The sequence below is a fragment of the Leptosomus discolor genome, chromosome 5 (assembly GCF_034619465.1).
Source record: "Leptosomus discolor isolate bLepDis1 chromosome 5, bLepDis1.hap2, whole genome shotgun sequence".
Taxonomy (NCBI): Eukaryota; Metazoa; Chordata; class Aves; order Leptosomiformes; family Leptosomidae; genus Leptosomus; species Leptosomus discolor.
Window position 1 is genome coordinate 13195758 of NC_141395.1, and position 72089 is coordinate 13267846.

Consider the following 72089-nt stretch of genomic DNA (forward strand, 5'->3'; position numbering starts at 1 on the left):
TCCCTCTTCCCCAGGAAAAGGTGGGACAAACTTCCAGCACTTCTGAAACATGGTGCAGTCAGATACATCCTTGGATCCAACCCACAGTCTTTCCTTTTATTTTCCTATTTATCTGGTCCTCTCAAAATCTGCTCAGGAGCAATTAGAGCCTGTCAGCTAGAAGCTGATGCAACTTCTATTTAATTAGCCCAGCAGCCAATAAAGATCTCATTCATCAATATCTCATGGAAGGTGTAGTTGGTGGGGTGGAGATTTGTCATTTCTTCCCTACATCCAGATGGCTGCGGAGCATCTATCAGTGATCCAATCACACGCATGGACTCATGTGCACATCTGAGGAGACCGACCAGCTGGGAGACATCTGCCTGGGAAGCAGTTATGGAAGAAAATCATGTAAGACCATCCCAGATGCTCTGGTAACAAGTCCCATTGGTAACTCAATCTCCAGATCATGGCCAACCTGGGCAGCAAGTGACCCTGGCGAGATGAACAACTTTGGAGGTCTTTTCATCTTCTGATCCATTTTGCTGCCCTTCCCAGCAACAGGAAAGGGCAGAGATGTGTAAGGGGGGCCAAATGCCAGCAGGATGAATTGGGGGGTGCCTGAAGAAGTGTGGCGTTTGCCCCATGCCTGATGCCTTTGCCCTGGGAGGGGAATAAGAGCCCCTCTGACTGCGCTGCCACACACATTAGAGATGGTAAACCAGGAGAGGGGAAATTAGTACCCGAACAGGTGGATCCCAGCAAAGTTTTGGGGTGTTCAACATGCCAGAGAAAGTCTTTGCGGTGACACTCTTTTGGCCTGAAAGCTCCTCCTTAAACTGGCTGCCAGGGTATCAAATACTTGCCTGACCTTCTCCTGCCAGACCATCTAAGCAGGACACACTGGGTTAGGCTTTTCCCAGAGATTGGGCAGGGTGGCCAGGAGGATGGGGGGAATGTAAATCTGTACCCGCAAGGTCACTGTGCTGGCTTTGTGTCATGAAAAGGGGGTTTCACCAGCTCAGACCTGTAGGAGCGGGTCCCTGCAGGAATGACATGCCAACACTGTTTGCAGCCTCACCATCACAATCCATTGAACCAAAAAAAATAAATCAGTTGTCACAAGACAGTTCATAGATTACAAACATGAGTGATGGTATCTTCATAATTAATGATTATGAGAAAGCAGCTTAATAGGTCGGTTCCTTGTGGCTGGTTTGATTTGTAATACATGGCAGTTGGTGTAAGCAAAGCAGGTAATTGGAGCCAGTTTACCCTTGGTGTGTCCAGCTGGTAGCTGCACTTCACAAACTTGCACATAAGGATGTTTTTTTCTCAAAGCCTTAACCCCCAACAGCAGAAGAGAGCTGCAAATGTAACCTCGATAGCCATATTCCCAAGGTAGGAGATGCTTGAGGACTGAATGACGGGCAGTTTCTTGCTGCTGCACCACACATCTGCAAGTTGCTCTGGTCAGCACATCCCCGCCGACATTCACATAGAAAATGCCCATGGCTCAGCTCAGGGCCCTGAGCCTCCAGGCTCCTTGGTGGTTATTAACAGAAACATCATAGCTGGCATATTACAGTGATTGATGCTGCATCAATCAACTGAAAAAGTGCTAAGCAAGCCTTAAAAAGAAGTGAGATGAAGGCTCAAATACCAGGCTTAAGAAGTCCATATAATAGGGATTATTCCAGGATTGAAAACACACGTGCAGACATGCTGAAATACACAGCTGTGCCCCTCTCCCTCCTGCTTCATGCTGGCCACTGCTAGTTCCAAGGGAAGCGAGTAACGAGTGCTTACACTGCAAACGGGGATGGGCAATTAGCAGAGGGCACCTGCAAACTGTATTCAGCGTGAGCCTGTGGTTTTACTGCTTATCAAATAAAAAGTAATGAAGGAACACTCTCTATTAACACATTATTTCAAGCCAAGCTGTGGTGCGTGTCCGCTTTTATTCTGTTCCATCAAGTCTTGTTTGATTTGGCTTATTTTTGCTTAAGACCAATGTGATACACTACCCTGGGAGCTGCCAATTTCAATCTTTTTTGCTGGTGTGATGTTTGGTATTTCAGAACTCCTGGGGGCTCCTCTTTTTAAGGATAGCCTCACATTTTCTCACATTAAACGAAAAAATCTGTGGCCAGGTCAGTTGTGGAGAAACTTATGTGCGCCATCCAGCTTCCCAAACCCAAAAGGCAAACAAACAAACAAAAAACTCCACAAAAAAACCCCAAACAACAGCAACAACAACAAACCCCTCAAATGTTTTCTCTTTTAGTAATCTGTGATTTGCAAACACTGTTCCCTTGGGGAACCCAACTCACAGATTTTCTGCTAACAAAAGGTGATTTTACTTGAGAACAAATTCACTTCCCATCTCCAAAGCCTGACTCACACACTAGTGAATTCCTGTATTGTGTATGCAAAGCCCACGGTCAGAAACCGCAGGGCAGAAATGGCCCAGTGCCCAGCACGTGCTCTGAAGGGGGTGCTTCATGCTTTCTTTGAGTCTCTATTAGGGTGCTGTGCTTTCCCCCAGAAGATGCCCCTGAACTCCTTGGGGGATGCATCAGGCTTTTCCACAGGGTGTAGCACCCTCCTTGCTTCACCTGCAGCCGTCTACACCAGAAACAACCTTCCCAGGCAGAAGTTGGTGCTTCAGCCCTTTCCGTACCTTTTAACCCTGTGCTCAGACCTGGAGCAGACAGGGAGGAAGCTGCTGCAGAGCATGGATGTGTTTTACTAGTCCCAGGACCAGGACTGAATGTTTCCCAGTGCCGCCTCCAGTACTTTACTGAGGACCAAATCTAGCATGTCCTTCCTGATCTCTCTTTTCTACGGAGGCTCAAGGTGGTCTCCTTGCCCCCAGGCTTGTGGTCAGACGGACCTGTCTCTTAAAGCACCTATGATCTGAACAGACGAAACAAGCTCAGAGTTGGGAGAGAAAAACATCTCCTTTTGCCAGCCCTTCATGTTAAGCTTCTATATTTAAAATGACTACATAAATAAGAAATTAATAACAGGTCTAAGCACTTTACCAGGCAAATCCGATTTCTACTTAGGAGAATTGGAAGGAATAAAGCTAAAAAATTCGCTTAAAGGATGAGATTTAACTCGCAGTGCCAGTGCTACTTCTCCTACTGCACTTGTAGGTTTAGCGAATAAACCTGCTAGCAAACAATTGTCTTAAATAAGATCATCATTAATCCTGAATTCAGCTGTCAAAAAGACTAAGATTGTAAACTAAGAGGGGACAGGGAAAACCTGGTAATTTTTTTGTTAAATATTTGCAAACTGTCATATCAATAACAGATAATAAGAAAATTTTGGCCCTCCAGAGCTGATGCATAACACAAAGCTTTGCTGTACTGCACCTAAACTATTATCAATAGCACATTTATTACTATAATAGATGAAAAACAAGCTTCCTGGCTGAAAAACAAGATCAATTTGAGCTCAAGCTATGCTAAATGTTGTAATTAAAATGCAGCACGAACATTCTATTAAAAAAAAAAAAAAAAAAAAAAAGAAGAATAGCCCTACTACAATTACATATGCCATCCAGCTCTCACTCAATAACCTGAGAGCAAAAACCAGGCAAAATTGTATTTGTGTCCAGCCAGACATTTCTCATCTTCAGGGCTTGATGCAGAGCCTAAGCTAACAGAGCTTTCCCTAGTGGGCCAGGATCCAGCCCCAGGCTTGAGGATTTGATGCAGGGAGTCAGCCCAGATTGCACTGAGCTCCCTGTGCAGGTCAGGATTTGACTAGAGTCCAGCAAAGAAACCCAGCTGAGGTCTCTCTCTCTGCAAAGACCACCGTAGTTTATGGGGGGAAAAACCCCAGGCAACTGTAGAAAGAGATAAAGAAGCCACCTGTGTGAATGGTTTCACTCCTGGAACAAGTGCCTTGGGGACAGAAATTGTCAGAGTGGCTTCCTGCCCCCGCAGTGTTATCAGAGACATCAAAACCTGCAGGAGGCAAACATGACTCTGACCTCCCCCAGCAATTAGAGGCTCAAAGCCACTTCCAAGGAGCTGTCTGCCACCCTGGAGAATTGGGCTCTTCTTTTGTTCTGATAAAGTGACTAGTGAGTTACAGCAATCTCCCGGTAGCTCTCTAAATAATTGCATTCTCTTGTGTCTTTTAATCATAAGGCCCATGAGGCTCATAATATCACATGTGCAATCCAAATTGGCCCATCAGCTCAGTTTATCAAAGGGACCTAATTTAATCCCAGTCTTTGATGGAGACAGGAGCGGTCAAAGTTTGCCCTAATGATTTGCTAAGTTTACTTAGCTTGCAGATCTGTGGCGTGAAGGGCACTTGGACTTCAAGCACAGCATTGATAATGGGAAGCCATGACGAGGAAGACAAAATTGGCAAGGGCTTGACAGTCTGAATGAAGAGAAACCACAGCAGAAACCTGGAACAGTGGAGATTGAAAAGGCAAAATAAACCCTGCGATGGATGTCACCACAAGTAACATCATGACACTGCAATGGCTCCCTCGGAGTGAATATCACTACTGCAGAAACCCACCAAGGAGAGGACCAGAGCAGATGAATCCAAGCCAGGAAATGCAGAGCTAGAGGAAAGCAGGAGAAAAGTGCCGGGGCTGGCAGAGCTGCTCTGATATGGTAGAACTTCCTTCCAGCCAGAGCAGGATGCAGTAGGCATGAGAGCACACCTTCATGTAGAGAAGTGCCTGCTCTTCCTCTAGCAAGCTGAAAAAGGTCTCAAAACTTTCAGAGTTGAGCAGGTCCCGCCTAGATGCATTTTTTAAGACCACTGGGATGACTTCTCTGCTCCTTTTCAGCCCAGTAGGTCAGTGGGCCCCAGGAGGTATAATACAATGACACCAACTAAGAAATGCTGAGCAGATGGAAGTGAAAACCCAAAGGAAGGAGCCCAAATCCCTGGCTTCAAGGGATGCTGGACAATGAATAGCATTAGGTCTAAAGCACCAAAGATAAGGTTTTTATGGAAAAGCTAAAAGCCCAACCTTCTCCGGAAAAGTGAGGGTGGACAGGGAAGACTGGACCAGTGTTTCACTCCATAGCTGTAAGCAATGGATGAGAACACAGCAAAAGAAATGCAAAAAAAAGGAACTTGACTAGACAAAAACCAGCCGGTTCTGAAGCATTCAGTGGGTTTTAATATTTTTCAGCTCAAACAGAAGAGGGAACTCGGAGCCCGCACTACAGAAACTTGAGGAGTGCTGCAGGCTGCAGGAAATGAAGCACAAGCCCAAACCTAAAGGTTTTTAACCAGCGTGTACAAAAGAATGATGCAAAGAAGTGCCAAAGAAGTCCTCCAGTAGCGATGTAAAGGACTATACTGGCACAGTGCAGAGGGATTCTTCATGGCACCGTCAAAGTTTTGGTAGAAGATGGAAGGACTACCTGCCTGCAAACAGGCAAGGCCATTTACTTGTTTTATACAGATAGTGTAGGAGCTCAGGGCAACCTTTAGGGGGAAAAAGGAAAGAAAAACAGGGACATTAGCTCCAAAAGTAAAGCCACAGCCAACAGCAGCAAAGGGTGAAAACGCAAACATTACCCAGGCTGGCTAATCCCACAAAGGGACTGGCTGGTCAAAACCATGTCAAATCCTTGTTCTCATGAGGGATGTGCTCTTTGGAGGAGTGGGGGACCTGAATTTGAGGAGAGCTTCCAGGAAGGTGTTCATGGGTGGGCAGAGCGGGAGAGCACCGAACTCCCCTTACTCCGAGGCAGTGATGAGATGGGGGGAACTGCGCAGCTCCCTTGGCCAGCCCTGAAATAACGGGGCAGCTAATGACACTGGCTGTGAATGTGAAAGGAACAGAAAAAAGCAAATTAAATACACTCTGTGGAAAGAGGGAACTTTTTTCTCTTTGCTCTGCATATTTTGGCCTGTACGAAGTGTCAGGAAGCAAAGCCGCTGCTGACAGACCGTGAATGGCACACAGGTGGGCTGGCCAGTGCTGGGACCTGGGAGCTGCAGCCCCTAGAGAAGCATCCGCCAGCTTCTGCTGAGCTCAGGGCACAGCAGGAGCTGGACTGCATGGCCTTGCATGTGGGGAGCCACCGTGACTGACAGTGGCTTGTGTTTTTGAAAGGCAGCAGCTCCTGGCACCTGCTGAATTCCTGCTGGCCCCTTTCACCTCTGACTTGGGCAGGAAAATCCATATTGGCACAGTGCCTTTGAGAGGTTTATGTCTTTGGTGAGGACAGCATGAAGGCTTACTTGAAGAGTGTTTTGATGCACAGATTGGACAAAGAGCCTGAACAAAGGCTCTTTGGGGTAGAGTCAGAGCTCAAAGCAACCAAATTCACTTCTACTCGAATAAACTTCCCTCATGGGTGGGCTCATTAACACAGTGAGGGTCTGGGAGATGCCAGTTACCTGAGATGTGGTCACTGGGGCTGAGTAAGTAGATGAAGAAGGACCAGAAAGTGCCCCACCGTGGGCAAGCAGCACCGGCACAGCTCCCTGCGTTGGAAGGAGCAGCTCTGCCCAGGCACGCAGCCTGCTGCTCCTCACTTGGCAGATTCAGAAGCTGAAGCCTGGCAGCACCACAGTCATAACACAGGTCTCCCAGCAAAACACTGACAATGGCTTTTAAAAGATCCCGGTCAAGCCTGGGAAATCCACAGAGCCAGCCCTACTGCCACCAACAGTCCCTGTGCTGGCACTGTGGGCAGAGGAGACAGCCCCATTTCACTGGTTGCCACGTCCACACTGATGGGAGATCTGTGGTTGCAGATGCAGCCTGCTGACCACACACTAGTGCTGCGATGAACACAACCTGAGTGACTTTCTCCTACTTCTCTACAAGAAAAAGACTCGCAAACTGGCTGGCAGAGGAGGGCTCCAGAGCCTCCATCACAAGTGGGAGGCTGGAAGGAGCAGCCTGACCACAAATACAAACAAAGGCCAACTAAAGCAGGCTGGGGCCGTAGGCAGCACAAACGCCCCCCCCATGGCTGGTAACTAGCTTCAGTCCAGAAGTCTCTGCAGCTTGACAGGGCACAACACAACGGCCGACTGCAGCCAGCTAACTGGGCACAGGACAGATCGGAGGGACACACAGAGATGCTGGATTAGCCCAGTGCTTCTGAACTGGTTTGCCTATGTAAGATGTATTGAGCCATATGAGGCTGTGACAAGAAGCCAGAGCCAAAGCAAGCCAGGGCAGATGCCCTGTAACCACCCAGATATTTGGCTCTGCATGATTTCTGCCCAGACACAGTAGTCCTGTGGGTGAGAAGCTTTTCTGGCTGTAGGAAAGTGGGTGGCATTACCCAGGATAACACCCAAGAAGACACACTGTTTCTGGCAGTAGAGAGCTTGTATGAGAGGAGGAATAAGCAAGGTGCTGAGGGCTGGCAAAGTCTTCAGGGAGAAGACTGAGTGACTTTTGGGGAGGGCAAATCAGCCTGTTGGACTGAGGGGGCTGACTGCTAGCGGAGGGAGTCGTTTGGAGCTAACCTGGGTGTCTGCAACAAGAAAACCAAGCTGCAGCTTGGGAAGGGTATGTGTCTTCCATGAGTCAGTTCAGCTTCTTTTCCTTACACACATGGTAGATTGAACAGGACAGGCCAAGCAGACTGAACAACATATGCAATGACAAAAAATAATCTAAAAAGTTATGTTTGCTTGATTTTTGTGTCTTCAGCTTGGCTGCCAGTTGCCACGCTGCTGGATTCCAACTGCAGCTTCCCATTGCTCTCACTGAATTGCTACATTCTGGTTTAGGTTTTTACTTTCTGTAAGCATATTAAAATTTTAATTAAGCACTAAGACAGTGTTTTAGCAGGGTTTTTTGAGAGTTTTGCTATTTATCTTGTTGATTACTGTTCTCTTGGGTCCTTAGTTTTGGCCTAAATTTAGACCAATTCTGACTTAGCCCTGCAGGATAGCTGCTAAAACTATTCATTAAAAATGAAGTGATCAAAGTTGATCAGCTCACAGTGGGAGCCTGCAGCGTGGCTGCTCTGCATCCTGGCAGTCTTCTGATCTGCAGGTACTAGAGGCAGGTTAACGCTGATCTGCTGGTAAATCACAGCATGGAAAGACCTTGAGAAGATGCAGCAGCTCCTTGACTCAAAGCTCACTAAGAAACAACTTGTTTCATTCCTTGTTGACCACCTGAGATGGCAAGGAAGGAAGCATTTTAAGCAAAGCAATTATTTTCCTTCATGCAATTTCTGTAACATAGCATGAGCCCTTCTCAAGGCAAAATGTTTAATAGTGTCCCCCATTTTTCTCTTTCTGGGAAGCACTTTGCAGAAGATAAATGAGGGTCCCTGTTTTACAAAGCACGTGGGCAGCTCCAACAAGGAAGCAATGCCACAGTTCACACTTAGCCATCATCACTGGGGATTTTGTTTTTTCTAAATTGCTGGGGAAATCCAAAGGCTTCGCAACATCTACTTGTACATGACAGGTTTATCGCACATGTTGACATGAAAAGACTAGTATAAATCCAGCTATCAACATGCAAAACCCTGGCCAGATCTGCCAACATCTGGGACCAGAAACATCTCTTAAATGCTGTTTTAAAATGATATCACAATAACAAATGTAGTGATAATGAAATGCAAAGTCTGGTATCATCCAAAATTCAGCAGCTGTTGTATTTGCCATGGAGCTGAACTCTCAGGTTTAAGCTGCTGGTGCTAGAAAGTGTTTCTTATAGGCAAAGAAATTCAACACACAGAGGAGATTATTCCTCTATGTATGACCCTGGCTAAAATGACCCATTAACCACCCCTAAATTTAGCTCTCCCTCCTGTGCTACTCCCATCTGTAATACACCTTCAGCTATTTTTTCTGTCCCAAGGAGAAGCCAAGTTGGTGGCTGCCATGGACAGTGAGGGCATGGACAGGAGCGCAGCCACCTCCTCTTCCAGTTGCTGCAGACACACCGATGAAGGTCTGTATGCTGGTTTTTGCAATACTCTGGAACGACAAACCAGTTTTCAAGCCATAGGTGACTAACTTCCCTGATGGCCCTGCACCACCAGTTAGGAGAGAGCGTTTCTGAAAAGTCTGAAGTCATCTGCTATTAAATCACCTGAGCCTTCCACTTCTCCTGTCTCATTTTCTCTCCAAATAATTCGATGTGAGGAATTTCAGCTGCTCATTGAGGAGTCGGGAAGACCTCGACCAACTAGCCCTTTCTTTCTCCCTGCCCATCAGTCTCCAGCCTCCTTGCACAGCACCTCAGGCCAAGGCCAGTAAAAACTTTTCCTCCACTCGCTCACATTTCACTTTCACAATAAAACTCACATCTAGATCACTGCTCAGGAAATCTTCCACCAGGGCAAGCCCTGCCCCAGGCTACCTTGCCCAGCCTCATTTGGGTCTCCAGAGAGAAACCAGCTCCTGTGCCTGGCTGGGCTCCTGCCTCCCAGCCAGTGCTGACAGCACATACCAGCTGCATCTGAGCAAGTGCCATGCAGGCCTCCCAGGGCTCAGCTTCTGGAATCCTCCAAAACGCATCTTCTGAAATTGTAGGGCTGTGAGGAAAGGGAGAGGGAGGAAAAGAGAGAAGCTAGGCCCTTGAGCTTCACGGAGCAGCTTGCTACCTGAAGGTGTCTGACTGCTTCAGAAAGAAGAGATAAATTTAAGGAACCTGCAGTCAAGAAGTTGTTTTGCTGAGTTTGAAAACTCATTTTTATGCTTATTTCATGCAAAGCTGGAAATAACACTGGCCACACTTACAACCTGCTAAGGGAAAAAATATGTTGATTAACAGCCAGTGCAACCGAATGGAAATGTGCTGCACAAAAAAGTCTATCAGAAAGCATCCTTCAGAAAAACAGATAAATACATATACTTCTACAGTGAAGCCAAACCCCTGCAACCTCCATGAAGGCTTGTGCAGCAACATACCTACAGATCCCCGACCAGATCATTACTGTCCCTTAGCTGGAGATGATCTTTTCTGTAGGTCAGCCTCCCAAATAGCTGGTGTGAGCTTACCCTAATCTGCTCCAAGGCAAACTCCACCAACAGCTGAGACTCCCTCCAGTGACAGGCAAAGCTGGCTGCTATTTCTCCATAGAGATTCACATAGCTTTACATATACTATTGCTATTTTGGCTTCTCCCTCTGATCCTAAATCAAAGAATCGGGAAGAATAATATTGTTCTAAAATTGGGCCTTAAGAGCTGTGCATAGCCCCATCTCTGAGCTGACCATATAAAAAAAAACCCCAAAACCCAGAGACGTCAAAACTCCACAGAATCAGGTCGTAAATCTTTGATCCAGTCTTGAGTCCATTTGAAAGTGATAAAAAGGCTCCGAGGATGGAGCTCTGGCTCTAAAATTAGAGAAGTGCTATGCTGAATGTGCTGTTTTGCCACCTTCTCCAGCTACAGCAGGGGCAGCTCTTCATTACCGCCCCCAGCCTGCTGCTGGCTGTTTGTCCACACGCCCAGTGGAAATCCCTCCAAACTGCTGGTGCATTTCAAACAAATGGGTCCAATTAGCAAAGCTTCACAACTGCAGCTGAAACGGTGGGGAAGGATCATACCAGCAAACAAGCAGGCAGATTGGAGGAGGACAAAGCTTCCAATAGGTGATGATGAGCAGGTGGGGAGAAGTAACTGTGTCAGCTGCAAGAGAAATGTAGACAGAGCCTTGCAGTCCCTTAGGCAAGCAATTCCCCAGAGGGGCTGCAGAAGCAGCCCCCAGCCTCATGTTAGCACTTTATTTATAGTATTGCCTTCCTGTTCGTAACCTTCCCAACTGTGAATTGCAATTTTTCTCCTCCCAGCATTATGGTGATGGTTTGGAACATGGAGATGTTTGGAAAGGGGCAATTTGGCATCAGGAGTCTAAAAGGCAGATACAGATGACATCCTAAATGTATCTTTTATGAGCTTGGAATGATTCCTTTAAATTAAGCTCAGAGTGTGTGACAGCTTCTGGTAGTGCCGCCAGTAAGGAAATAAAACATAAAAATCAAGAGGTTCTTGAGCATACGTAGTCTTAAAGATCATGTCCTCTGGACATCTTGCTTTCCCTCATGCCACTTTGAGCTGCGACGTACCAAGTGCTTCCCAAGGAAAGTGCTCTAATAATTTTCAATTGTCTCTTCATCACGTATGCCCTCAAACTCCAACACGCCTCCAAATTCAAAGCTTATAAAAAATTAAATGCTCCAATAATTCTAAATTGTGTTTGTTCAGTGCTACTGGAGCCTGTCCATTCCTTCAGTTCGGGGATTTTTGTTTTGTTTGCGGGGGGGAGGCAGAAATGCTTTCTATTAGTGCTTCAAATTGGAAGCCGGACAAACAGCATCATAGCAGAATGATTCAGCAGCCTCTGAGCTGATTCACAGTGTATCATAAAACAGGATTAGGAAAACAACAATGCCTGGAGGAGAAAGAATACACACAAAGAATCACGGCAGGAGAACAATACCAGAAAGGAGCAGAGGGAATAATCCTCACTTGGCTTCTGAGGAGCAGGTCAGATGACCTAATAGATGGCTTTCAATGCCCTTCATTCCCTGCTGAGTCGCAGGGTTCAGCTGCCCGGATCCAGCCACCACAGCTTAATAAATGGCTCTGCATCAACAGAACCACATTAAGTGTTTCTGTGTGCACACCCGCAGCCTGTTGTCATTTATCTGAGACCACAGCCCCCCTCTGGCACAAGACCCAGATGCTATTTCACAGCAGGCAGGAGCTTATGCAGAACTAGCCATGGAAGTTCATGACCATTTACAACAGGGAGCAGAGAAAACAATCTGAGGCTGTGAGTCTTCCAGTTACAAACCAAGAAGTGGGGTTTTCTCAGTCTTAATCAAGGAGACATACACATAGACAAGGCAGCACATTAAAGTAGCAGAGGTGTCAAGCTAAGTGTATTCCCTAGCATTGTCCTGAACAGGAATGAAATTAAACATGCATTTCATGATCTCCTGAATCAAAGCATCAGCGGCCACCTATGGCCAATGGCAAGATGCAGGAGGAAAGCATCATTTAAAATCTATTCTCTGCGAACCTGAAGATCCTGTTGACAACCTTGTTGTGTACTAGGCCATACCTGTTACAACTGTGACCTTGGAGTGACAGAGGAAGGTAGGGACTCTATCAGGAGTTTTACTAGGTCAGCAATGGTTGAATTACTTCTATGCAGAACATGAAATCACAGCTTCACACAGACAAGGAAAATCAGGCAGTTATATCACAATTCTGATAAAATAGCTATAGATGAAGTTTGGTGTAGAGACAAAAACAGAGAGGAAAAAGGGAGGTCTCTTCTTGTAGGCTAAAAAAATGATAAAGTGCATCCCTGTTTAACTGGCTGCAGGATGCCTGGAATTTTATAGAAACTGCTGCAATGTGTCTCCCAGGGGAATAACTGAAGCATGAGATAAGAAATCAGCCATATCCTAACTTGCAGTGGCAGATTCTGTAAAAGAAAATACCCAATAAAGGCTTAATATATAGGAAGATGGCAAATAATTGCCTGGATTTCTGAAATAAGAAAGCATAAACCAATTCTCTAATCACGTCTAATCAAAGAACACCATCAGTTGCTAAAAACTTCTAGGAAAAAATGGGTATAAGAGAGAAGGTAGCATGCATATCTTCTTCAGTAGTGTTTTGGGAATATTTTAGCCTGCAGAATTTAATTCCCTGTTATTACTTCTGAGCCTGAAGGTGAGTCATATATCAGGACCATTCATAACAGGCAATAATGGGGTGAAATACTCATAAGGAGAGTTACATGATGAAATCCTTTGGGATTGTGCGTAACACTTCCAGTCCTTGATGACAGCATTAAAAATTCTTCTGTCAGTAACATCTATTCTTCCCTTATTCCCATACTGGATTTTCATTCTTTTCTCCCCACATCTTCAAATTTTGCTGTCATATGGCATTCCTTCCATCCTTCCTCCCTGCTGCCCTAAATATATGTTTAAAACAAAATCATAGGAAAGCATTCCATGCTTAAAAAGATGGGCAGGTTTTAAATTACACTGTATTTACTTATGAGGGCTCTTAATACCAGAGGAGCTTTCCCAGGGAGTTTTGCTCTGATTTCAGGACCCCCATTGCTTTTATAGAGGGCTATTTGGTCCTTATTTAGAAGGTGGCTACATTTTGAGTAATAAAGACTGCAATGCTATAAAATATAGTAACGTTGTCCCACCCTTCTTTTACCCTCTCACCTACTAAGTTAAAAAAAATAAACCCCAATCCATGTGTTAGAGCTTTGTTTTCTGAGTAACGAGACTAATCATGTTTCCTCTGCTTGAGGTCTCTGTCTTCTCTTCCTTTTCTTCTAGGTCCTCTGGATCCACACTGACATAGAAATATCCCATGACGGAGAAAATAATGCACACAGCAAAGAGGAGAACAGTGAACAAGACAAATTCAGCCCACTAGGAAAGAAAAAAGAACAGCAGGTCAGGGGACCCCAGACTCTCAGTCCAGAGGATTTCTCTGCACTTCCAAGCACTTTTTAAAGAGCTGGGTGAAAATTACTTTTTAGCTTCCAAGTTTGCTCACAAGATAGAAAGTTTCTCATCCTGTTTTCTGGTTAGTTATGTACACATAACATAATTATGAGTATGTGATATACCTTGAAACAAACCAGTTAGATTGAGCTAGTTTTCATTCAATCTTTTCTTACAAATCTGTCCTGACTGGAACATACCTGCCTGGGCTTTTTGCCCACAAGATGCCTTTGGGAGAGGCAGTTTCATGTTAGCCAGAAATAAGCCCCATTTCACACCTTCATGCCATCACCCCAGAAGTCCGATAACCTGAATTAAACAGGTTCTGCATCACAACCTCCCCAGGCAAGCTTGCCACAAGCAGGTGGCCCTGAAGGAGTCTCAAACTAGACACCTGAGGAGGCTGCCTGCCCACTGGGCTACCTGGATGAAGGCAAGCTGCTTCTGGTAAGCCACTGCAACGTTTGGCTGGCATTGCATCCAGGCTCCAGGCCCAAATACAACCCGCTTGCCTAGAGCTGAACTCCAGCAACACCATCACAGTGCACGTCTGGGAGGCTTAGGGAGAGCTATTGCTCCAGAGGGTAACGCTGCTGAGGGCAACGCAGAGCCCTGGCTGGGAGGCAGCTTGGTGCAGTCTGCCATCATTCTGTTCCAGGAGCTTGGGGCTGTGCACAGAAGTTGTGCCTCCAGGACACGGACACCCAGAAGCGCCATCCGGGCCTGTTTTAAAGCATTACCTCCGGTTTAAGAGCAAAACCGTACCTGTGCCATTGGTGCAGACTGTGCAACCACGAGCACAAGAGTATTCCCAACAGCCACTGTGAGCAGCCAGCCTGCCTGCAGCACCGACTTCATGCTGGCCGGAGACTGAAAAGAGGAGAAGGGATTGGTCAGTGGGTATCACGCTGTGCCCTTCTGCCCTGCTTCACCCTGTGATGCTCTGCCCAGTGGAGGTGGGTAGAGAGCAGATGGTGGAATTTCCTCTGTGCAGTCTCCTCTGTGGTTAATTTCAACAGCTGCATACAAGGAGCTTTCAAAACATGTCCTCCAGGAGGACACATGAAGAAAGAGGTGATGCTGTTGTTGCAGAGCTGGATCCTGACCATCCCCAACCTGCATCATCTGAAAGGAAGTTCAGGGAGCCACACAAGCCCTGCACCTTGGAGTATGGTGCCATGTGGCTGTATGCCTTTGGAAATCAGACTTTAAACTTCCTGCTGATGACAAATTGTCCCACTGTATTAATCACCCTCATTAATAAACAACTGCACTTCACTCCAAGGACAAATTTTAGCAGCTTCAGCTTTTTGATCCTGAAATGTCTCTGTCCTCTCTTCTCATAAACCTTCTTCCCTTGCACACTCGTTACACCTTGCTCCCTTGTTACACTCAGGTAGGCTTAGACTCCTTCCATCTTTCAGTTTAAAGGAGGCCCAAGCCCCCATGCCACCCAGTAGTCCTTGAGATACCCTTGCCTTTTTGTCACTGGAAAATACATATCACAAAATATTTCACTGGGAGAAAAACCTGATATTACAGTATTCAGAGCTTTCACATTAAAATATACTTCTATCCAGTTTTGTTCTATGTTCTCAGCTTTACCAGAAAAGGATTTTCCTGAGTATAACTGAGAACAGGTATCTTCACAGTATGAATTAATTCAGCTTGAAGGCACTTAGCAAGCTGTGTTATAATCCCACTTTTAGCCAAAGGATGTATTACAAGTCAATGGTGGATGCAGGAATAAACCCTGAAGTCTAATTGTAAGTTTAATCTAAAGTCTAATCTTTAAATGGAGTACCTGAGAATAGGAGAAGGCCAGACCTGTAATGGAGAACATCACCTCCCCAGCAGATATTAATAAGTACTGTGGTAACTGCCAAGCCATATGGACGTTGTTGGCTTTGATGTCTTCTGACTTCCATGTATTAACAGCACCTCCAGAAATCTAGCAAGAAAATAAAGGCATATTGATTAGCTGCTCAAAGACCAGATCCTTCTTGGCCCAGACTCCAACAGCAACTTTACCAAGTTGAAGTTCTAAGTAAAGGTGGAAGCAAAACTCTGGGTCTGACCCCTACCATTTCCAAGCGTGTTTGGAGCAGGCTGACTCCTACTGCACAGGGCAGAGGTGGCAGGATGAAAGCATCCCAACTCATTCATGTGCTGCAAGAGTTGCATGAGTTATTGCAAACCAACAAGCTGCCTTCCGTAGCAGGGTTGGGAAAAGCCTGTGTGGCACTTGTGCAGAGCCTGTGACCTGCTGCTGTCCTGAGGGCCAGGAGAGGACAAGAGGATAAATGCTTATTGCAGCCATGTGGCCTCTGTTCCTATTTCATTGTCACTGTACAACTCCCCTGCTATAACGGTGACACCCAAACAAATCCAGTTCAGGAACATCAAGAATAGCAGAGACTGCCCCTTATCAGATGTATTCAAATAGTTACAGCCGATTTATTCCTCATTCTTTTTGTTTGCTTTCCCAGGTGTAATGAATACCGTCTCTGATGCACAGAGGCTAAGAGGCAGAGAGAGATTTGACTAGTAGCCAGGAAAACACTAGACTGAAATGACTTCAGGCAGAAAATTCCATTTTTAAGGAGAGTACTTGGGAAAATACAAGGGATGTTTATGAGATGTACTTAATCACCATGCAGGGAGGCAAATCAAGAGACTGTATTTTAGCAGGCTAAAGGGGGTGAGAGGAGAGCTGTGCATTGCTATTTAGCCCATAAAGAACTGTCACAAGCACCATTCTATAACTGCACACTGAGGAAGACTGGGTAGAAGGCAGCATCCCCATGATTTAAGTATCACAGTTCAGCCACATTAGCAGACTAATATATTGCATTCTTGGTTCTTCTATATAGCACTTCTGTCAGAGGAGCAGGGCTCAGTACAAATCACTGCAATAATTAAGAATTATCTTGACCTAGAGCAAATTAACTCTCTAAAGAAGGAGGAAACCACAGGGAGAGAGATGGAAAAACAGAGGGTCAAAAAGACTAAAGGACTAGCACAGGGTCCAGAAGGGCTGAAAGGTTGAGGCATAGAACCACCTCCAAACAGCCATGGCTACAGCGGGGACTTTTGTAGATGGGACCACAAACTGGAATCCTTGCCCATGGTGACATGGGACACATCTACCTCAACTAGCCCTGACTCAGTTGCATTACCAGAGGCTCTGGGGCAATATTCTTAGTGTAATATTCCTCACACAACTTCTCTACTTGGTTTCTCATCTGGTGAAAGAGGCTTGCAGCCATGGAGGACAGGTCTGACCAACATCACTTCAAGTGTGTATGTGTTTTATGTACATAAATTTCTGCACTCACAGATGGCAGCATCTGCCTGTTCCCTCCAGGACTGTGCATCCCACTCCAGCTACTAGAGTTAAAAAAAAAAACGCCAGGTGCTTTGCAGCTATGATTTTTCCCCTATGTATTTGGACTCTGCAGACATGGACAGCTCCTATTAATTGCCCAACAGGGAAATGTTACTGCCAGGGAGTAGCTGACAGCACTTTGCTCTGCTCATCACGACACAGTAGCCAAAGTCTTGGAGGGCAGCTTAGTAGCGTGTCCTGTCAGACCTGGTTTGTCTGTGTGCCTGTGCAGTGGAAAGGTTAAAGTGGGAACTAAGCTGATCATGTTCATCTCCATGGCTCCTGCCAGCTGGACCAGGGTTGGAGCAGCATGCCTAAGAGGCTGGCAGGCAGGGAAAGGAATCCACCCTCTCAGCAGTGCTCACACCCCATCAGGGCCAGGTTCTTCAGAAAACCATGCCTTGACTTTACACTAGGCTCCAAATGAGCTGTACAGACAGTGAGAGGAGGAAAACCAGATGCACAATCTCACCAGCCTCCTCCCTCAACACTTTATCCCTCCTCCCTCCATGCATAATGCACAAGTCTTGGAAGATCAGCCTTTAGATCAGCAAGTTAACTGTGAAGATGCAGCAGACTGTTTCTGCAGAGTTTTTCAGGTGTGAGGTACCACCAGGCACAGTATTTTATAGACCACAAGCAGAGTCAGCTCTTGGCAGACTGTAATAGCTCTTTGAAGTGCGCTGGGTCAATGTTAACTGACCAAGGACGGCATGAGACCAGCACAAACCATGGATCACGTGATTTTCCATGGCGGATTTTCATCAAGGAAGAGATCTTACTTCTTGTTTAACCCACGAGATCTGACAAGATCACAGTGTAAGGTGGAATGAGTAGCCACCCACCTTGCTTCTGCAGGTGCCAAAACTTTTACTAGCCCTTGTATAATGGACTGCCTTCAGATGGCTACTGCCCAGATCTTGCAAGGTGGAGAAAGTGAGAGGCACAAATATAAGAACAGAAGCACTGCCAGAGACCAGAACAGAAGGAGCTTGTTACCATCACACAGACACTTACATTAGTTATCACAACGGTGTATGACGCGCCGAAATCGAGCAGCCCTAGTTCCAGGGTGAATTCTCCCATTTCAGTTATGCATTTTCCATTATTATACCTAGATACAATGGTGAAGTACGGTATTTCCCAGTTAGTCCCACAGATAAAGAGCAACAGAGTACAGCTATCAAACATGTCCCTACAATGGAGTAGGGAGGATGTATGGTGTAGAGCTGCAGTAATGTTTATATGTCAGAAGATCACTAGAGTTCTTGCCATCTTTTCCTTCCAGAAACACTTAGGCACTGACTGGAGTTCACCTAATGACCTCGGCTATTGCTAACATTTTCAAATGGTTTCTGTTTTCATCTAGAACTGATTTTCCCCCCGCCACCCTCAGGTTTATTTTCCCTCCAAAATTTTCTCCACTTCTTCAGGAACTGTGGGCCAGACAAGTTAGCCAGGCTCAAGCAGCCTTCAGGATATGCATCCACAAGCCTCTTTGTTTCCATTCAGTACAGCAAAGTAGCCTTCATATTTGTTCTTCTGATTTTGAATGTGTGAGATGGCACGGAGGCTCAGCAGCATTGCCACAATGGCTGCTGCATCCTACTAAATTACAGCAATAAATATTTTGGATGGAGCTGATGCAGAGAAAAGCCATGAAGCTTGTTTTGAAACATTGCAAACACCAGAAATACTCTACAAGAGCCAGCTCCAGTGCTGCCAAACCAAGGCCATATGGAGCCCCCGTCTAACAAGCCCAGCCTGCAGAGCCATGTAATGTTACCTGATGTTACCAGCCCACATACCAATGCTTTGTAGTGTGGAATATGAATTGGACCTGAGACCACCCTAACACTAAGAGCTTGGGCCTGAGAGAATGTCAAAATAGAGCAGGCATCAAATGGCAGAGGGGACTTCGCTATGTCCCACCTTACTCTGCTGACAGATGCATAGGAATGGCAAGTTTCTTCTCTCCAGGTCCCCATATAATGTGAATAAAAACTTAGAGAAAGTTAAATACTGTATCTGGACTTCAAAACAAATCCAAAAATGCCCCTGACCTGACTCTAAGAAAACTCAGATTATGGCCTAAATTAGGATGTCATTATACTCATGTCATGGGACTAAAGTTTCCAAGCTTTGTCCCTGCTGATTTTACCCTACCAAAGCAATAACAGCCATGGAAAGGGAGCCATCCCAGACATTGTTTGGAGGCTGAATCTATTCAACTGCATATTACACACAGAGGTACTGATTTGCTGTCCTTTGGCTTGGATACTTCACAGACTAAGTGTATGGTGCTTCTGCACACACACAAGTGGCCCCGAGCACCTGCTCTGCACAGAGCCAGTAATTCTGCTTTTTTGCAAACATCTGCTCCCCACAACCAAATGCCAAGACAATAGCAATGAAGGTTTTGCTATTCGCCTAAGAAAAGCCCAATTGTATCCAAGCAAAGGCCTCAGCAAGGACCTTCAGCACAGCAAGGGAAACTTACTTGTCCCTCTCTAGCAGCGAGTACTCAGAAGCGGTGTAGTTTTTCTGAACAGCAATGAACTGTTTGCTGTCAATGGTGAGGTTGACGTCTTGGCTCAAACCATTAATGAATCTGCAAAGAAAGCATATTTCGTTGGGTTGTCAGACAGGGCAGGAGAAGCATAAAATCAGACACTTTAGCAGAACTGTGCTCTCTCTCCCAAAGCATTCTGTAACTCCATAAGGTTATGACAGCCCCTCCTGCAAGCTACCAAAATATTTGCCTGATTCATTGCTCTGTTTTTCAATATACGATTCATTTTCCCTGATGCATAATTTTACCCTCTTACTTTGTCTCCTGTGAAGAGTGACCCTCACTTTTTGTGGGTTAGGACCTCCAGAAAATCTTTTCTCTGAGACCTTCAAAGATCGTTCTGTGTCTGTTTGAGGTGACAGAGCCCCAGCCCATCCCAGGAAACTATAAAGTTGGGTGCCCTGATGAGCGTGTGCACCATGCTGGCATACTTTCCAAGGAGTTTTTACCAGTAGGAAAGAGTTTTCTAGCATAATAAGATATTTTCAACAAAACCAACACTATTATGGGAATGTTCAGGTTTGGTTTGTTTGTTTGTTTTTCACCTAGCATTTATATGCTTTTTCATACACAAAAGACAGTTTCCTTTTGACAACTCAAAAACTGTTAGCAAAACCAAACGTTTCCCATTTGATCTGACTATGTTTTAAAATATTTTGGTTTTCAGTTCTTAAAATGGGGGTGAAACCCCTGATGATAGTCAAGTGCCTAACAAAATTAACTTTTTAGTGGAAAAATAGTTTCTTCCTAGTGAAACCTCTTCCCAAATTGTTGAAGGGAAAGCTTTGGGATTTTGTTGAAAACACTCAGAGGAAAATACAAAACATTCCTGACTGCAGGTATTAATCAAGTCTCCAAGGCAGTGTTTAGCCAGTAGAAGCTTTCATAAGCACAGGGCTATGAAGAGATATTGCTCTCCTGCTTGGTTACCACAGGCTTTCAGATAAGGGAGTTGGATATTGTTTTATTTTACTATATAAAGTTTTTGAGGTGGTTTTTTTTTGGTTTGGTTAGTTTTGATTGTTTGGGGGTTTTTTAACTTGCAGCTTGCCCTAATACTCCAGAAAGTCCATCTGGAATCCTCTATATTATTTTGCAAATCTGCTTCTTCTACATCTCAGCAGCCTCACACAGGTTTGCTGATGTGGTGCTGGAGGTGACTGAGACCTCAGTGAGTCGGCATCTCAGCACAGACCAGCACAGGACTGTTCATGGACTAGCTCAAATTAGGAAGGTAGACTAGCTGCTTAAGCAGAAATCAATGCCCAGCTGAACCATTCACAAGGATGTAAAATTTTTGCTGTATCAAATTTAGCAGGCATTTGTGTATGAGTTTGGGTGAGAGAAATGAACATCACGGCCTGGTCAGTTCACAGAGGACAAATGGCAACGGCTCCTTTCCAGAGTGCGTCTTCCTTTTCTTTCCCAAAGAGATGGAACACAGTGAGATGAATTTACCACTCTCCCAAGGGAAGAGATCTTTCATGTTGCCATCTCAGCCCAGACTACCCTAGGCAGTAAGCAGCAATAATGCTCAGCTCTGTATAGCAAGTGTGGGAGATGACACGCTGTCAAGCCTCCGCAGCTGACACCTGAGTCTTCCATGAGAAGCACAGACTAGATTCCAACTTGAGAACATCTGGGTTATAGTGTATACAGTTTGCATTAGGCAAAAGCAGTTTCCCTCACCCCACAACCTCCAAATCCTAAAAAAACCCAAACCCATTCCTACCTAACAGCTGCCAAACCGTTTTCTGGCTTTGCTTCCAAGTCTGTAATCTAAAGAGAGGAAGAAAAAAAAAAAAAATCATATTTATTAACGCTGCCTTATAACAATGTGTAGCAGAAACTACTAGTGACTGCGGAGTTACACCTGTGTTGCAAAGTCCATGGAAATCAGCTGGACTCTCACATAAGCTTTGCATCAGGCCACAGAAGTGAAGTCCTGGTACAATGAAGCCAGTGGCAAAAATTCAGCTCCAGCGCTGAAAGGGCTTGAGATGAGATCATACTTTTTTCCCCATCTTCTGTGTAACAAAAGCTACAGAGTTTGAACCAGCCACCCTTCTACTGAGGCATGTAACACCCTCCAAAAAAGTATTTGTCTTGATCTGAAGGTAGCAAGAGAGCATTATTCACATTAGCCTCTTTCAATGATTAGATACAATTAAACGTGAGTTTAATTAAACCCCTACAAAACCTGAAACTGCCTAACCCTCAGACTCTGATTCTTGGCATACTCACAGATTTCACAGAAGCCTAAAGCCAAGAGAAAATGCTAAATTACTATTCTGATCATCATGTATCACTCATATTTTCCCTGACTTTCAATACCCAAGAGATTAAACTGTTGTATGGTGCAGGCAGAGAGCAGGAGAGACCAAGATGCACTGAGCTTGTTTGCACTCACAGTCTCTGCAGACACATCCCTGAAATGGCCACTTGGTTGGGCACACTGGGGAGAGAGAGTGCCTCTCCTAGAGATCACAGCTAGAGCATCAGTTAACATGATCTACTTTCATTCCAGGAGAGCCTATTTGGTGTACAATGATGAGAAAAAAAAAAAAAAAAAAAAAAAAAAAGACAGTAAAGACATAGTCCTGCCCTGAAGATTGTGTGTCACATGAGAACAATACAGAACAAGGTTCTTGGCTGGTAGAAATCCACAGCTGCACGTCCACTTAAGCTGGCAGTGCAATTTCAATTTGTGCTGCCCACAGACAGAACCCAGGCAATCCAAAAGGGACTGAATCCACCTTCAGAAACTGGCTTTCTCTTAAAATTTTCTAGCCCTTTCTCCACACTTTCTTCCTGATGTGAAATCCTGAGCTTTTGAGACCAAGGATCCAGAATTTCATACCTATAAAAAGTCTATTGTACTCCAGTGTAATATGCTGACCCACAAATAACATATGCCCTAAATAATAAATAGCCACAGTGAATAATAAATGTCAGAGCAATAAATAATAAAAAAAAAATCATCATTTTTTCCATGGGAGACACATGGGGATTAACACTCTAGTTCACTGCAAACAGGCCAGCCAAATTATTACTTGCTTTCATCAATGATCCCCAGAGCTCTCAAATTCATTTCCTGCCTACTCAACAGCCCACAAAGGAGAAGAAACCAATTTCAGATTCGAGCCTTCCAGGAAAGCAGCCCCACCTGAGTGATGGGGCCAAACCTAGCAGTAAGTGAGGCAGGCGTGGGCCATGGCTACTCCAGGGCAAGCCTGGAGTCCCCACAGCAGGGACACTGGCTTTGCCTTCCTTGTGTTGCAATGCTGGAAAACTGTGTATCATTTGCCACACTGTCTTCCACACCTCCCTTATCTACAGCTGAGAATGACAGGTCAATGGCATGACCCAACAGCACAGCTGTTCCCCAGTGCATGGGAGCCTGCCTGTGCTGGGGGGGCATTAACTTAAGCACAGGCTAGACAGCTAGGGCAGCACAGAGATGTGTTGAAGCTCCGAGATTGCTTTGCTCCAGCCTGTAGCGGGCTTTCACTTCTTAAGGACTGTATGAAAATCACTGTACAAGTATCCATTTCTTAAGGTAACAGTACACAGTCATAAGGGTCACAGGGAAACTTAACAACATTGTGTGATAATGAGACACAGCCTAGAAACCATAAAGCAGCAAAAAACCCCACAATGTTAGGAAAAAATAAATTCTTAAAATGCCTCATTTTTCAAAATAGTTATGTGAGTTCTACTATACAATATTGAATGCTTGATGTGGCAAACCTGCAAGGTAGGAGGCTAAGGAACTGCAAAGAGAGTCGATCTTTTAGCATGAGGTTAGATTCTGATGGCATTTACACACCGGCCACGATGTACAATAACACCATTAATTCCAAGAAAGCTTCTTAGAATACACCTACATGTAAAGGACATCAGAATCTGGCCCTATATATCCCATATGCCTCTCTTTGATTGTTGCAGCAATACACAAAAGTCCAAAAGCAGTCGTCTCTGCTGCAGAGCCTGAAATGAGCTTAATCATTTATTCCGTTCAGGAAAACAAATGGGCCTTCTGTGCATTTTCAGTAAACACTTGCAATAACTAAAGCTGGAATCATTGCTCTGATGCTTTTATTCCATGCCCAGCCCTAGAGCCTCTTTAACATCTTTGCTTTATAGAACCATCTTTGGGGGAAAATCTCTGGCTCTCTCTTTCCTCCGCTTTCTCAAGCTCTGCTGCCTAGCAGGCATGATTCTGCTCTCCCACTGCAGCATTCACTGGATTAAAGTGTGCCCAGAAACTCTCAGATGCCATAACGCCTCTATTAATCAACCAGCAGAAATGCATACAGATCCAGTGCTGCTAGCTAAGAAGTCAGGTTTAGAGCATCCGAGAGCAATCAGACAGACATTGCAACTGAGCAAATGAATTAATGAACCTATTACCCCATTGTATCATCACAGCCATTGAATTAATACTGTATTTACACTTCACTCCCACACTCACTAAGCGGCTTGATAGGCTTCCTTCTGCCTCAAAAACAATTAAGCTGTATACTGATTTTTCCATCACAGTGTAGTTGAAAGCATGAGACAATCCTTGGTGTTGCAGGGTGAAGCGAAGGATCTGTTGTTCTCCGTTCAATATTAATTTTGAGTACTCAGCTGGGTTCTGTGGAAAAAAAAAACCCTTGGTTATACTTTCTTCAGATGAGAAAGGATCCAGCTCTTCCCACCAAGTGCAATCCTATCCTCTCTTCAAGAGAGCCTGCAAAGAGAGGTTAACAAGTCAGAGCTGTCTTCTACAGCAAAGGACCTATGGTGACCTATAGGCTTTGGGCTGGTCAAGCCAGAGCTTGGAGTACCTCCCCTTGTTGGATGCAACCCAAAGGACAGGGAACACCTTCTGCCCACACAGCTATCCTTTCTCCCAGCCCTGCTCTGCCCCAATGGGACCACATCTAAAACGTGGCAGACTCTGGTAGCCAATGGACTGCTGGGCTGAGTCCCAAACTAGCCTGACCTGTAATCTGGAAGCTGAAATAGGAAACAATCCAGTGCCTGTGCCCACTTAACTGCCTTCCCATTTCCTTCCTCCTTTGCAGGTATATACTTTCTAGATGCCATCCAGATCCCAGCAGCAATGCCTGGTCTGAGCACTGAGAGGTGCAAGTTGAATGTCTCTACAGGCTCGTCTCAGCACAATTATCCTTTATTCCTAATTACAGGTGAATGTAGTTAACCATTTCCTCCTTTGCCATGAAAATAAGTCTCCAAACTTTCCATTTCTGTCTCATCAACAGAGATAATATGCTCCATTTTTAAAGTTATTCCCATGCACTTCTAAGGTGGTAGAGGAGAGCAAGCTCTAGCATCTGTGGGCTTTATTGGAAAATACTTGAAAAAAAGCCCACCCTTTCTTCAATGGGATGCACATCAGGCCTTCCAGCCCCACATATATGCGTACCTGAAAAGCCTCCACGGGCTGCTGAAATAGGTCCCGGTCTTGGATTGTCACTTGAACAGGGTTCTTTGCCAAATTAAGGACCCGAATTAAACTTTCTTCTGGGACAAGTCGAGGCATATCGGTTTCCTAATTAAAGTAAAAGGCTTTAAGTGCCATCTGTATGCTTTATTAGCACTTTAATATCTCTTCATTTTTAGCCATAATAGTCTTCCTCTCTGTAATGACACTTTCCCATCCCTTCCTCATCAGAAGCTTCACTGAGAGAAAACTGAACATAAATCTTATTCAGGGAGATTTCCTCAAAGTAGCTCAACAGCCAACGTATCATTCCTCCCAAAAAATGCTCTTCACACCACTAAGTGTGCAGGCTATGCAACTGCTGGGTAGGTAGAACAATGTCACTGTGTTCATTACACAGCTCCCTAGTGCCTCGATTTAACCAACTGCCATATCAGAATGGAAAAAATTGTGCTTAGCTTTCAAAAGCAGTGACCAGAATAATTATTTCCCACTGCAGTCGGTGACTGGGAAATAGGAAAAGAATCAGGCCAGAAGCTAGGCAGTTTTGAAAATCTCAGTCCAGCTCCACGTCTGTAATCAGTGCTTTTGCATCACTTGACACCATGCTATCCAGACTGTATAGATCTTATTCCCTGTTTTCTAAGAAAGGGAAGACGATGCCTCCAGCACAGAGATACCTCTTTCTGTCAGGAATCATTTCCTAGAAAGGATACATCAGTGTCAGCCTTGTACTAACTGCAGATCTAAAATGATTTTTTTTTTCTTTAAACTTATCTTTTTTTTCTCACTTTATTTTCAGGTAGCTGCCAGCAATACTTCAGAGCCATTAATATTTTTCTATCTCATCCTATAATTTGGATATTACAGGCAGGGCAGTTTGAACTTAACTCGATGGTGAGACACACTGTCAGAGAAAACAGGACAATACTGATTTCCCTGTACCCAAGCGCTGCTCTGGACCAACAGGCCTGTTAATGTTAACCAGAAAATTCCACTACTGTGGCTCTTCACCTGCGCTACCCACAGCCAAGCCAAGGTGGGCCATCCTATCCTCCCCTTTGCTAGAGCTTTTAATGGCCTTCAGGGCAGAATTGCAGGCACAGGCAAGGAGGAGCCTCTAACTCACCTTGCCTCTGCCCCGAGGAGTCACCCACAGCCAGAGCAGGCTTTCAGTGCTTGGCCAGAGCTGCTGGTGGTGGCAATAAGAGTATTTCTTTGCTCACGTAAAGAGATCAGAAAGCAGACCTGAACCCACAAACTCTCATTTCAGCAGGAGACTTGTCAGTGGATTCACCTGAGGAACCAGCAGATGTTAATCCAGGGCTGCACGCCAGCCACTCTAACAGAACATTTTAAGTATACATGGAAGTTTTAAAAATTAATCCTATAGTAATTTTCATGAGGCAAATGTCAGCCTAAGCCCGCACAAGGCCGGTCATGGGCCAGAAACAAACGGTACAAATCTGCAGGGGCTAACATTGAATTTACAAGAGATTCGCTGCCATCCTGTCTGGGGATGCCTGGCAGTCCCTGATGCCTGTGACTACAGAAGTGACTGCATTCACCTGCCTCACTGGAAAAACAATTTGTCCTGTAAAAAAAACATATCCCCATCCTAAAGTAGGAAAATAATTAAATTTTAAGAACAAAACCACCACACACACAGGAAAAAAAAAAAAAAAAAACAAACCAAACAGTAAAATATAGGCAAGCTACAGCAAGAAATAGGAGTGAGAACAGACTACCTTTTGGGAATTAATCACTAGCATTAACTAGTTGTCTGTCAAGCACTTTCATGATGGAAATCTAGAATATAGACCAATACAGATGACCGGCACAGCAAAACTGCAAAGACTAGAAAGAGAGAAAGAGACAGAGACAGAGAGAAAGAGAGGGAAAAGTAGACAAAGTAAGAATTATCATTAGCAACTGGATCAGTATGCTTAATTATAAAGAACACATTGAAAATTGTGATCAAGGAACACAACGGTTAAAAGGATAATCTAACAGGCATAAATAAAAACACCCCGGGGAAAGAATTTCTGAGGAATTCCTTATGCTATACTTACATTTATTTTGACTTCTACAATAGCTGCAAGTCCAAACGCCAGCCCTGCAAGGATCATACCTGTTGCCATTTTCCTAATAGGTCTATGGAGCAAATGAAAGAGGTGTCATTAGGAAAAAAAAGTAATTTAAAGTATAGAATACCATTCCTCAGAGCCAAAGAAGTGCCAAAACCATGTAATAAACTGTCCAACAGGTGGCACTGGGAATGACGTGCTGTTTAAATTGCCAATCATTTAACTTAAAACTATTCTATTATTCTGTGTGAGGCCAGCACTGAGGCCAATTAAAACTGATATGCCATGAAAAAAAGCTCTTTGCTTGCAAGTTTCATATTATCTTGTTCCTAGCTATTCTAGTGGGAATAGCTCATGGCATTATGTTAACCTGTGATGTTGGAAGGAGCACTAGAAAAGATAGATTTTCAAGTCCCTTTTGGGAAAGGCAAAAGAAAAGTAGCATGCTATTTAGCAGCAGGAATGAGGAGCAGAAAAATGTGTAGTTTGTGTCATCAATGTTTCTGACCATCTGTGGCATCATTCTGGGTTATGTCTCATGCCAATACATTTACATTTCTAGAGAATAAAGAGCTTGCTTCTGAACTTGGAGCAAAACTGGTGCAACTCTACCAGAGTTACATGAGACAATCTGATATAAAGCAGAATAGGTCCAGAATGCCAAGTCCAAGATGAATATTGACTCGTTGAAATTTTAAACAAATCTGGTTCTAGATTCAGTGGTCTCCACTCTTTGTAATAGTCTTGATTCACGTTCCAGATTGACTGGGCTGGGGAAAATGCAGATTAGCAACCCAAATACTGTCTCTCAGCTACATGCCCTGGGATAAGAAAGTATTTACTGCTTGCACCTTGTAATAAAATAATGGTTTTGATGTTCAACATTGCATTGGGATTTTGTAGCACGAAGGTTTGCAGCCACAGAGGCTAACACCCTGCAGGCTACAGGGTTTCCGCAGCCACTTCTACAGCTAAACTTGATAGGAGCCTGTTAGTATCACACATCCAGGGGACAGAAACAGCATGGCATCCCGTCCTGTTCGGTGCATGAGTTTGTGCTGCTGGATGAACTAGTCTGTGAATCAGTCATCAGGCAGGAAGCTTTCTGTCGAGTCAGGGCTCAGTGCAGGGCACAGGCTCACACTGAGGTAGCACGGAGAATCACAGCTTCTCATGTGTGTCCTCCAAAGGGCACCACATAGGGCTGGACAACGTCTTTGGTAAGTCTTCAGGTACAAGTAATTCAGCATGATGGGAAAGGATCATCAGGGTGAACGGGTAGGCTTCCGAGGCTCCTTTCATCCCCATTTTATGTGGTTTTGTCTATCCAGCTTTTTAGTTTGGATTAGGAACATGTTTTTTAAGCCATCTCCCACTCATCACCCCTTCCCACACTGTGCTTCATGTTGAGAAGTGGTGCTGGAGTGTGGAAACCTGGTTCCTTTCAGCCGAAACTCCACTGGCAGAGGCACTTCATGAGTGCACACAACATGCTCCCACTGCTGAAGGGCATCAGTCCACAGAGGCAGACTACAGATCCTCTGAAGTAAAATCCCCCAAAATGCATAAAGGGAGTCTCAGAACAAACCCGGAGGTTTGCTCCTATTACACTGCGCTTCTTGCTTACACAGACTAGTGATAAAATGTTTGGGTCATAGGAAATTCCCTTATGTACTCACTGGTTCAGATCCTAGTGTGGTATCTGCTTTCACAACACCATATGTAGCCCACGTGGGACAGCAAATCTGGCACCACAAGGACTTCTCAAGGAGAGAATTATTTAGGGGTGATATGGGAGATAGGGTGAAGAACATGTTGATAAATTCGAAGAGGGACTGTTCATATTTGCTTTCAGGGAAAATCTGTACAGAGCAGAATCCAACATCACTGAATTTTCCCCTCTGGAATTTCCAAGGCCTATGGAAGAGGGTGATGCTGCCTCTTGGGGCCGAAGTAAAGGCAAGTACTGTGAAGGGTGAATAGAAATTGGTGTTTCTTCTCCTTAAAGCCATTCTGCACACTTGCTGCAAAAGAAAAAGCACTGAGGCATTTGCATTGTCACAAAGTACTTACGTGAAATTAAATTTGCACATGTTTATCAGGGGGTAGAGCCCAAGGTCAAAAATTGGGATGAAGACAAGAATAAGAAGTGGATTTAAGAACTGCAATACAAAAGAATGGGAGTTTGGTGACTAGAAAGCAACTTTCAGTAATTAAACTCATAAAGCACTGTCCTCCAGAAATAATTCCATTACAGAAAGGACATGAACAAACACTTAAAACCCTTGTTTTAAAATATCATCATAGTTTGCACTTCGACAGCTTCTTCTATTTAATTTTCACAGGCATGAATACATTTTGTTCATATCCTCCCCTCCAAGAGGTAAGCAAGCATCACTGGCCCAGTTTCCCTGAAGAGAGAATTGAAGCATTATGTTTTCAGAGAGTACAAAGCCCACTGACAATAGAGGTAGGTGACTTTTGGTGCTGTGGTGGGACCTTACAACAAATCAGCAATAACGGAAACATCTTGGGACTTCAGCAAACTCCCACAGGAGCAGGCACTATTCTGGGAGACTGGCAATTTCTCGCACTTCCACACAGCTTGGTAATCCCCCAGGAACTAATTTTCTCCTGGGAGAGGCAGAGCTTGTCTGCCAGCCAGCAGTGGCAGAGCAAGAAAATAGAGAGTGACGGGAAACAAGCAGAGAGAAACGCTGTTTCAATTTCAAAGGAAGATTTCAGGGAACAGAACAGCTTTGAATTTCTCCAGTGTAAGAATTCAGCATAAAAATTGTAATCAACTGTGACAACATGGCACCATCTTGGAGCCTTCATATTTTCATCTGCCCTGCAGAAAGGGAGGAAGAAAACGCATTTCAGGTACAACACTCATCTCAACGCAGGGCCATGTTAAAAGGAGACACAGCTTGTATCCTCCACATACCAGCACTAGTTCAAGAACAATTATGGTGGCATGTCTCCCCACACCTCTGCACTATTCCACCAGACTCAACCTCCATGTTAGGACAAACTTGGGGTCTTCTGAACGCCAAGACTAAGCTTGCAAAACAGATAGTGAGCAATAAGGCAGAGTCCACACCACAGCAGTCAGCAGGAGCACTGCTACTACCTCCAAAAGGGGCAGAGAAAGGCCACTGGTCCCATGAGAAAAATAAAAATGAGAGAAAAATAAAATACATTTCTAAGGGTTATTTCCCACCATTTCCAACCCTATAGTATCTTTTACCTGCATTTGGTCAGGCTGAAGCACATATATTCCCTGAAACAAAAAGATATTCCAAGTGATTCATAAACACCATAATATAACAGTGCATATGGCAAATAAGCAGCCGGTCCAGTAGAGGCCTTAGCAGCAAAGGTGATTTCCTCAAATGCTTTATGTTGGCTTTAGCAGCTGACATTGTGCGTTTGACACTTGTCATCTAAGGACACAGTGTTTGATGAGAATCGTTTTGCAGAAGGAAGCTACGCTCGGTCTTTTATATATGGCAGCTGGGACACAGCCTACGACAGGTACTGAGACCCATCCTTCAGAATGGCTGAGCCATGAACTAGGTGAGTGGGGAGGAATGAGCATGTTAGTGTCCAGGGTGGGATTTGGGCTTAGACCTTCCTCCCTCCCTGCTTCTGTAATGGAAAAAGCCCAAATCCTACTAGTGAGTGCTCTCAAGTTCAGGACCCTCTGAGCTCTCTTGGCATTTCTCCCAAGAACCCCAAAAGGGTAACAAAAGACCATCCCTGAGCCAGATGGCTGCATAAACACCTCTTTCTTCCCTCCATCTGCTGATGGCACCTAATGGGCTTTGGTCAACTGTGACTTCTTCGTTTGAGCCAAGAGACCTCAAGGCTGTAAGAGGTGTCTTGCCCTTGCATCACTGTACTCAGCCCCACAACTGGGCAAGGGCAACAGGGATGGATGGAGGGACCCCAGTCCCCAAAAGGGACCAACAAGCTGTCTCCAGGGAGGGGCTGTTTTTTGTCTGAACTCCACGCAATATTTTTCATTTGAGATAAAGATTAAGAGAATAAGAGGAAAAATTAAGATGGAAATAGTATCTTTCCAAGAAAGGGCTATGGGGGTTTGTCTCCTGTCTGCCAAGCTTGTCCTGAGCTGACTCTAGAACGGTTGCCTGTCTCTGCTGGCAGCTGCCTCCTGGAAGAGTGGAAACCACTGGGCACAGCAAAGGAGTCTTACAATTAAAAATGTCAGGCAAATATCTCCTCCTGCTACTTTCTGCACACTATACAAATGTGCTATTAGGAAATAAGCCTGTAAGTATTTCATCTCCCAATAAATCATTCCTTGTTTGACTCTGGACTTCGTAGCTCAGCCCTTTGTCTGCAGAAGGGAAAAGCTTACAAACATGAACTCCAACAAGCCTAATGGTGGGATCACTCCAATGTAGCAGTTAATTCTCACCTTCGTGAGTTAGGATAACTCACCAGTGGAGAGCAGATGAGGCAGAAACAGAAGCCGAAAATCTATCCAAGTTGGTGTGACAAAAAAGCCCTGAATATGTCTTTCTCCACCAGGGAGAGTTTAATAAGTGACAGCTGGAGATTCTTAGATCTTCTGCTAATGGATCACAAAGTGCATGTGAGCAAAACAGCCGAAACCAAAGTTTTTAGATACTCATTACAAAGACTGCATGAACTTTCACTGTTTTGTCTGAGGTGGATAAAAATTATCCAAGGTGTAGTCTTTATCACGCCTCAATTGAATTAATTAAGCCTAATGACTATCACATGCTGAGAGCCCAATTTTTAACAGGAGAGACATAGTAGGCTCAAATTTTGGGCTTTAAGTCAATTTTAAGCTGGAGAATGGGCATTTACAATCCTAAATTCTGACAAGTGCATCCACAGGTAAGATCTAGATGGCCTGTTAAAACATATATGTCTGGAAACCAGCACTGTATGGTGGCATCTTTAGGCTGATAGCTGATCCACATTTTTCTGCCACTGCACCCTGCACCATTTGCCATTCACATCTTTGAAGATCTTCATGGCTGCTAACTAATTAATCCTCATCACATCTCTACCCTATACACAAGATTCCTTCTGGTTTTGAGAGGCTTCATTAATGTGTCACCAAGTGAGCCAGAGCAGAAATACACAACTACAATAGCCCTAGTTACACCTTACAAGGGCTGTGTGAAATTTCCCTGATTTCTCTGTCTTCAGCGAGGGTAGCAGGCTGGAAACCCTACCTGCTCAAGGTCACAGAGTGACCAGTTGCCAGTAGGTCAGAACTCCTGACCTTGCAGGCTGCCGATGACTCCCCAGCCCTCGCTCCTTCCCGAGATGTGCTGTGATGAGTACAACATGGCTGCACAGAGCCTCTCACTTCTAATCATCAAAAGCACAACTCACCCAGACTCATCAAGTAGATGCTCTTAGTACTGTGAGACTCCGGTTAAAAAGCAAGAATAGTGATGTTACCACTAGCCTTACCAGCCCTGGTGATATTAAGTACTTACAAAATCAGCGTTCATTTTTGTGGCTTGCAAAGTCCACCTGGATCCCTAAGGAGAAAACAGACAGCTGTGAAGCCTTCAAGATGTCCTATGGGACTAGAAAACAGAGAAGGTGGCAGTTCTGGAGGCCTGATTTCCCATCTATTCCTTCCTTCCCTGCAACACCTGCCAGGAGGCAGGCACATTCTTCCTTCTCATCCTCCTGTGCCAGACAGCTGGCACGACTGCGAAGGGACGGCCAGCAGTGATGGTGGGTACTGCCTTAGCAAGCCCCTGGACACCTGGTAGGAACGTGGTGCTCCATGTCCCCAGGATGCTTTGGTGTTACTCTGGAAGGACAAGGGTGCAAACCGAGGCCAACAGGCAGACCTGCAACACACTGTACTGTACCTGCTGATCAAACAGGGCCCAGAACATTGGCAGCGGTATGAAGAGGAAGAGAACGCGTGTCACCATTTTAACCTCCCCAATCAGCTGTTTCTATAAAGGGAACAGGCAAAAAGGTAAGATGGGGCTGAAAAGCCAACAGGTGATTCAAGCCACAAAGCATGAGAGCCCCTATTTCTTTCCTCGTGGCAGTTATTCATTGTCTTGATTTGTGATATTGGACCTATTTGCATTTCTGCATTTCAGTGCAGCACCTAAACTGTCCATTAAGGGTCAGGAGAGTACAGATGTGGAAAGGGACAGGACAACTGAGAGCCCAGTGCGTGTGAGGAGTGATGTGGCCAGGCCAGTCCTACTGTCTCCCCTGTCTGTCTCCCCACTTCCCCCTCCAAACCTGCCAGGCAGAGCATCATTTACCGAGTATTTTTCTGACGCCCAGTCCAGCCAATGATCTCTCTTTGGAATCTGACGGGAGCGATTTTTCAGCCGGTTTTTAATAGCAAACTAGGGAGAAAAACATGTGAGTAACTCCCTTGTGGCATACCTGCCCTTGACATGTTCCCAACTCAAGGCCACTGTCCCCATCCCCAAATGCAAGCAGCACCAGAAAACTGTGGCAATTTCACTGGACACTTCCAAAATCTTGAATTAGATGCTTTATGACCAATTCTCTGTAGGGAAGTTTCTGTGACATTGGTTGACTAAAGGTATGTTGTGGGAATGAACTACCTCATGGGCTTGTCTTTCAGAGACAAATCTGACACTAGCCCCCAAAGACTGTTTCATGCTTGATTTAAAGCACACTACATGATAAAGCTTTTAACATCATTTCCTCAGTTCTCTTCCAAAAAGCACCTGTCGAACTGATCACTGTGCTGGGGAGGAATCCAAAGCAATGTTAAAACCAGAACTCTCACTCCCTTCTTGTTCTGTAGACCTTTCTTTCCATATTCCTGGTGCAGCCCATGCCTCATTCACTCCTAGACCAGCTATCAAGTTGGTTTCTCACTGGACGAGAAATCAGTGACACTGAATTTGTAACTTGTTTGTTTATGCTGTATGCTCCAGTCACTGAACACAGGCACTGGCAAAAAGAATGGCAGACCTCACTTAGAAATCCTGTCTTTAAGATCTGTCCTGTTTCCCCAAGGTAAATCTGTCACTAGGATTGACCTAGGTAAAACGAAAAAAATCTGCTGTTAATGACAGCTTCCTGAAAAAGAAACATTATTATCCACCTAATAATAAGAGAGTATTGTTTCACATACTATATCAAAAATTTATCATACTATATTTCATATCATACTATATGAAAAATATATACTATATCAGCTCACAGACTATGAAAAAAAATTGATAAGGCTATAATGCTTCAGCAGGTGACTCTTGCATTTACATGAACATGCTGAATGTCCATAAAATGAATGTATACTATTACTATCTGCTGAACTGATAAACTTCAGTAAAATTATTCAGCTCAAAAAAATTGAGTCATATATCTGATACTCTGTGAGTTTCTGAATTTTTCTTTCAGTTCAGTCTCCACCAGCATCTGCCACTAGTGGATCTACTGACATCAACTGAACAGTTCATGGACCTAAGGAAAAACAATTGAAATGTTGAAAGAATAAACTAGGACCTAAATGTGTTTCTTATTTCTTACAGCTCATCAGCAAGATATCCAGGAGCAGCGTACAGAAGAGCTCCAAATGCCACCTCCCCTTTCCCTTTGCACTTTTCTGACCTGCAACCTTAGAGTCGCACACGAAAAAGAACGGCTCACACTTACGCAGATGCATTTGCACACTTCCAGTAAGACATTTCCTTGTGGTGGTGTTTTTCTGTACAGTCCACTTCCAGCAATGAACACAACTGAAAAATATTATAATCCAAATGGGGATTCACATGACTGAGACTCAGTCCTACACTGGATCCCCCACCCCTGTATTCAACAGAAATCCTCTGCCCTTGGGGCTTACAGGATTGCACTTTTAACAAAATAAATATACAAGACTCAATGCCTTCAGATGGAAGAAAATGCAACATCCTGTAAGAGGCAGCATGATCCCTAGGAAGTCACCATCATCTTCTCATGACCTGCTCCAGTACAACAGACACCTCCACATATGATTCATGCTGCAAATCAAAATCTGCAAATCAAATTCCCTCCATCTATGCTTTTTGTAGGCTAAACTTAAAATACAATCCACATTGAATTGCTGCACCCAATGTTGGAAAGCCCTGACTCATTGCAACCGTGTGAGGATTAATCCAGATCCAGCGCAGGCTCTGTGTACTTGCATCTCACACACATTGCAATGGAAGCTGCCACGAAGGTCACTGCATCACACACCGGTGTTAAAAGAAATTACCTCCATTTATGGTTTCCAGGAAGGGATACGCAATTTAAGATACTGTTTTGTCTTTGTTTTCTCCCTCAAAGCACAAAGAATATCGGACCAAGGCTTCAAAATCCTGTCAGAGTTGGGGCTGTCCGATTACATACCATTTGTCCTGCTCTTTGAGAGCCTCTGAGCACATTGCAATTCCAAAGACGTTACCAGGGAGAAGCACAATAAAAGCAGAGCATGAAATCCATATAACAGACCAACTTCAACTTTTTAAACTAACCCAATTGTCTGGGTCAGTCCACAGCCAGTGCAGAAGAGCAGGCACCTCTGTCCTAACACAGGAGGCCTGGGACACTTCAAGGAACTCAACATTTCTCTTTTCTGACTACGAATACCTTTCACATCCAGTTTTGACTTGCAGAACTGCCAGAGAGACCTCCGAAGCCAGTTTAGGTGAGACACACTGAAAGACACTTGTGCAAAATCACCCAAAGTAGGTAGTTGTGCTACCTAATTTTTAGCATCTCCCTGTGGACCTACTGGTACCTATAAAAGGTGATTCACTAGGTTTGCTGAAATACTTTCTGGAGATGCCATTGACTCCTTTGGGAGCTGAGGTTCCTGCATTAGATTTGGCATTTGGAATTAAATAGTATCAATTTTCCTCCATCTTTCAAAAACTGAAGCAGCCCAGAAAAATCCTGCTCTGTAAGATTTCCATTCTGTCTCTAAACCTATCCTTGCTTTCCATCATCACAGGGAGAGTGCCAGTCAGAGCTGAAAGGGTGTTTTCTCCTGTTCTGCATGCTGCTCACATAGTCAAATATATCACTTCCAAGCCCATTTTAGCATGTTACAAAAGAACACAGAGCTGCTTTGCCGGGCAAGCCATGGAACCTGGCAGCAGGATACTAGCTAAAAACACATTTCGATTGATGCCCTCACCGAAACTGCAATATTTACACGTCCATTTTCCCCTGGGCAACTACTACTCTGCTAGAAACATTCATCACACAATGGTGCACAGAGGAGCCTGTGCTGCCTTAAACTGATAGGAACAGGCCACAGGGGAAAAGAGAAGCTTCTCAGGCCTGTGACCATGCACTTTTTTGAAAATAATTCCTGTAACGTTATCTGCAGCCTGATGACATTTCTCCAGTGTCCTGATTCTTCTCTCTGATGGAAGTTTTGAGAGGAGAGGAGAGGAGAGCGCAACATTCACATTCTCTGGGGGACGAACTTTTCAAATCACAGATGCTGTGGTGAAATCATATAATTGCTTGGTCTCTCAATTAATCTAACAAGCTGACACTTCATGCTGTGTCAAAACCTCTCAAATGCAGTGTAATAAGGGGACTGCTCCCCTCAGCAGCTTGCAACTGTGAAACTAAAGCTAACGGGGTGTCCTCTGTATTGGCTACCAAGGAGTAACAGTAAGAATGTGGAAATTGCCGAGTATTTTATAAGGGTTGAAGAAGTCGTCTTGACAAGTACATTAATGGGGCTAAGACGCAAGCTTTGGGAAGCAGGGTGATTGTGGCTGCCTCCTGACACTTGGACAATAAGGGCTTTTTATTGCAACATAATAATAAGTTGTCCACAGTAATTGTGGGAATTACTTCAGCCAAGCAAAGCGAGACAGCTCAGAATAAAGTAACATCTCTTTCAGCTCCTTCTGTGATTTCTGTGGTGTGTAGATTCTGAAGAAAAAGTCTGAGCTATTAAAGATGCCCTCGAGCTGCACAGAGCCTGTGGAAAGGTTAGAAGTGGCATGCTAAGCTTCTCTTCTGTAAGATGGGGAACTCTAAGGACTGCTCAGATTGCAGTTCAAAGGCCAAGCCTGCTCATAGGCAAAGCTGCAAACCATCAGAAGAATCATTTTGGTGCTTACCTTTGCTTTATAGAGCAAAGCCACTGTATTGTGAAACATTCACCAGATGACTCTCTCATCAGCATCATGATTAAGGATTGCAGTAAAACCATGGTCTGCCCACCACTAAGTGAATTAGTGATTTTTCTTGCTGTTCTGAACTATGGAACTGTTGGATGACCTTGAACCCTTGAGTTTCCCATCACAGTATCCAACCAGAGCTAGTGAATATGTGCATTCTCTCATCTATCCATGGACTGAAAAATGGTAACTCCTATTACAAGCATTATTGTTTCCACTTACCAAGTGCCAACACCATCAGTGCTGCTGGGACACCAAAAGCCAGTGCATAACAATCCTCTCCAAAACATTTCACATCCCCTGAAAAAGAAGTCAGAAATAAAAGCGCCTCATTACAGTCAGACTTATGTTGCCGGAGCCTTTGATTTCTTCCCCTAAATCAGTCACTTCTCCTGGCTTTAAATCTTCTTTGCTGGTGCTTGACACTGTGAATTGAATCTACTTGAAACAGTTGTCCTCCCTTGATGAAGACAATTTGGAAGCAGGGTTAGTGTCTGCCAGCAAAAGCAACTGATAATGGGATATTGATGAGAATGGTAGAAGGGAGGGGGCAGACAAACAGGCAGAAATAAGTAGTAGGAGCTGTAATCGGGAAAAAACCCACAACATTTAAAATAACCTGAAGCCATTCTGTATTTGCCTAGATCTAAATATCCAGTACTGTGTTTCCACACTATTTGCACCAGCTGCATGAGTTATTGAGCCAAAAACCGGAATCTGATTTCATAGCTACCTACAGTGGATGAAGTGGAAGCCAATACCCCTACTATATAAGTTGGAGCACAGAATTAATCTTAAAACTCCAGTTCCCGTTCTCACCACCTTCCCAATCTCACTAGAGGCATCCTGCTCCAAATGTGAGGCCTTGCAATAACCCATCAGGAAGCCAGGTTTGTTACAGGACAGTTTTGATCGATCTGAGATATGGTTCACTGAAACCCTGTGTGTCTTGGACCACGACAATTCTCGCACTAAGTGAATTTAGAGGTCCAGTTGCAAACAGCAAGCCAGCAGTGGGGTCTGTGTTTGTATGCCAGTGGCTACAAATTATTGCATTCTTACATGGCATAATAACAAAATGGCTAAAATAAGCCAACATAGTTAACAGGAAACCAACCCATGAAGCTTTCAGTTGTTCCTGTTTGTTGTCCCTGAGCAGTCACGGTCAAGCTGCATAGCTGTGTGTGTGCATAGCATTTATTTACTTATTTTCAGCAAATTAGCTGAAATCCAACAAAGCCGGCAGCAAGACATTATGGGCACACTGAACTTTTGACATGCAAAACAAGTAGGACTTCTCCATCTAAGAGTATATATTCCACATTTCTGCCAAATGTCTATGAAATGCATTTCTTGTTCTTCCAAGAAAAGCTTTCACACTTAGCAAAAATTTTAGATTTTCCCCATCCTCTCCACCTCATTTCCATGTTGCAACTACTTTATTGCTAGTCTACACTGGCACAGGTTTTGATGTTCAAAGGGGACGGGATTTTCAACTGCCCACTAACTACATTGAGCAAAAGCCCCTTCCCAACAGAATGCTGATCTGGGGCACCAGCGAGAGGAAGAGCAAAAGCATTTGTCTTTGCCTGTACACCTGGTGTAAATATGAGACAAGCACAATTGCCCACAGCCTTGTGAAATGAACGGCCTGTTAAAATAACCATTCTGAACGAAGAAAGCTTCCTAGAGGCCACAGGACAGAATGAATGAAATTGCTACTAAGCGTGAAGGCTACCTTGTCCCTGTCCCTGTCCCCATCGCCTATGGCCTGTCTCTGTGTCTGTATTTAGAGCGTGCCAATCCCCTTGGCTTCTAGGCGCTGCAGTACAATGCAGTAAGCGCAGCAAGACTCGGGGACTAAAAGGGGTTGTGCAAGCCGGCTAGAATGTAAAGTAGGTCTTAAGTGGGGCATAGGCCTGTGCTTTGTCTTCAAGGCTAGCTGCTCAGGGCTGCATTCTTGCAAGCAGACTCATGCAGACAGAGCCCTCCAGAAGTCAGCAGCACCCTGTGGGAGGGAGAAGGTCGGACTTCAAAACCAGCCCTGGTAAGTTTTTCGGCCCTGCCACCTGCACAGGACAGCAGAAATCAGTTCCCATCCACAGGCTACCTGCAGGCAAGACGGGAGAATAATCCTTCACTGGCAATGGGGAGGATTAGATGGCCATATAGGTCCTTCCACCTTTCATACTTTAATTCTACAGTTCAGGCTGGCTTTGAAATACAACCAGGAATATAGTTTCTGTGACTTGTCTGCTAGTACTATAAATCTGTTACGCTGCTACGGCAGGATTAACAAGGCATAAATGCAATACACTGGCCACTCCACAGATACCGTAATTTCTGCCATTCAGTTGTCATAAGAGCCTAACTATGCACAGCAAAGTAGTCAGAGGGCAGCTAATTTATTGTCTCATTCTAAATCAACACTGACCTCTTAATACAGGAGTTACAAATGTGGAGATCAAGCTTCCAGCATTAATGGATAAATAGAAGATGGAAAAAAACTTGCTTCTCTCCGAGGTCTAAAACAAGAGAAGACAATATCAATGTCACGGCTAACGCACAGCATTGGGCTTGCAAATTGAACACTATCAATTCTCTTGTTAGGAAGGCTGGGTAAATATTGACACACAGTACATAAAATGTTAAGCAAACAAGCTTGTATTCAGGTGATGGGAAATGCTCACACAAATCAGCTCACATTACTTGAGAAGCACTTTGGGACTTTTTGGCATTGCAGAGGAAAAGCCACTGCTTCAGGAGTGTTGTGAGACTGGAAGGAGGGGAGAGCATTTACTTATTCAGAACAAGTAGCATGATTCAGATCCTCCGTCACCTAATTCAATCCAATTTGGCATGGCTTGACAAGCTCATCATTTCTTCCCATGTCTGAGCTGTGGGGTTTTTTTTTGTTTTTTTTTTTTTTTTCCTCTTCTCCTGTGTAGAATCAGAAAAAGAAACCTGTGTATTTTGAGGAGATGGTAATGACAGCATTCATGAGAGTGCCAGCAAATGAGAGGTACACATCAGACAGGAGATCACCAAGCTGAGAACAGTCAACCTCAAACTGATAGGGTAAATTAAATCTACTGGAGCAAATTCAAGAGCCTGATGGAGGGATGAACTCTAACAGAAAGAGTTCAGAATTTAACTGATATTGCAACATATCATAGTTCATTCAAAGGATTCCTGTTGATCTTCTTTCTTCCTGCATAATTCATAATTTGCAAGGAATCAAGAACTTGTACCAGAGTTTTGTCCTTTTTGCACGAGTAATGTGTGAGCATTCAACCGAGAGCAGTCTCTCCTTGCTTGTGGGGCAGACATACATGCACAGTCGCATGCACGTACACAGTGCTAAACCTCCTTCCTGTGCCTGGGTGGGCCAGCAGAGCGGAGAAAGGAGAGCAGGCTACCCGACCTACCCCACGGTCATCTGTATCACCAGCTGAGGGACACCTGAGTTGGTGAAACTAACATTTCAGGACAGCCCAGTATATTCCATATGCATCTAGGCTTCACACTCAGCTGTCACCACGTCCTGTAAAGGTAGTGGGCAAATTGCTTGAGACGTGGCTTGGTGCCTGGCAGAGAGCTCCTTAGGGCACCTTGAGCCACATCTCTATGATCTGAGCTTCATTTAAATGTGAAGCTTTAACTTAGCTGAGTGTGAGGAAGCTCCTCAGGGGACTATTTCTGTCCCCTCCCTTTCTATTATGCCCTGCTTCCTTCTCCTCCCTGAGACAACAATATTCACAAGGCTAGAAAACAGGAAAAAATCTGAAGAATTGCAGGCAGCTAAGAGGACAGCTCTTAAGGAATGAAGCCTGGGATCCAAAAATGCAACAAAACTTCCTGTGACTGATGGTGCAGCCAACAGGAAATATTGCTACTTCATATGGCAAGAAGCCTCTTATCACAGGGGATTACTGCAGGGGAGGTAGGCAGGTGGGAGGACTTTTATTTATGTCCTTGTATCAAGCAGATATTGGGAAGGTGAGTGTGAGAGCACCATCACCTCCCACCGCCGCCCACCAAGGAGTCTGAGAGTCCACTCACTTGGATTAGGGGCTTTTTGCCTTGCCCCAGCACAGTTATGAAGACCTCATCAACTCGAGCTTTTCGCTTTTCCGCAATTTTATTTCCTTGCGTGTCCCAGGCAATCCATACATTAATTGTAAGCGATTTATCCTGGATTAAAGGATTTGTAAACCTTATAATAATCATCTCTGTAGCATGTTCCCACGGTTAACAGCAAACAGCACTGGATCTCACGATCTTTTATACTCCATTTCCATCCCTACCAGTGTTTTCGATTACCTGGAACTTTCTACTGCTAAGCTACTAAAAGTATATTTTCTTCTTCATTCTACCTTTCTGACTATTTGCCGTAAGGAAATCTAGATAAATGAGCAGCCTCAGCAACCTCTCCCACTCCCAGAATAGCCCACCATGGCTTGACATGGGTGGTGCAGTAAAGTCCTCACAGTCCTGCCCTCTTCTAGTCAAATTCTCATGCTGTATCTCTAACTCTTTGTATCTGAGCAACTCAGAATTTCTGAGAGCTGAGAAAAACCCAGGCATGCAGCTTTCAACATGTAAAAGTCTAGCACAACAACTACCCAAAGGAAACGTGCTGGTAAGAGAAGAGGGTAGTGATGCATAAAGAATATGGAGCATCTTATTTCACACATTTTCAGATTTCAGTGATGGAAAAAAAATGGTCAGAGAAAAGCAGAAGAGAGTACAAAAATAATGACCCAGCAGCTTGCAAATTACACTGATTGGAAAAAAAATTCCATCCCTATTTTCTTAATCTTTGGAGCAGACGTATGTTAGCAGCATGATTTGGATTAGCTAATTTCAGAAAAGGTATCGTACATGATAATCCTGATCTCCTTGGCAACCAGAAAATAAAGAAACAAAGAGAAATCTATTTAGTACCTTAAACACCATATCACACTGTTTGAAAGCAGCTTTAGCCCTTAATTAATATGCACAGCGGCCTTCACATTTATAGAACATATCGTAAATATAATTTTGTTCAGGCATTTTTAGCTTGGTCTCCTAATCCCATAGACAAAGATGCTTGGAAATCTCCTGCAGACAAATCCACTTCCCGTATCTGACCTCCTGCTGAATCAGTCTCCATCACTGTAGTAGTACTGTTCTCAAAGTGGCAGATCCAAGACTATTACACACATAAAGTATTTAAAAGAAAACCAGACTGATGGTGTGCATTTACCTCAAAGCATAAATTTGTCTCTACGTGGGAATAGGAGGGGAAATTTATTCGCTTTGAGTACAGAACTACCACATCCCTGGTTTCCAGATGGAACAACTAAGCCTGTGCACTTAAGCGCTCTGCTGAAGTTTATTGGTGTCCTGAAAACTAAGGGGAATAAAATGCTTCATTTCATTGGGCATTTTCAAAACTTATTTCATGCTACCTGGAGTGGAAGACGAAAAACATAAGTCCTCTCAAACACCACTCAGAAGGGAGAAATATTCTGGTTGGTCTCAAACCTTTCATGCCTTACAAAATCAAAATTTCTCATTCTAATTTTGAAGACTTAAATTTCCTATTACATAGCATAAAACCTTTTTTTTCTTCTGAAAGGCCAAGTCATTTCAAAATGGTAAAATATAAAACTTTCTATTCTGAAGAGAATGAATAGAGCAGAACTCATTGTCCTTATCAGAAGGCTTTTTGCAGTTTTCTTTCTCTAAATTAGTTTTTCTTGAAGGCAACACACAGATGAATGTTTGAGCCTTAGTATTTGATAAATTTGTTGGAGAGGTGTAGTCTGAATGCTGGAGAATGGGCACAAGCCCACACAACCACAGTCAATTCAGGTTTTTCTCTGTAACTCAGTTGTGGTTGTAAGTTTGGGATAATAATATGTATGTGCCTGACTGGGATGCTGAGATTCATTAGCTGAAGTCTATAAAACACTCTGAAGATAAGTGGTACATATTATCATACTGTAATTAGGTGGTAATTGAAAGATGCTGGATAAACATTATTAATCATTAATATTCATAGAAGTAGCACTTCTGAAAATGCTGCTGTAACACCTGTCAGAATCCTTTTGGGACACTAATGGCACTGCAAGCTGGGATACCCACATACTAGTATGCACAAAGTGTATTCCAAGAACACACACGCCGTACTGTCAACTGCTTTTGGTCAGAGTTGTGCCAAGTGGGGAGGCTGGTGACCACCAGATAATTGCTGCTTCCTCCTCTGCAGGGCCCTCTAAGCACTGGGTCCAACTGACAGCACAGGATGGACACACCTGCAGAAGGATCTGCTTTGAACAAGTGACCAGGAAATAGCCTGTATTTTGTTACTCCTTAATAACCATAAGCTCCATCACTTCAGCATCACATAGTTCATGTGCAGAAAGCACAAGTCTTCCCAAAAATTTAAAATAAACATTCTAGTCTGTATTATTAATTTGTTAAATGCTGACTATGTGCTGGAGCATTGCAAAAGACAAACAGGAAACTGCCCTATGGGGCTCCCATCCCTTGTCCAAGGCCAAGGGGCCATCCCTTGTCCAACTCTACCAGTGCCTTTCCTGACAGACCGTTAGTCTAATGTCCTTCTTCAATGCCTCCATTGATAGGAATTTCCATCTCCCAAAGATCCTAATATTTTACAGTATTTCTCTAGAGCTATTTCTGGAAATTTTTTCCTACTGTCAGTTCTAAATAATCCTCCTTGAATTTAAACCTACTTATCACAGACCCCAACACTTATTTTCTTTCTTGTAGCAGTGGCCTTCTACATATTTGAGGACTTATGCCACGCACAGAAGTTGCTGATTTGAATACTGCCATAGAGAAAATTGAAACATTTATTTGTATGTTTTATTTATATGTCTATGTCTACATAAATCTAAGTGTTTAATTTCAGGTCAATTTGAAATTATGCATTTTGCCTGAGGATTAGTACTTCCTGACCTGCTTCGCTTCTTTAAGCACTACCTTATCCCTGGTTGAGCCACTGTGCTGCATAATGGGAGTTTGAGATTAGTGCAGGCAAGGGGCTAAGCACTCATGATAGAGAATGAGGGCACAAAGCAACTGGACTATAATTCACAGGATGCAGAGCACAAACAGAGCTAAAAAGAAAGATCTTCCCAACTCTTCAAAACTTTCCATTCTGGAATATCTAGAAAAAATTCTGGGTAGATTTGGTACCAGCACTACTTTCGAAAGACTGGAATTCCCTACAGTTCTTTGTGAACAACATCTAAGACACAGATTATGACTGATTTGAAGGAAAATTCCCAAGGAAGCATTGGCTGGTGATACAATTTTCTCTTTCATTTGCTGAATTCCATTGCAGTGCATTGCAATCATCCCTGTTATGCTGGTTCAGAAATGGCTACAGTTCCATGATATATGATACAGGATTTTCCAACTACCCTGATGTCCAATTAACATTTAGATGATTTGATACAATTATGACCTAACCTTCCCGATATCAGTCCTGTTCTGCTGTCATTTTCCTTTCCTGAAGCATCCAGATTCTCTCAAGTTTTATGCAAACCATTCTACTCACATCTCACTACATCTTTTCCTAGCAAACTGGCCCTTAGTCTAGTACAACAGGATTTGATCACAAACATCCTCATAAGCAAGCAGACACTGCAGATTTTAGGAAAGAAAAGAAATCTTACATGTTCCTCTTCAAACTGGTCCCCACCAAATGCAGAGACACAGGGCTTGATACCTCCCGTTCCAAGGGCGATCAAAAACAGACCAACCATAGACAGGATCCTTCATGCAAGAACAAAAATATCACCATTGCAAAACCTTTCCAGTGCTTATGAGAGCATCTTAGTGTCACCCAACCATGATTTCTCTGGTATGTCTTTTGCACATGGGTAGTGATGATGAGCCAGCTAAGTGCGAAAAACAAATTAATTATCCTCATTTCTGCATTCAGTACCAGTCAATTAACCAAACTGCTTTTGTCAGTTTCTTGGTGTTCTGAGGCCAAATGGACATACTAGAGATCAAAGATCTGTGGGATTATTTTTCACTCATATGAGAAAAAAAGATTGCAGAGATCAATTGAGAGAGAAAAACAAAAAAAGCAAAAAAAAAAAGCCTTTTCCTGTACCCTTACAGCCTGGGTAAGCGCAGACAAACTGTTTGAATTAGGCTTATTCTTGGGTGATTTCTAGCTCCCCATGCTCTTCAAAATACTATGGTTGGCCTCACAGATTACCTCTGCAGGGAACAGGAATGTCAGGACTAGCCAGGTCTGGGACAAAAGTAAACTGTTCTGTAAAAGAGATGTTCTCCTGCCTGCATGTGCATATTTTTAGAGCTGTGACCACTTAGGTGGTTTCAGAGGTGCCAGCTGGGGAACTACTCTGACAAACCTATCACTTCAGAATCTAGAGGGCAAGAAGGGCTGTACCCTATGGAAGAGACATACCCTTCCTCCGTCACATCAAAAAATGTGTCTTTGGTTTCATGTCCCCATGCACGCAGGGGAACCTGGTTAGGCTGGGCAGTTATGCTGAGGAGGAAATGAGGGAGGAGTGAGCCTGGTGCAGCCAGTTGGATGGACGAGACCAAACTCCAGTAGCATGGTATAGCAGAGAGGGGTGATCAGAGGTCCCTATCTCAAAGGGCTTAGATTCTCTCTGGTGGTTTCCAACTCCTTCTGGTGCATTCACTCTAGATCCGCCCTTCTGTTCTTACTCATATATCCCAAACCCTTCCCTGATAAAAGCAACCCATGCACAGCCCCCAAACATGGAGGTGAAACAGATGATGGTACTGGGTAAACCAACTACCATCACAAACTACTACAGTGCTGCGGCTTCAACAGCTACTTACACGTGAACCGCCTGGTTGCCTAGGGATGGAATTGCACCGACTGACTTTATCAGGTGGCCAACCACATACACAATGGAGAGGTAGATGATGGTCCTGTGAGGAAAGCAAATAGCAGTGACTGAAGGTTCTGGGTGACGTACAATCTGAAAACAGAGTGTGCCTGTGCTTCCTGATACGGCAGGTCTACTTGACAGACACACAAGGAACTGCTTTGCTCATACCAGTGGTATAGCAGGCAGCTATAACTCTTTTGTGTCAACACCGAGTGCACTGGAAGAAAGAGATAGGCAAATAGGTCCCGATTAAGGAGGGATAGCCCCTGCTTCCTTTGCAGAAGTTGCTGAGCAGAATAAACTAAAAATAGTCCAGTCTTGCCATGCATGGAAAGCTGCATATAGAAGAGTACTGTTAGGTCTGACTCAGTTTCCAGATTACTAATAACTGGCATTTTGTAACATGAGCCCAAGTGAATCCCTTAGCTGGAAGGCATCTATAGGGACTGTTGCCTACATTCAACCTCTTAACATGTCCAAATTAGGAGTGCAATTTCCCCATTACAAATCTGTTTTAGATCCCAAGTACCTCCGAAGGACTGAGCTCACCTATCTGCCTCCCATGTCTTGGTGAGGGAAAAGAAATCTGATCAGGAGGATCAGGCTCTTAAGTGTATTCTATTCCTTCATCACCTTCAGGATTAAGAGATGTCTATGTGTTTATGTGCAGACTAGACACACACAGAGGGAATGGAAGGACTTGTTAGGACAGAGGCACTGGAAGAAGCCCTATGAGCTTTGAGTATGGAAGCAGTCCTTGACACATCCAAACCCTGGTTGTAACAGCTAATTTAGAGCCACATCAGATCATTCCTAAAAGCCTCTCTAATCTGTTTTCCTGTCCTTGGTATTGGCTGAGGTCCAGCTACTACAGCAAAAGCCACCTCCCATTAAGTCATAGAGATTATTCCAGGGAAAGTCTTCTGCCTAATGCACAAGGCTGCATAAAGATTTACCATCTCACAACATCACACTGCAAGATAGATATCCTCAAATACCAATGAACTAGATTACCTTAAATAATTAATCTGCAAACCCCCACTGATATTTTTTTCATTCAAGGGGACAAGAGAATTACTAAAATTGAGCACAAAGAAAAAATAACATTGATATCTGCTTAAGAACTTTCTGCTGTAAAGGGGTATGTCAGCTGCTTTTTTCCTGTTGAGACTCTTCTGCCAGATGTTCTTAGTCTTAGAGAGAAGGATTCGGCTGCACTTCATCATTCTGACAGCCAAGACTCCTCAGATAAGGAACAAAGAGTGCCAAGCAAAGAAAGTCCTATATCCAGCTGCTCACCACCACTCTGGGGCAGATGATGATGGCCCAACAACTTATCAGTGGAAGGGAAGCCTGCCTAACTTACTCAGGGAGAGTTTGGCTGGTTATGTGCTGAGAGAGATGATTTGAGTGAACCCAGGTCTCTCTGGCATAAAAATGGGTGTGCTCACACATTTTCTACGCTGTGAAAGCACAAGTAAGTATAGGAAAGTTAGTAATACTTCATCTGAAACTGCAAGATCGAGAGGATGACACCACTTCCTCACCATCTTTGAATCCTTCTCAGAAGCGGATCTTGCCAACCTGAGGGTTAATTACCGCTCAGCTTCCTCAAGGTGGGTAGGGAAGGGCAGTGGAGGAAAAGTGTCCCTGTGACATTTAATTTGTTCCAACTTTGTTGCCTGTTGGCCCTTGGGTGAAAGAGGAGCACAGAACAGCACAAGCAAACAGAGGAGCCGACCTTCACAAGTGTGTCTTTGCTGCACTCTGAGCTAGCTCAGAACTGGGAGCATACAGAGCATTGCCCTTGCACAGGCTGCATGGTATAGATGTATGCTGTCTGAATTAGAGAGATGTCTTCACTTACTTGTATTTCCCCAGCCATGAGTCTGCCATAATGGCTCCAATGACAGGTGTGAAATAACATAGCGCAGAAAAGGCATGGTACACAGCGGTGGAGAGATTCTCATCCCAGTGGAAGAAGCTTAAAAAATATAGCGTCAGGACAGCTAAAAGGAAACAAGCAAATCACATCAGATAATTAATATGTATCTCTGCAGGCAAGCAGGATCACAGTGTCAAGAAAACCACTGATTTGTCTAGCAGCTATGAGAACTGTTATGGAAAGACCTGTGCTTTCAGACCTGTTTCTCACAATCTTTAACACAGGAAAAGCTAAAAAGAGATATATGAGTATCAGGCATTCTTTGCTCATAAACATTTATGTTTAGCTGGAAAATACATTTTCTAGCTTATCTCACTGTAACCCGTGGTTCTGTTTATGCACATTTTCTATTTGCAGATTAGGTGCCTGTATGATTCAATTCCCAAACACACTGATTGCGCACAGCTATGAAAGACATCACACACTGGAAAACCAGGTCTGATAGGGAGAATCTTATAAAAATTTAGACTGGAAGGTGCATTTGCAGCTCTCTAGTCACAGCTTCTGCTCAGAGCAGATGTAGTATCAACGGTAGTGCACATTGTTCATACCTGCCTCCCAAAATGCCAATTTTCTTTGAAAGACAGCTGAGACCACATACAGCACAGCCTTGGAACACCAGTCCAGAGTGTATAGAAACCCAGGGACGGCAAAGTGGCTTCCCAGACACAGGCCACATACCTCTCATGCCATAGTAGGAGAAGCGCTCACAGAACTCGTTCACCACAATGAAGGCAATGCTTAGTGGGTAGTTGGAGCCACAGAGTTTCTGCAGGAGACAAACGAGAACATATCAGCTCCGTGAAAGCCTTCACCCCAGCAACGTATCCTCACAGTGCCTGGGTGGTGGAGACAAGCGTGGTCCAAAACTCACTGCTGCTTGACTGGCCTGTGGGTTGGGCTCAAAGGAGGGAAGGACCCCACACCTATCTTGATTTGCTTAAGGCTCCCCAGTGAATCACCCTGGCCAGGGTGTGGGATCCCCACCCTGGATTCGTGGGCTCTCAGCAGCCCACCATACTTGTAGCTCCAGAAAACTCCAGTGGAAGGGTCCTACTGCACCTCCGCTGCAGTGCAAAAATGCCTTTGGATGCCTTTCCTCCTACACTTCACATAAAGCTATCTACCCTGCCCCAAAATTGCTCCCTCTTCTTGTACCAGACCTTGCCTCGGCAGTTGATAGACCCCAGGGAGCTGCTGCCTGCTTCTGTGTGAAGCTGCTCCCTCCCATGTGACAACTGCCCTCAATCTGTGCACCTCACTTGCACCAAACTCTGCCATCGCATTCACTGAAGCAAAGCATCAGCCCTGTGTCCTGCGCTTCCTCAGGCAGGCATCCGTTTCATATTCTAAGAACGCTGGCATAGCTATGGATAATTCAATTTATTAATCAAAACTAAAGAAAATAGCAATGACACTGTCAAGCCTGAGGGTGGCCATTCTTTTGCTGAATCTGACTTTACTGCAGCTAAAATCAGCAGTTTCCAAGTGAAATGCACAGCATTTAAACAGATGAGTCTTGGCATGACCTTGCGCGGGCCTCCGTCCCTCTTGCTACCCCACTGCGGTCTGAGCTAAGCAGCTTCCAGCTGCTTAGCTCCACTGCCTCACAACAGGGAAAGCAGGTTTTCACAGCACTGCCCAGCCTCTGACAATTAGTAGGAGAGAGGGGCTGGCCATGCACTTGGTGAGGGATGTAGGGGGATATTGAAGCTGCATTTATATTTACAGTTTTAAACACATGGTATGGGCCATGGAAGTGAGACGAATTCTTCACATGCATTTCTCTGCTTTGTGTTGGAAATAACAAATTCCTGCATTTCTTCCCAGAGTCCCAAATGCAAATACAGATACCAAAATAGATGTGTTTATTCAGGTTTATTTCACCACAAAGAGACCTGAGCTTATTTGGATTCCCAAAGCAATGGCATCAAGTTTAGAAGAGTCTAGCTTAATGATGCTGTCTTGCTCAATGTCATACAAGAGCAACAAAAGAGAAGAGACTGGCTGTCCACAAAAAAATAAAATAAAATAAAAAACCCAAACCACTTTTTCCGTTACTTGACCACTATTTCTAAAGACAAATATTTTTGTCCTTTTTACTATATATTTTTCTCTGTATATTTATGGGTTGCCTTTTTAATAAGAAATCCTTGGCCTCTTTGCTTTAGTAGAGTAAATATGTAATTATCCATTTCATTTATTATTTACTCTGAAACCATCATGCTCAGCATATGGCTTGTAAGACAGAGTGGGCTGCCTTGGAAACCACACTGGGGCCTACTGCTTTTAGACTAGCCTAGAAATGTTGGCATATATAAGCTGTACATGCACAAACACACAGACATACGCACACCGAGAATGCCTTTCTACAAGTTTTTCATAGTAAAGAAGAAAAGCCATGAGAAGCAAATTATGTTTCCTGTGGGTGCTTGGAAGCGTTTTCTGAACTTGGAAGTAAAATGGGATCTTTTTTTTTTCCCCCCTCACTTTCACAGACCTTTCTATGAGTACTCATGAGATTTAAGAACATTTGATGGAGATGCAGAGCATGACTGTTCAAACCCAGGTGGCCAGGTGTTGGGAACCCTGCTGCCTGAACTCACCCCTCCGCACCCGACGCACAAACCCTATTGGATTTAGCTGGAGCGGTTTAAGGTATCACACGCCACACTGCAACCTGCAGTGACAGAAAACCTGGCAGTGACCCATTTCAGCCACTCCTGCTCTGGGATGGGACATCCTACAGATGAGCAGGGGCAAGCTCTGAAGAGAGAGCAGGAGGTGGTGACTTCCCAGCTAGACCTTCCCAAGTGCCTGAGCCAGGACCCTGAGTAAGTGTTTACAAATACAGAGCAACGACTTACAAGCAGGGGTACTTCCATCTGGCTTGTATGTCATGAGATGCCATCAGCACACGCAGAAACCCTCGTGTATTCTCTCCGCTGTATCACTGACCTGCCTGCGGCCTGCCTGGACATCCAAAAGTGGGCAGCTTTCATCCATGTGGAGAGCCAGATGCAGTTTGCTTGCTTTCGCGAAGGAGGACCTTGCTCAGCAGAGAGCCTCAGCAAAAGCAAAGAGGCTAAGCCTGGATTCACGAGCGCACAGATAGTCTGCTGTGCTTAGCTACTACTGTAAACCTGGGATCTGCAGGATTATGGAGTTCTTAAAGATACTGTGGAAGTTGATAGTCTGTATCTTTGGAAAAAAGAAAGGTTATTTAAAGTGCCAGCTACAGGAGACTCTGTTTTCACTTCTCCTTCTTGCTGACTAGCTGCAAAAATGGACAAAGATTAATATTTCCAGGAGCTGTGGATATCCAATAGTTAATGTCTGCACAGTACTTAAAATTGTGAGTTAAATAGTCGGCTTGTTAACGACATGACTGTGAGCTTTGAAAGCAAGTATTACCATATTGTCCTGCAAGTCACAGCAGGTGCAATGCAAGCCCTGTTCTCCCTGAAGTCAGGACAGTGTACAGTTTTTAGGGGTCAAGCGCTCAACCAGAATTAGCCTGAAAACCTGCACAAACATAAAAGCTGCAAGGCAATAAAATATTCACCTGAATCTGGCTTTAAATCAGAGCCAAAGATGTAAACCTGAGGCTCTGGCACTACAGCTGTGCTCTGTAACACACATCAGTGGCCTGTCTTCAATCCCTGTCCATCCTTCTGCTTTGCAGCATCTGGGGACCCTTCCCTGGTGGGTTTCATCAAACTAAGCACATGCACAGGTCAGCTCCCTTCCTCCCACGCACATCCCCCTCCACTTCAGAGAAGTCCTTTCCCACAAGAAAAGTAGGGTTCAGGAAAAAGGCAGCAATCAAAACCTTTACCCTTTTCCCCAAACATTCAGACCATTCGTTTTTTCCCTTTAAGCTGCACTTTCTTAACTTAAGCAGGTTAGTGGAGGGATTTTTGCCTTGAGTTGTTAATGCTTATTTCAACCCTCTGCAAGAAAGGGTGTTTGTCTCTAGCCAGAGCACAACAGAGGAAAGAACAGAGAGATCTTGCAACGTTTAGAGCAAGCAGAGCAGAAAGAAAAGCAAAGGAAACCAACTGTAACACTCACCGGGGATTTTTTCTGAACAGGGAAATCTCCTTTGGGGGGATCATCTCCTGCAGAAATAAAAGTGAACAAAGTTTCCTTGGATTCATTTCTCTGAAAAGCATTCATCTCCCCTCTCGTCTTGTCTCCCACCATGCTATGTGGCTGTGGTGAGTTGACTGGGAAGATTTCCAACCTCAGGCATGAAGTTTGATTCAGTTTGAGTTAACCCTAATTGAGCACATTTGTACAGCCAGGGCAGAAAGGGGAGGGAGATGCTACCAGGAAAGAGAACTCCAGAGTTCAAGAAGAGTCAGGGAACACAGCCTAAATCATTCACAGGTTGGGGCTGTCAGCACTTTGTGGCATGGACCTCCTATTTGCTTGGCATGCCCCCAGCTATCGTACGTGCACCAGCCCAACACAGCACTGTATGCTGAACAGATGTGAGCTGAATAAAAATCCCAGGTCCCAGATACCCCTACAGCCTGCGGATTTAAGAGCAGAGCGTGCATCTCCCTCCTGATGCAGTAATGACAGTTTATTCTGAACGGATGTCATTCCACTGAAAAGCCACATGTTCTTCCCAAGTCATAACTACTAAAACGCTCATCACGCCAAACCATCGGACACTGGATGTCACGGACACCTGCACTGTGTTAAATCATTTCTTTGCTATCCCAGGAGCGAAGTGACCCAGGGTTCCTTCCTGCACCAATTTCCTGGAATGACCTTGCCTTTTCCTGTGGGACAGTTTAATCCAGAGGGCACAGCCAGCACTCCGGAGCAGCCCCAAACCCCATCTCTACTTCCTAGTATCCAGAAGGCCACCTCAGGGCTCCTTATGTGGCAAATGCATCCTACACTGTGCTGGGAGCCCCTGGATTCCCCCTGCAGCTATGTGGGCTTAGTTCCTGCAGATACCATTGTCCCTCCTTCCATGCCCTTCCCATAGGAACAGAGGAGCTCTTCATCAGTATTCTTCCAGTGCCAGTTGCAATTACAGAGCAAAATTCACAACTTTCCCATAAACTATCCTCAGTGGCTGTGGCTCTGCAGTATTCTCGGCACAGTGCAGGGTTTTTTTCTTCCCTTTACATTTGGCTTCTCTAAAAGGCAAATGTTCAAAGAATTTTCCCAAATATTTCTTTCTTCTCTTAGCAGCAGAGGTACAGACCACACCCAGAAACTTCAGTTGGTACAAGAGGTCTCAATAGTGTCATCCCTAGCTCCAGTACAGAATTGCTGCTAGTGCTTGAGTATCACAGAAACCAGGTTTGCAGTTGACAAATCACGAAAGAGGCCTTTGCTTACACCACAGGCCCTTAATTTGGCTTCAGTTATTGCTAACAAGACATGGAGAACACTTAGGTAAGGGACTCAGACATGACAGAATGCACAGAGGAAACATTATTACTCTCCACATTCCCTCATGTGCTCTGGCATTGCTTCCTCTGAATCCTCAGATCCCCAGGGATCCTGTTTCACTCCTGCTAACTGGGCAGCTAAACATGAAGCCCAAACTTCAGATGAGACCAGGAAGTTCTACCTGTTTCTTGTTCCCTTTTTCTTCTACAGCAGTGGCAAAGCAACAGTTTGGTACCTCCCCTGTACTGCCACAAAGCAGCAACCCTGCTTTTCACCTGGGTCACCTCTCAGGTGCCATGAAAAGCCCCCGTGGAGCTAGGGTTTGTTAAGCCCATTTCATGGGCAAGAGTGACTCAAAAGCATACCCAACAAAAGGGAGCAGTGCAAGGAGCAGGACTTGTGCACATTGGTCCGTCTCTTGCACACCAGGCGAGCACATACCCTTATGTCCTGCAAGCCTGACCCTGTGCTAGATGCAGCAGGAACATTTCTGAGCCCTCTGGTGGTATCTCTTAGTGCCCCAAGTATCTCTAGACAACTCCTGGTAGAAACTTGCTGCATTCTGCCATGCACAGCTGAGCTGAGCAGAGCAAATACAGCAGCAGTAAGGTATAATATAAAAGGAAGTCAGAAAAGGTTTCACCATCCCCTCTGCAGGGCTCCCACACTGCTGCAATATGATGCCTTAATATTTTCAGCATCCTGCAGCTATATTTCCTGAACGTATACACAGCCCCATGCATCCCTTAAGCTTTTTTTTTTTTTTTTTTTTAATGCTAGCATGAAAAACCATATCAGTCCGTGGGATTAATATACTACTTGCCAAATACACTGCACAGATGTTTAGGCCCCTACCTCCCAGAAGGTTTTCTGAGACAGAAAGGGAGAAAAGGAATTCAAATATCTGGTAATAAACGGTAACTCATGGCAAACATCAAGAACAAATTAAAGAGAATAGATCTGCAAGCACCTCAGATACAAATGAATTCAGAATAAGACTTGATAGAAGCAGACCTGTGCGGCTGGGCTGAAAATCAGGAAGGAATTGTACAACAAATGGAAATAAGGTGGCATTTCTGAAGACATGTATAAACAAACAGATCAAGCATGGAGCGATAAAGGCTGCAAAGCTAAGGCACAAAATGAATTACAGCTAGCAGGGGGACACAAAAGGAAATAAGAAAAGGTGTTAGAAATGCTGTCAATATTGGAGAAAGAGGAAGGAAAATGAAAGTCTGTTATTTAAACTAGAAAATGAGCAAACAAAAGCTCACCCAGAGAAGCCAGAAAAGTTGTGTCCTTTTTGTTTGTCTTCACTAAAAAAACCAAATTGCAACAAGATACCCAACGCCATTAAAATGAACCAGTAGAAATATGGGTGAAATGAGATGAAAACTGCTTAAAGAATATTTGGATACCTCAAATGTGCTCAAATCATTACAGCCTGACGAAGTTCACCTTCAAGTGCTGAATGTAGTATTGAAGCACTTCCCTTATGAAGTGTAGAAGCAGGACAAGCATCACCACTGCCTTTAAAAAGGCAGGCTAGGACAAGCCAGGCATGTTCCTCCATAGCCAGAGAGAATTTGATCAAGTAATTCCTTCTAAGCACCAAAAGGGGAATAAGGGTTACAAAACAGCTATTTTGGATTGGACAAAAATACTCTCAAACCAGACTGTTTTGTTCATTGGTGACAGGGGAAGTGGTAAGAGCTACAGCACCTGTGGATGTGCTATATCCTAACTGTAGTGTCTCTAACGCCTCACAAGGAAAAGAGGGTCCAGATGAAATACCCATATAGTGTGCAACTAGGAAATCCCTCTCAGAGTAGCTATCAATGATTTTCCATCAGATTAGGGGGGCAGGTCCTCAGCTTTTCCATGAGCAAAGAGAACACCAGCACAACCAGTATGCTGTTCATGTTTGTGTCTGAAACCAGGATGGACCGAGCCTGAGAGAGAACAGGGTATGAACTCAAAATGATGTCACTAAAGGGGGGAAACCACTTCATGGCTCTGGAATGAAAAAGATGAAACGCGGGTAAGAAGACTACCAAATGCTACCCCTACCCATTGACAGGAAAAGCAGCTACAAAGACCAACAGTTCTCCATTTTCACTGCCACCAAGACGAGAAAAATAACTGACTTTGTTTTCAATAAAAGAGATTTGCGGCTGCTTTTGGCCAAATTCCCTTTTTGCAAGGACAGGTGAGCACAGGAACAGAGACAGTGTGGCTGGGGCTGCAGGGTTCAGGCAATCTGTAATGCCTGTTATAGAAGAACCTGTTAGGGACTGGCTAAAAATCATGTCCTGTTCCAGAGCAAGCAGATGGATGAGGTGCCTCCTGAATTTCTATGGAAATCATGTGCTAAACAACTTCAACTGTTAAGCACAAAAGCAAGGACTGCTTTCTATAAAATTTCCTCTTTCCTGAGTTATCCTTTATGCAAGTGGGGAATCTGCAGAATGATTCATGCTTAAATGTAATATTCAGCTACCAGATGCCTTGCATAGTCAGAAGTTCCCATGAATACATTTTTCTATGACTTTCAGTTCATCATTTAATTTTTTCTGGTTCTCAAATCCACAGGAAGACAATCTGCATTTTCCCTTTGCATTTACAGTCCTCAGATTCTCACTGCTTCCTGCTGCACTACTGTGCACATTAATCTGTTTATACTCAACTGATCTCTTCATGTTTATATGCATTCATCTTGTGATACAATTCCTTCTTGATTTTCAGCTCAGCCACACTGGTCTCTTAATATTGAGTCATATTTTGAATTAATATACACTGCCATATTTTTATATCCCTTTTACTGTATCTGTGTTTCTCTCCTCTTTCTCTCTTTCCAAGATAAGGTTATAAGAAGCTAGATGAACGTGTGCCAGCAACATTTTGAGCTTAATGACCTGGCCCTGGATGGACAAGATAACCTCTCCAGGTGTCTTCTGGCTTATTTTGTCCGATTCTTTGATTACAGGAAAGACCGTGGCTTAACTGATGTAGACAGATCAAAACTGGTTTCCATTGCCTGCAGACTTCTCTCAAAAGTAATTTAAGAAAAAGATGTATCGAATTACTTAACTGGGAAAATATGACAGAATTCTTCAGACCTGCATCTCTTCTCTATTCACCAGCCCTCATAAACTCAAAATTGTAAAGGTATTTAGATTAATACCTCTAACAATATCAAGTACCTAATCTGTATTTAAGAGCCTGTCATCTGGTCACTAGTCAACCTGTAACAATCAGAGTAACTTCTCATCTCTCCTGGTGCCTTTTTGCCTTCAGTTTCTTCTATGATTAGCAAGAAGAAATCTTTAAAAAATTCTCTCACCAGCTTGGGCTTCCTTTGCAGCTTGCAGCATGCCGTCCCCCTCTGCCATGTCTGCTGCTTCCTGCACATTGAACAACCCCAGCTCTGTTGCGCCTGAAGACGAACCTCGTTGAGCAATCCTGGCTCGCTCTCACCCTGTTGTTAATGTTTCACTTCAAAACAGCAGTCCTTTGGTCACCAATAAAATAGTTAAACTTTCATTTATTTTTGATCTTGAAGTGAAACTGAAGTAATCTCTGCTCAGCTTCGAAATGTCAGGGAATCTGCCTTTCTCCTTGAATACAGCCCCTAAGGCTGCATAGCATCCTCCATGGATGTTCACAATCAATCACTTCGCGCCGCAGATACAGTATCTTTCAATAGAATTACTACTTCTGGACGATAACAGGGACTGGACCTGTGACTAGATAGATTTACAGCTGGACATAAATCCAAACTTTTGACACTGCACATCAGCTACAGAACTGTCCTTAACTATACACGTCTTCTAGTAGTTAAGGTTGTGAGAAGACACAGGGTTTCGTCACCTTTTGACAGACTGGCTTCAGTTCCTGGTTTTTCACGTGTCACACAGGAATGCAGACATAACACTGACGTGCCATCCTCCCAGACTCTTTTTCACCTTAAAGCCATGAGCCGCCTGAAGGAGGATCAAAATTTTTTCTACCGCGCTTCTGTTTATTTCTTTCTGTTTTCTCCCCATAACCTCCTCTAAACTGCTGTGACTTCCTTTCAGAGAGGCTCTAAGGCATCTCCTCTGTAGGGAATACCCCAGATATTTTCTGCAGATACAGAAATAGCTCACAGTGAAATTCTGTGTGTTCAGCAGCAGAGCAAAATGGGGTCTCCATCACCACATGTCATGGCCCTGAAGCCACCTGCATCCTTCCCCTCTTCATTGCATTGAAATCCCAGTCCCACCTGCTTCACGGCCCCATATTTCTCATCATCACCTCAACACACAAAATACAGACCAGGCTACAAACAGATACTTAATTCCTAATGAACTCTGCTATTAGCTGAACAAAAGTTGACCCAGTGGAACTGGGTAGGAGGACTAGAAAGATGCACTAGCAAAACTTTACAGTGAGGAGAAACATGCAGCAATAGCTACTTATATGTGCAATAGTGAGCTGCCTAAGCCGATCACAGATCAAATTCCCAAATGAAATGAGGAATAAATTCCTACAGGTGTGGAGTCATTCGATAAAGCAACAAGGGATGAACAGGCTGAAGTGAAAGGAAGAAGAACAGCACAAAACTCATAAAAAGATGATGGTAAATTGTAAGTGGCTTGTGAAAGAAGGACTCAAGCAAAACTTGAATTATGACTACAAAAGAGCAGACTATTCACACAAGATATATTAAGGTAAAGATAGATGGTAAGAAGGATTTAAATCCAGAATGTAGGATGTATGGCCAGGATCCAGGGAACATTAGTCATATCATAAGATGTACCATAGATAAGCACAAAGCACAGCATGGCAAAGCTAGCGGTATGAGACTCTGGGCAAGCACTGTGAAACACCAAGCAGAAAAGAAGTATGAGCACTACAAGCCAGACAATGCAACAGAGAAGAAAAGCTGGAGGGAGAATAGTTGTTGGGAAGAATAAAAAGCTTTACTTAGTAATGCTTGTGACTTCTGTTAGAAGATTAGGGGGGGGAAAAAAACACAGCAGGAAAGGGCTTTTCTTTACGAACAACTTTTTAAGACTGTCATAGCATGGGAAAATCAGGATTTTTCTCTTCAATGGAGGCAATGTCCAAGCAAAACACAGAAAAAGATAGAGCTGATCCGCTGAGGCAGGAAATGAAGAAAACCCAGCACAAACAAAATACAATCACAAATTTAAATCACTATCTAGGGTCTCAAGATGGGAGTATCACGAAACCACTGCAAAAAATTGGAAGCCGTCTCCAGTATAAGGCTTGTGGTCTTTCAGAACAGACCACAGATTAACAGTAAGCGAATACCAAGGAAGCTATATTTTGCATAGAAAATCAAGAGTAATTTAACTATTAGGCTGTTAGTAAGCAGACAGGCTAAGCAACCTCTTGAATTCCTTCCTCTCCGGTTCTACGTTGTACCTGATGCTACGGGATAAGGTACCGTGCCCTGACTCAGAGCTGACTGGTAGCGTTGGTTTCAGTACATTCAAGACATAGGGAAACTGGACATCCAGATGCACCAAGCAGTTTTGACCCATGGGAACATGCCCAGTCCCTGGGATGTTTCTATGTTTTGCCCTTCCTGCTGGCCTTTCTTTCCCCTTTACAGCAATTTTAAGCATTTTAGGAATGCTGCTTGCTTCTTAGACACAGTCCCTAGTTAAAACAATAGATAGTTTTACTGTTCACAAAGGTATGTAAAGTCAGGAACAGAGAGAATGCTCTGAAAAAAAAAGAAATCAAGAAAAGGAGCTGAGACAGGTGTAAAGGGGAATGTGAGCTCAGTTTCTAACACACTATTTGGTGCTGTTTGACTCGCGAGGGTTCTAAGTGATCAATTCTGAATGTCTTTTTTATGTCCCTAACATTAAATGAGGTGTGCTAGCCTCTCACACACCCAACGCCTCGTTGTCTGTCTCAGGCATAATACAGGCTTTCTGTATTATCCTCTAAATAAAAGTGAGAGCCTGGAAACCTGAATGTTTACCCGATCCACTTGCCTGGGGCTGAGGCTCGGTCGTCCCCTTCATGGACTGAGAAGGTGAGAGGTCCCTGCAGCTGGAAGAAAGATGGATGTGTTGTGGCAGGTCTTTGGAAAAGCACCTGAGGTGTCCCAAGGACATTTTCTCCTTGGTGGTATCAGAAGCAGGCTCTTACATAGTGCCTTTCAGCAGCAGGTCTTGGGGCATTTCACCGGGCAGCTATCAGTATCTCCATTTCAGAGAGGAGCAAAAGAGGGAAAACTATCCTGACGAATGCCGACTCCGCTGAAACCTCTTGCATGCCAGCCCAGCAGTCTATCCATTAAGCTGCCCTGCATGTAGTGTTATCACAGCAAACAAAAAAACGGCTATTGATTTATTCTGCCACAGGCTTTGAGGGATAGCTCAGCTACTGAAGCCATCGCAGCTTGCAGGAGCCTTGGATCTGGAGGAACACCAAAAGACAGTTGCATCCAGTGTCTCAGTGATCCCTTGGGTGCATTGCTCTCCTCTCTGTGCTCAATTCCAGCCTCTGGGACAGATGCTGCCTTGAGAGTTTCCCTTTTTGCACTGACCCCTCAGCTCGCCAATAGCTCCTTTCTGGTGGCAAGTCCCACACCCTCTCCTACCCAGCTCCAGAGTAAAAAGCTGCTTTTACTCACTGCTAGCCTCTCCTTCAGCGAGAATCAGCTGGCAATGAGAAAGCGGGAATCCTGTAACTACTCTGTTCCTCACAGCCAGCTCACAGGGATGTCTGGCACTGGGGGGAGGGGGGTCAATAGGGCAGTGAAGGAGGGGGCATGGCTACAGGATGCGGCAGCAGGACCCTGGGGTTCTGTTCTGACTACGCTCCTTGCAGGCACCTTGAGCACACATTCCAAGTCTCCTAGATGTAACCCCACAGGCCTTAAAAAAAGAATCAAGCAGCACTAATCTCCTGTACATCTGGGGCGAATGGTTTAATTCATTAATCCAGCTACAGGACCAGGAGAATCTCAGAAAAGCCATTAATTTCAGCTTTTCCAATTTTTACCCACAGTAAACAGTCTGATTGTTTTATTCTTTGCAAGCTTCTCTGTGTCAGGAGATATAATGCACTGCACAATTTCACATCTTTGCCATCACAGAGAGGGTATTCTTACCCTATCCCAGCACACAGCTGATTTTTTTACTACAGTTTAAGTTAGATTGCAATTGCATAATCAGTATTTCATCAGGGCAAGCTGCCAGGGACAAAGAACATGTAAATCCCCAAAATACCTCTGTTCTAGATGAAAAAACCTGCAGATCTAATCCAGAGAGATCTCAGCTCTCTGACAATGACCTCTCCCAGATGCAAGCACAGACAGATATGATACGACCTTCTGCATTCTAGGGACCATCATTTCCACTGAGACGTTAATCAGATCCTCCCCGACCAGCTCCCTCCACTGCCACACCAAGGGCCAGGCAGATCAGGGGCTCATCCAAGATTCATTAACGCTGGCTCCCTGCATTTTCATAATGAGCTTGCAGTGCCATCCATTCTTTTCAGCCTCCCCCCGCAGTGACCATGGGGATCCATTTGCTACCACGGTGAGTGTGAGTAGCTCTCACCAGCTCCAGTGGGAAGTGCAGTTATGTGGGTTTCTCCTGCATCAGATCCCAGAGGGACTGGCACAAAATTAGAGACATTTTGTGCTTTTTTAAAACATTGATCTAAACGTACAGCTTTTGGGTCTCCAGGGACCCTAGCACTTTGTAGTACGATTCATTCTCTCCCGGCCATCTTGTGCCCAGGGCAGCCTGCTCTCTACCAGCACTCATGGCAAATCCCTTCTGAGTTTGGTGGGGAGAACAGTTATACTCACATAGGAGGAAGAATTCATCTGTGCCTCTTCCTCCTTACACTAACTCTTTCAAAGAGGTCCACTTTTCTTAGGAGCTGAGTGGCATCTGATCCACCTGACATCGGTGGGACCAGGGATGCTCAGCCTTTCACCAATGCCACTCCCCAGCACATGTTAACTTCCCTCTGTTCAACATGCCTTTCTCACAGAAATAACCTCTCCTGACTCAGTAGATTAACTGGAGAGCATCTTCTGGCTATGATCGAATATATATGCCTGCACTTGCTCTAACCCTTCTCTTCTATCCCCAGCCTGTCTCTTCCCTCCTGGGATCTTGCATGGGGTGGTGCCCATCACACAATAGCTGAGCCTGCATCACATATCTGTAAACACTCTGCATGCTTCACTTGTGCCAACAGCAACCCTGAACAAAGAACCACAGGCACACAAAAACCATCTCTGGTGTTTTCCAGTTTGTGGCCACCCAGAAGGTATAGAGCAGTGCTCAACGTGCAGGGCAGCAGCATGGCACATGCCCAAGCAGCAGGCAATGGTGTATGTTGCTCTTATTGCATCTGCAGGCCACCAGTGCCTTGCTGGCTTCACCAGGAGCCGAGCCAGCTCCAGCATTTTGAGTGATTGCAGACACAGGCTTAGAGCATGAGTCCTACACAACTGCAGGAGGTCTAATGAAGTCAAATTGAGACACATTCACTCTTCGGGCTACTACACACCCCTCCAGCCCTTCTGCTTTCCTAATCTATTTCTAAGCAGTTTCTCGTACACAATATGGATACAGACCCTCCACAGGTTTCCAGTATTTTCCTGTGGTGAGCTATTAGCTATTGATCTGGTCACTCTTTACATTTATTACTTTCCAGCAGCGAATCCCATCTGTATCCAAGCAAAGCAAAATACCCAGACATAGCAGAGGTTTCACTAGTCCCGGCACTTACTCTCTTAAACCTATTTCCCTGGAAAGGACATCGGCCTGGCAAACGGGGAAAAGCTCATCAGCTGCAATAACAAGATGGAATTGGTACACGTGGTTTGGGAGGTAGCATAGGTATGTACCAGGTGCAGCATGAGTTGCTAGATGATGGTGATGTGCCCATCCAGGTCAGTCTCATCTGTCGTGTGTGACAAGGGAGATGGTATTTCCATCTCCCCAGCTGACGAGCAGCAGTGTTGGAGATATGCTGGTATAGGCTTTCCACCACCCCTTCCACCTCCTGTGCGCACACCTGGCATGTCTTTGCTGTTTGGCATTCAGCCTTTAGATGTCTCCAAGTGCTTCTGTACAGCCCTTAGTAAACAGAGGAGAGCACACTACTGCTCACTGACAGAGAAATCCATTAGTGCCAACATTTATTAGCTTTAATAAATCCATGCCAAAAAAACGCAATCACATTCTCCATAACCACCAGCTACTACATGAGAAGACCTAGCCATGCCAGTCCTTTAAATGCAGAGGGCCACTTGAGAAGAATATATTCAATTGACTTCAAAGAACTTGGAGTGCTCAGCAACTTGCAAGAGATTTGTTTGTAGAAATAATCACTTTCAGAAGCAAAGTGTACATGGCACTTTTTCTCCATATCCTATTCAGTTTTACCTCTAACAATAAATCACTAAAAAGACTCAACATAGAATGCCTTAGCATTGTACTCATCTAGAAATATTTCTTTGCTGTGTAAACTCAGATTAATATTCATTCTCTCCAAGATAAAGACAGCTAGAAATAATTTGAGGGAATAAAACCAGTTTTCAGCATTCCTGACACTTCCCATTGTTAACAAACAGACAATCTTATAACAGTAAAGTCAGAGGAATAATTCCTGTCTTATACTAGATCTGATTGACTAGACATGACAGATGGTGTTTTTATTACTTTCTGTCTTTATGCCATTCTAAAAGAGGCCTCATCTAATGCAGCCCAGGCTGTGTTTTGAGTCTTAACCTCTCAGATAAGCAAACCCTGTTTCATCAGGTTAATGGATCCTTACTTGATTCAGGAAGGCAATTTTCCGTATTCTAATCAAGTACTCAGAGCCCAAATTGTCCTGGCTGATTGACTGCCAGCAATGGGTAAATCTTTCTACTAAGGACCGTATTTATTTTCAAAGAGGGAAAACAAGTTATTGTTATTACAGAACCAATTCTATTCTGCATTCAGTGACTTCCCAAATACTGGCTTTTACTCTAGTCACAGAATTAAAGATAAAAGTAAAGTTAATGCAGCCATCCTCTCAGTAGTTTTATTAAATAACGGGCAGGAAAGGAAAATTAGAGAGAGAGATGGCATGCTGTCTATTGATATTCCCTCAATTAACTTCCCCTATGTTAATGGCATCCAACCATGATCAGCATGGACCCCTTCAAACACAGGCTAACTTCAACCTGTCCTCCTGCATCAGCCTCCAAACTGAGGGCTGTCAACCCAAGTAACTTTGCCACCAGGCTGAGAAAACGTGACAGAGGGCTGTCCACCTTCTAAAAGAGAGGCTCTGAAGGAAAACCAGTGACTCAAGAATGCTCCCTCCAAGTCTCATCTCCAAGTTGGCATCTGGCTCCACAAGCACAGTTTGCTGCTACAGCTGCTCAGGAGCGCAGTGACAGCCCATATGGAGACAGGGATCCTCACGCCCTACTGCCTTAGCTCTTGGTTGACTCAAGTCACTCCAAGCAGAAACTTTGCCAAGTGTAGGGCTGCCCAGACTACTTGAAGCAGCAGACAGGAGATGCAGTCTCTCCTACTCTCTCCCATCTGCTATAAGACTGGTCCAGCAATTGAGCCAGTGTAAGGACAAGGAGAAAAAGCAATTATCTCAAGGCTGCACAGAAACACAACCACAGAAAAAAGAACTGGGCCCACAACTCCTGAATGATCATTCAGTCAGTGCTTTTACTTCTCAATGCACATATTACCTTTTCACACAGCCTCACAAGCAGGATTGGTAGCCCTGATGCCCCATCAGGCATTCAATATTGGATTTCCACTTCCAGAATATCTGACCCCCAGGAGCCTCAGCTGTAGTTTTCAGGGCAAGTAAAGTGAGCTACATAACACTCACAAAAAACTGTCTTTGCCATTTTCTGAGCAGCTGAGTTGCTGTCCTAACACCTCTGTTGAAGTTATTGATGCCTCAAATGAAATGGTTGATCTCAATGATTTTTATCTACCAGCCACCACATCTTTAGGGTTTAGTCAGGCAGAGTATTACATTGTAATATCAAGGCAGGCTTCTTTAATGGTGACTACTCTGCAAGAAGGCTAAAGATGCTGGAGAATCCATTAACTCTTTCATTTCTCAGAAGGACTACAAGGTAAGGAAAGGTTGTCAAGATGATACAAGGGGATCCTAGAAACTTATATTCTCTCTCTCTTTATGACACAAACCAGTCCTTCAAACACACTCCAGTTTTGCTTATAAAAGCAAAGACCTCAGGATTCCCTGTCTACTGAGAACTCACAGCATCTGCATTCAAGGGCAGCACAGCAATTACAAGCAAGAGAGCAACAGGATAGTAAGCAGCACCTAGAGAGCAAGCAGCTCTTACACATGGTGCAATCACACTATACAACAGCACTCTTGTGCTACACACAAACCTGAGAAACCACTACTAACCCCCATGCCACAAGGCTAACACTTCACCCTTGAGGAGCATTCGGCAGATCTAGATCTAACCTCCCCACTAACACTACTCAAACAGACTAGTGGGAGAGGCTGCCTTTTAAACTGCCTTTCACCATCACCACCCAAGTACTGCTCAGCTGGGTCCACAGATGTACCTCATTAAATTAATTATCCCATAATTACTTGGTGAAGACCCAGACCTCATTAACTCTTCCTCATGTCACATCAAGCTCTTCCTATGCCTGCTTCTCTAGATATTTTATCTTCTATTTTTTAATGTCCTCAAGATACAGAGGGGTATGAAAGTTTTTATCTTGAAGCAGTAGCTGCAACTTTCTGCTTAGCTTAGACTGAGGCTGGGATTTGGGTGCATAGGAAGAACCCAGGCACAGGGGAGGGCATTTCAAAGCAAGGTAGGAGGCAGTTTCACAAGATTTCCACCATTATGAAATTTCACAGTCAGTCACTCTTACCACGTTGGGCAACTCATTTTGAGGCAAAAGCTTCTGATAGAATTTGATTTTTTTAAGACTTCTGGCCTCCTCTGGATTGGAGAGGTGACATGGTCTGCTCCAGGCTTGGATGCCAGGTGAAAAGTGTGTGTTTGAATCAGAGACTCCCAAACCAAAGTCAGAAAGAATGGCTGGGCTCAGGCTCAAGGACAAGGAGTTCCCAAGCTTTCTCAAATGTCTCTGTTTCAGGTCCTTTCGTGTAGCCTGTCACATTTAAAACACACAGCATGGTTCAGGAGAGGCGGCCTTTTAAAATGGTGCTCTCCTCAAATATCGTTACGTGGTTGATTGCAGACACCTTTGGGCTCAGAGCAAGCACCACTGGAAATTGTTCAGGCAGGGGATCAATAGAGGGGCATAACTTAAAAAAACATGTTACTTGTGGAGACAGCCTCCAGGGACAGCTCCGAAACTGTCCCCACAGTTAAACAGTCCCAGAAGAAGTAGGCATCCGTCCCTGTTAATTACTGCTGGGAAGGCATCAGAGCAGCAGGAGGAAAAGATGAGCCTGATTCTTACTAGGTCTTATCTGCTACACCAGTTTTTTAAATGAGCAGTGTACGGTGTAGAGAATTTGTTCCTGGGCCTGATGCAAACCCCCATAATTTGGGTGAATGGACCATAAGCAAAATTCACCCCCATTCAGTTTCCAGTGTCTTTGGAGTGCCCCAGGTGCTTTGGAGAGAACTGCAAAGAGGCTCTACAGCTATTAGATAAGATGCCCCATTGCCTCTATTGAGTGTTGGGTCAGACCCCGTGCACAGAAGTGTCTGTGATCAATGAACCCATGATTTGCTAGTTCTGCCCAAGGGCTTATTCACAGCTAATCCAAACGAACTTGATTCATGAAACTGGCTGGAAATCTCATCAGAACAGGCTTTGCAGGGTGATTTCTGGCACTTTTACTTCCAGCATTGGCTGAAAATAAAGCAAAAAGAGACTCCAGCCTCCTCTGAGTTATTTTGTCAGATCTGGAGATGGATGATTAATGCATAAAAAATAGTAGCTTGGTCATTTTCTGCCTTTTGCTTTTGCCCCCTATGAACAGAGGTGTTTTTTTCTTAGGTTTATTTGTTTTTCAGAACTATTTGTCAAGCAGTTTCTGCAAAAAACTTCAGGTACTTCAACAACATTAGTGATCTGCAATATAAGCAGGCACAACACGACACGCAGGTTACATCGTACACTTCAAAGTTTTTCACCTGGATGATCATACATCTTAGAAACACGTTCACAGTGCAGATTTGCACAACTCTCATTCTGAAGCTCTTTCATGGACATTTTGGACCATTGCCTCAAAACAGCCCACTCCCATAAGTATTCCTCACACAACGTCTGTCTGCTCAAGCACTCCCAGCCAGGGAATGCGGAAAGAACAGGAACACAACCAAAGCACGTTACTTACGGAAATATTGGCAGTAAGTCTCAAAGAAAGATGTTGGTGGAATGTCCCTAGGTGGAGGGATTTCCATAGAGGAAGAGTGAAGTTGTCCAATACAAAAAAAAGAGCACTATGAACTGTTTAAACTTTGGGATGTGTCCGAGATGAATGTACAGAATTAATATAAGGTTATTTCTTCTTGTACCCACAGCAATACTTGTATACCATGGTGAGGTGCAGAGAACAAATGGTGAAATAAGCTCTTGGCCTCACAGTAGCATTGTTCTGTTTGTTGTCCCTGAAGGCTTCCAGTTAATCTTCATCTGTGGGTTTGGCCAGAGGAATGTGCTGGTGAACCTCCCGTCTCTGATTTCTGTATGCAAATTTAAAGCTTCTTGAGGATTCATTAACTCTTTAATTCATCATTCATGTATTTCAGGGGAGTCTTTTGTATTTTCTGTACTGCTCAGTGCCTTTGTAAGTGTAAAGTTACTGGTGGGGTCTCTTTCCAACTTGCACATGCTCCAGAGCAGGGGTTCTGTAGAAACAGATGGTCCTATAGGGACGATAGGCAGCTAAAACAGGAATTGTGTTGGAGCTAGCTTGGCCACACCCAGTCTTTCCTAGCCCTAGAGTTTCCTCCTTTTTTTCACACTCCCTGTAGTGGAATGGAAAGCAACTCAAAGGATTTGGCAGTATCAAGCCAACTTACCAAAAGTGATCCGCAATTAGAATTGACGCTGTATGTTTTCAAGAGTTTATATTCAGCTTAATGCCTAAAACTAGATTTAGGCTTTGATGAATGGCAAGCAGGAGGGAAACTCACTGTACTGACTACTCGGCTTCTCCAAGAAGAAGTCACAGTCCTCCTGTGAGTGCTGAACACTTCTCAGGCACCCCTGCTTTCTACACATGCAAGAATCACTTTGCCATTCAATTGCAGCTTGCAGTGAAGTAGGAGCAAGCCAGGCAGGTAGAGCTGTATTCCTAACGCAAAATAGCCTGGGTTCTTTACTTGCCTCAGAGAAAAGAAGTTTTCGCTTTCTCCAGCCTTGTCTTCATAATCCACTGTAAAACTGAAATTTGCTGTTCCCAAGAGCTGGTATGCTGCAGAAGGACAGCCCCTGATACAGCTGCCTGGCTGGCCATCCACCCAGGCACACCATGGCCCCATGCCCACAGCTTCCAAGCATCTCAAAGGCACCAGCAGCTCCCTCACAGTTCAGGCATGGAGCTCCAAAGAATGCAATTATTTCAGACCAAAGGCTCAGGTTGCTAAACCATCTGTAGCATGTTAGTTGTTAAATAAGTCTGATTGATGAGCAGTGTACTGATCACTTTCGAGGAGACAAACCAGACATTCAAGATGCTTGTGACAGAATAATTCAGAGGACATGATAAGATGCCATTGGATCCCTTGAGATTAAGAACCTGATTCTCCTCTCACCTATTTTGGTGAGAAGCAGGAGGAGCTGCCCTGTCTGTGGAGTTAAACCTGTAGTAAAATGGTTTGATAGGAAGAATCTCCTCCTTGGGTGTTTGCAGGACCACACTGCAGTGAGGACACTTGGATGCCAAGACCGCAGAACCATCTGGTTGTCCAGGGAACCCAGCTCATTTGCACAGCGTGGACCCTGCAAACCCTTGGGGTCTGGGGGCTTCCAGGCTTCCCAGCATAAAGGCAGCAGCCTGAAAGCCCTACGACAAGCTTGCAGTTCTCATTGCTGCTCCTGGCAGGGAATCCCAGACTTCTGGGGTCTTCTGTCCTCCTAGATATGCCCAAGTCTGATCAAGCCATGGGAACTGCCCTTCAGACCCCAGTAACTAGCATCACAGCCACATATGCTTGGTCATGGACATGAAGCCCTCCTCAGAGACAGAAGAGAGAGAAAATCAAGTAAGTAAAGGCAAGAATTCAGGCACTGATGACTGCAAGGTCACCAAGGAGGGGAAGGAAGAGAAGCAATACAACATGAGGGGAGATCAATTTGCCATAAAAATCATAGACAGAGATATAAAAAGCTTTATAAAATATTCATTCTGCCTCAGAGTTCATGCACGGGAAGAAATCTGTCGAGGCAAACATGCCCCAAGCAAACACCACCTGGGAAATGCTGAGGCAGTTGTCCTGCCCACTCTCCTCAGCACATTAACACGTCAGGTCAGTGAAAACAGGGCTGGACAATACTTCAGTTTATAAAAAGGTCAAGGCTATTTTCAGCCAGCTGCACTTGGTATGTGGAGCAGCCCCAGGTTGTCACATCTGTCTGCCCCTAATGCTCCATCCCTATGGAACAGATACTTTGACCAGAGTCAGTAAAATCAAATAAATCTGTGTTTTTAAAAAGGGCTGTGTAGGAAGCTTGCAGTGTGTTAAGTCCAGAATAAACAGAAGACTGTAGAAAAATTATATCTGGTGGTTGCCACACAGAAATAAACCCTGGGGATGAATCACATGGGGCAACCAAGGAAGGAAGAAATTATCATAACTGAGACTGAAAAAAGGAGACCTTGCTGAGACACTGCGGTGGGAATGAGGGTGAGAGGGATATAGCTACAAGCTTGTGCAGTGACCGTGAGGCTGAGGGCACTACCTCTTGACTTGGTTGGAGGTAGCACCGCTGCCAGATACTCTCACATCTTTCTGTTGTACCCCAGTGCTACCCACAGCCTGGGAGACAAGCAGGAACCAGCTCACTCAGCCTGTCCCCATGACAGTGGAGAAACAGGGATGCAGTGCAGAACATTGACACCTGGGCACAAACATCTTCCTCAAGCCCCTCACATCACCATGGTGGAAGATGGAACATTACTAATAAAACCAGAATGTTTTGGTTTCAAAATGATCTCAGGGAGTCAACAGCTGCTGAAGCAAACAGCCTATTTCATGAGAAGTTAGCAGGGGGATAATTTAATGGAGTTCAGATAAAAGGCAGTCACTTGGAACTCAGATTGCTTTTTTTCTGAATTACTGGTTTGGAGGTTAAATAAGGAATATTCAACTGACTGCACTTTTCTTGCACACTTTCTCTGATCGGTGCACTAATGAACTCTAAACCGTATGGGGAAATGCTTTCAGTCCCTCCCCTCCACGTCCCAAGGAGCAAGTTCTTTATTAAAACCTAATGATTGATTCTCTTTTTCAAAATTAGCATCTGCAAATTTTGGGGCAACTTCAACCCTAGAATAAATAAGAGCAATTCCCTTTTTGCACTGATTAGGAGTTCCTCCTCCTCAAAAAATCCCAAGAGCCTCTTAAATTGACTGTCTTGATTAAAGATGGGTTTAGCTTTAATTGAGTACTTGGTGTGGTTCGTTATCATCGGTTATGGAATATCTTGGCCAGACAGGGTTGCTTCCTTTGCACCTTAGTTCAACCCTCCTCAGGCTGAACTGTTCAAACAATTACAGGTATCATAGAGTATCAAAATACATAGGAATATGTAAACAACCAGACAATTTAATATGCCAGCATTGGAGGAGTCATTGTCCTGCCCAGTGACAGGTCACACACCAGGCTGAAGGTGTGGCATGGCATACGCAGCTGCAGTAAACCAAGAGGAGCCTGTAGGATCTGATCCACAGATTTAAGAGTGTAACTCCACTGATTTCAGGGAGTGCTAGGGGACACAGAGCTGGAGCAAAGTCTAGTTAAAATCCAGTACATGCTCCAAGGAGTGAATAGATTTACTGTGGTGCTAAGCTGTTAGGTGGCTCGTACCCTTGTGCCTCAAATTATTAGTCAAGTAGCCACAAGATCTAGTATGAGGGGAGACTTAGCTGAGGGTAAAACCCAAGAACATACATTTTCTTAAAGACCTTTATAGGGATTTGGAATCAACTGCCAGTGAATGAGTAGTTAATGTATTTGCTTACAGTTAGGACTATAAAACATGTGGATGCACATCTCTGATTGGTGTCTCACTATCAAATAATTTCTAAGTGTTTTACGAGGCTTCTTACTATGATTTCCTGACTCAAACCAAAGCCAGAATTACCAGCATTTAAAACTGAGCTAGAAGCTAGGAAAAACTAGTTCTGGAATTAATTTTATGTCCAGTGGTGACCTCTTGGCCACCATTTAGCATTCGAGAGATAAACTCCTTGACTTTGCAGCTCAAAAAAAGCTCTTCCTAATTGAATCAAACAGATTTAGATTATACCAACCGATTATTTTTTTTTAAGCATGAAGTAAGGATTCACTTAGACCAGTGAAAAATGTGGGCTTGCAGGGGAAAGGAATTGAGAAGATGGTCATTATACAAGAAACAAGAGAGAGAATAAAGTTTCAAAATTATTCAAACGTATCATTTCAAAGGTTTTAGTTGTTAAAAAATCACAAACACATTGTAAAAGCTCACAATTGAAATAAAACATGTCAAAAACATTTTGACTGACTCAAGCCATGTTTTTCATGTTTTCATTCATTTCAAAATGCAGGCAGCTTGTTCTGCTTCAGGATAAGAAGAATTTTCTGAATCTCAGACATTCTGGTGGGGTGGAAATGTGCATCTCTGTGTCTCTAAGGCCATTACATTCCCAGATCTTCAAGAGCTGGAGACAATTGCACTGCCAGTGCACTCCTCTGCCACTTCACCTTGCTAACAGTGCGCTGGCACGGACAAAGCACATGCAACGAGACAGGTTATTGCCAACGACTGGCAACACAGGTTTACGCTGTCTTGGCTGCCTCTTCAGTAAACGCGCCTCATTTACCAGCCAGCCAAGGAGGACACGCTCTGCGGTTGTGTTTGCTGTTAGGGTAGGGCAGAGTGAAAAGGATGGCTACTTGCCACCTTCATGGGCCAGATCTGGTCCACCTATCCACTCCACCCAGCCCTCCCTTGCTGAGGCAGACCCTCAGATACCTCAGCTATGTGCCAGCTGCCAGAGCAAGCTTCTCCATGGAGAGAGCACCCACCAGTGAAACTGAAGCCATGGGCACTGAAAAAACTGCCTGTGTGACAGATACCACAGCTTTGCCAGCCACTGTAGATCCAGGTGATTTTAAGTGCGGGAGGAGCCTGGCTTTAAGGCTCCCCAGAAGAAGCCTGACTCATTCTAGCTCAAATCTCAAAGGCAATTGTGTCAGGGCAGAGCCATTGCTTACAGTGACTAAATCCTGCTTATAGTCATGCTGTCGGAGTATTCGGTCCCTCACTCTTTACAACAGATCCCAGTGGTGCAGAGATTTTCCAGATGATGGTCAGCCCCATTCATGCATAACAGATGACTCTGGCGGTGCCAATGAAAGCTGCAGATGCTTTCTAAAGCTGTGGCAGATGCACTGGGTGGTTGCCT

At 44.3% G+C, this 72089-nt stretch overlaps 1 protein-coding gene across 1 annotated transcript; it reads right to left on the bottom strand.

The window, feature by feature from the left end:
• Positions 1-13207: 13207 nt before the first annotated feature.
• SLC15A2 (solute carrier family 15 member 2) lies at positions 13208-52220 on the bottom strand. The gene is made up of 22 exons (XM_009956341.1): positions 52089-52220; positions 48696-48783; positions 47937-48078; positions 46017-46109; positions 44843-44942; positions 39583-39673; positions 37371-37448; positions 34636-34718; positions 33264-33350; positions 32850-32939; positions 32463-32507; positions 30209-30241; positions 29032-29120; positions 26944-27025; positions 24854-24979; positions 23894-24058; positions 21152-21198; positions 19348-19458; positions 17865-17961; positions 15264-15410; positions 14225-14329; positions 13208-13384 (listed from the first exon to the last, which is right to left on the bottom strand). Exons 1-22 carry the CDS (start codon positions 52218-52220, stop codon positions 13208-13210), a joined length of 2208 nt encoding a protein of 735 aa, XP_009954643.1.
• Positions 52221-72089: the final 19869 nt, after the last annotated feature.

What these genes read in the sequence shown, in the direction of transcription:
- SLC15A2 (XM_009956341.1), bottom strand. Translation starts at nt 52,220, where the DNA reads ATGGTGGGAGACAAGACGAGAGGGGAGATGAATGCTTTTCAGAGAAAT. An exon ending in ACTGATGGTGTTGGCACTTG is followed by an intron (nt 34,719 to 37,370) that starts GTAAGTGGAAAC and finishes AATATTTTTCAG; the next exon opens with TTGTGTTCATTGCTGGAAGT. An exon ending in ATGTGCAAATTTAATTTCAC is followed by an intron (nt 27,026 to 29,031) that starts GTAAGTACTTTG and finishes TTTGCTCCATAG; the next exon opens with ACCTATTAGGAAAATGGCAA.